Source organism: Oncorhynchus nerka, linkage group LG24, assembly GCF_034236695.1.
Source record: "Oncorhynchus nerka isolate Pitt River linkage group LG24, Oner_Uvic_2.0, whole genome shotgun sequence".
Classification (NCBI taxonomy): domain Eukaryota; kingdom Metazoa; phylum Chordata; class Actinopteri; order Salmoniformes; family Salmonidae; genus Oncorhynchus; species Oncorhynchus nerka.
Genome location: NC_088419.1, coordinates 58,647,548 through 58,717,980, shown reverse-complemented (window position 1 = coordinate 58,717,980; position 70,433 = coordinate 58,647,548). Strand labels below are relative to the sequence as shown.

Genomic DNA, 70,433 nt, shown 5'->3' with positions numbered 1-70,433 from the left:
AGCCCGGTGCGGTACATTGCAGCGCCTCGTATCGGCCGGGCTAGAGTGGGCATCGAGCCAGGTGCCATGAAGCCGGCTCAGCGAATCTGGTCTCCAGTGCGTCTCCTCGGGCCGCGGTACATGGCACCAGCCCTACGCATGGTGTCCCCGGTTCGCCAGCACATCCCAGTGCGAGCTATTCCACCTTGCTGCACTGGCCTGGCTACGGGGAGCATTCAGCCAGGTAGGGTTGGGCAGGCTCGGTGCTCGAGAGCTCCAGTGCGCCTTCAGGGTCCGGTCTATCCGGTGCCACCTCCATGCACCAGCCCTCCGGTGGCAGCCCCCCGCACCAGGCTGTCTCTCCGTCTCCTTCCTACAGGTGCTCCCGCCTGTCCAGTGCTGCCAGAGTCTTCCTCCTGCCCAGCACTGTTAGAGTCTCCCGTCTCTCCTGAGCTGCCAGAGTCTCCCGTCTGTCCCGAGCTGCCAGAGTCTCCCGTCTGTCCCGAGCTGCCAGAGTCTCCCGTCTGTCCCGAGCTGCCAGAGTCTCCCGTCTGTCCCGAGCTGCCAGAGTCTCCCGTCTGTCCCGAGCTGCCAGAGTCTCCCATCTGTCCTGAGCTGCCAGAGTCGCCCGTCTGTCCTGATCTGCCAGAGCCACCCGCCATTCAGGAGCTGCCAGAGCCACCCGCCAGTCAGGAGCTGCCAGAGCCACCAGTCAGCCAGCAGCTGCCAGAGCCGTCAGTCAGCCAGGAGCTGCCAGAGCCGTCCGTCACGCCGGCACTGCCGGAATCGCCCTTCACTCCGGAGCTGCCGGAGTCTCCTGCCTGTTCGGTGCTGCCGGAATCTCCCGTCCGTCCGGTGCTGCCGGAATCTCCCGTCCATTCGGGACCCGTGGCTTGGGTCCCCAGTCCGAGGTCAGCGGCGAGGGTCGCCGCGTTAAAGAGGCCACGGAAGCGGATAATGAGGCAGAGAAAAACTATGGTGAAGTGGGGTCCATGTCCCGCGCCAGAGCCGCCCCCGCCACCGCGGACAGACGCCCACCCAGACCCTCCCCTATAGGTTCAGGTTTTGAGGCCGGAGTCCGCACTTTTTTGGGGGCACTTTTTGTCTTTGTTTTAGTATGGTCAGGGCGTGAGTTGGGGTGGGCAGTCTATGTTTGTTTTTCTATATTGTTTTTGAGTTTGGCCTGGTATGGTTCTCAATCAGAGGCAGGTGTCGTTAGTTGTCTCTGATTGAGAATCATACTTAGGTAGCCTTTTTCCACCTGTGTTGCGTGGGTGTTTATTTTCTGTTTTGTGTGTCATCACTAGACAGGACTGTTTCGTTTGTTCGTTCTTCCTAGTTGTTATTTTGTTTAGTGTTCAGTTTTGATTATATTCAAAATCATGAACACTTACCACGCTGCACCTCGGTCCTCACCTTCTTCCACTGACGACGGCCATTACAGCGTCTGTGTCTTAATAGCATGATATGCCAATGCAGGATACTCTGAGTGCAGCCCAATCCAGAAATCTGACAGTGGCTTCTGATTAAATTACATTTTCACAGAATATCTATGAGGCTCTCTTGTTCAGATATCGGTAAGTGGACTGAAGGCAGGGCATGAAAGGGATAACGAATCCAGTTGTTTGTGTCATCCGTTTCAGGAAAGTACCTGCGTAATTGCGCACCTAACTCACTCAGGTGCTTCGCTATGTCAAATATGACATTGTCTGTAAGCTTGAGTTCATTTACACAAAAAAATCATAAAATGATGGAAAGACCTGTGTGTTGTCCTTGTTAATGCAGACAGAGAAGAACTCCAACTTCTTAATTATAGCCTCAATTTTGTCCTGAACATTGAATATAGTTGTGGAGAGCCCCTGTAGATTCAGATCATTCAGGTAGGCCAGTCATGTGAGAAACTCGTCATCATGCAGGTGGTCAGACAAGTGAAAATTATGGTCAGTAAAAACTTTAAGCTCGTCTCTCAATTCCAAAAAATATGTCAATACTTTGCCCCTTGATAACCAGTGTTGTAAAAGCGTTACATGGTCCCTGCCCATATCATTGCATAGTGCAGAAAATACACAAGAGTTCAGGGGCCTTGCTTTAACAAAGTTAACCATTTTCACTCATCCAGAACGCCGCAGCCCGTCTGGTGTTCAACCTTCCCAAGTTCTCTCACGTCACCCCGCTCCTCCGCTCTCTCCACTGGCTTCCAGTTGAAGCTCGCATCCGCTACAAGACCATGGTGCTTGCCTACGGAGCTGTGAGGGGAACGGCACCTCAGTACCTCCAGGCTCTGATCAGGCCCTACACCCAAACAAGGGCACTGCGTTCATCCACCTCTGGCCTGCTCGCCTCCCTACCACTGAGGAAGTACAGTTCCCGCGCAGCCCAGTCAAAACTGTTCGCTGCTCTGGCCCCCCAATGGTGGAACAAACTCCCTCACGACGCCAGGACAGCGGAGTCAATCACCACCTTCCGGAGACACCTGAAACCCCACCTCTTTCAGGAATACCTAGGATAGGATAAAGTAATCCTTCTCACCCCCTTAAAAGATTTAGATGCACTATTGTAAAGTGGCTGTTCCACTGGATGTCTTAAGGTGAACGCACCAATTTGTAAGTCGCTCTGGATAAGAGCGTCTGCTAAATGACTTAAATGTTAAATGTTCACTGTAGTGTCCAAAACGTCTTTCAAGCTGTCAGGTATTCCCTTGGCAGCAAGAGCCTCTCGGTGGATGCTGCAGTTTACCCAAGTGGCCTCGGGAGCAACTGCTTGCACATGTGTTACCACTCCACTATGTCTCCCTGTCATGGCTTTTGCGCCATCAGTACAGATACCAACATGAGCAGCAGGTACGTTTGGTTACAGACGGACCGTTAGTGGAATTCCCGTGAGAGAGTAATGGTTAATGTGATTGAATGTTAATTATTTGAGTAGGCTACCTGTATTTGACATTGTGTTGTTATCTTCGCTGAACACTAGATGGTTTAATTTTATTTTTGGCTGTGAAACGAGGCTACTCAGGCGAGAGAAAAAACTCACCCAAATGTATAGCCCTGTTGGAAAATATAAATGGACTGTTTGAAAATGTGAATCACATTTTTATTTGGCGTACCCCCGACGGCATTGCACGTACCCCAGTTTGGGAATACCTGCACATACATTTTTATATTTCTCACATCAATTGGATACACCTCCTTGGGCAGGTACTATGTCCTGAAATCACTATAAATTCGCAGATATTGTGGTTTACTTGCAACTAGGAAAGTAGCTGGCCCAACTATTTTGATAATACTTTTGCCAATGTCTGACATGACCCTAGACTGAAGCATCAGGGGAACAACATTCCCCTCCATGTTGCATTTAAACAGTTTCTCCGATTTCAGTCATCATTTCAGCATGTCGAAAGATAATTTCTTGTAAAGTGAGAGTTCACAACAAATCATGGCTGGTAAAAAGTCTGGAAACCTTATGGAAGCTTCTTTAGCTTCTCCTGAATAAAATGAAAAGCCTCCTTGTAAAAATCCAGTAATCCTTACAGTTCTGCTTGACTACCTCAAGACCCCCCTTGGTCTTTGAGGGATGGGAGTCAAGCATTCCTAGCCCGGCTATCCCCTTTGGCAATATTTTCTGAATTAAAATACACATTTGGCCCCCTATCCTTTCCCTGTGAGTTCTATTTGTCTTGTAATGGGGTTAAGAAAAGTAACCTTCCATTCTACCTCAGCTGGAGTTGGGGTCGAGCACGGGGTGGGGGCGGGGGAGGAGAGGTGTAGTCCATAGTTGAATCTGCAAGTCATTGTTACTGTAAAACAGCATGAGGGAACCGTCACAATGGAGCTTGCAGGGTTGAAGCTCCTCTCTTTCTCCTTTCTGTCTTTCTCTCTGGGTTTGTTCTTCACAGGGAGAGTATTTCCTCAGACTGACTAGCTCTTACCTCCCTCTGGCCCTCCCAGTGGAGCGATGGGGAAAGGCTATGAGGCTACCTGTTGCATGAAACAGTTGTACCATTATGTATGCTGCCACCCCCAGGAAAGAGAGAAGCCTGGCTGCCGGTGAGGACTTGGCCCTGGAGCCAAACGCACATCTGGTGTAAGTTGAGTCCACTTTTAAAAGTGCAGATGCTTTTGGATTGCCTTTCAAAAACTTCTCTCCATCTTACGAAAAATGGAACCGAGGGGAGATTTATTTTCCCTTCTCGCATTTATTCTGCTTGTTCAGTTCCTCAAAGAGTTTCTGACACAGAGGACATGTACTATGCTTAGCTTAAGCTATATGCATGCAAATTCAGATTCAACTTCTCTTAAAGCTTTTCTATTTCAAAGAGTCTGGCTTTCAAGACTACTCTTACCCAGAGACCCAAGAGAGTTAGTGTCCTGCCCAGTGTTTTCTCTGCCTCCCCACAGAAGCAGCATGCACCTTGCCTCTGCTGTATCCTCGATACAGACCCCACTGTGCAGAGCTCTCTCCCCATGTTGGCTGTATCTGTCTTGGGCTGAGGCGAGGGGAGCGTGGGCTAGGGCCCAGGGGCTTGAGGTTGTGGCCTGGGCCTGTTGACATTGGCTGTGCTCTCTCATGGGCCGTCTGCTGTGCTGGCCAGTGTCTGGATGTGTTCAGTTCCTCACCCACTCCCTAGGTCCACTGCCTGCCACACTATCACGCCACATGGACCTGCTGGCAGCCTGCGCCCACTACCCAATGACTCACCGGACTGGGCTGCACCTCTCTAGACAGACAGCCAGCCAACCAGCTGGCCAGAGCCTGGGCTGTGGAACATTTAGACCCATATAGGAGCCCTATAGTTCTCCTCTGCCCAGGCATTAAAGGTATATTTCACTTAAAACTATATTTTGGTATTTTTTTCATTAGTCCACTGTTGGTACAGTCCAGAAATGTTTTGCATGTCAGAAGTGAAGTTTTCACAATATTGGATTGTGTCACCGGCCACATAATCATGATGATGCGTTTTTGACGGAAATTTCCCTTTAACACTTTCCTCACTAAATGATACCTAGATCATGGTCCCCTAGAATGTTTTGTTTCTTTATTTTAATATCCTAGAAATAATGCATAGATGCATTTACTTGACTGTAAGTCTTTGTTTACTCATAACAGTCCCACTTCAAATAAACTGCAATTACCAAACACCTGAAACAAAAACCCTTCTTTAGCTTTGTTGTTATGCTAACAAGCTGGTGATTTAGTGTTTGGTTACCTAATACCGCACACCAACAGAGATAAAAACAGAACTTTCAGCACTTTCTCTGAACCAACCGGTCAGATAATTTGGTCAGATAAAGCTCAAAGCCACAGGTCAGAGGTCAAGCTGGGTCGGAGTTAGGTTGGCATCGTTCAAAGGAAAACTATACTCTTTATGATAGTCCCTCCATTAAAGAAATAACAACAGTACTTAATACATCTTATCTCTGTTCTGTTATGTGGCATTATAGGACAAGTCATTGTCGGACTGAATTATTTCTGAAGTCTGGTTTATTATGTATTGTCTGCTGTCATGATGGTAGTCAGTTATACTCCAACCTCACATATGCTCTTTCTTGATTATAATCTTAGGACACAATCCAAGTTTATGACACAATCCGTCTCTTTCATAAGGAAATAAACTACATATTTTTGCAATGCCTTGTTTCCATTTGAAAACAATCAGTGGTCATCAACAGTCTCCAGGTTTCCAGGCAACCCTTTGCAGCTAGACGTCCAGCAGAGCAGTGCTAGAGGTTGAGGTACAGTAGGTACCGTATGATGGACACTGACCTGATCCCATCTCAGCGCTGATGGATAAACAAGGTTTCTGGTGCCTGACACAGCCTCTGTCTGAGGATGATGGTGATGATGAGAGGTTTTTACGTCCAGAGCCCCAGAGAGCCATCGAGGCGAGACTACTCTCTCTGCTCCCCCACTGGCCAGTCCTAGAATGAAGGCCCTGTCTGGAATGCAATCTGTTGGCCATCTGTAGGCCTCCATCGGTCTGTTTGATATTCAAACAAACACCTGTCAAAAATCAATGTCTCATCTCACATGGAACTCTTGGAAAATGGCAAATCTCGACTTCTTCCTCACACAGAAAAAAAAGATCCTCAAGCTGGATCTTATTCCAACCATCTGCGAGTTTGTTAAATATAGATTGTTATGGAAGGTTTGAAGAGCAAGTTCTTGTTTCCACTAAAATGTCAAAAGATGATAGTCTATTCAAGGTGGTACATTCTGGAAGAAAGATGTTTGTATAATAGAATCATTACTTATTTCATGAGCTTCACTTTTTCACCATTGGTTGTAGTATTATGGACTGATCTGTGAATAAGCAGTCACAACTGCAAGAAGCTAAGAGCTTAGGAGGATGTTCTGGGATGAAGAAAGAGGGAATCTTTAGTAACCCCTCAATGTATCTCTCTCCCTCTACCGTCTCTGATCCCTCTATCCCTCCCCTCCTTTCTCTTTCTCTTCCATCTCTCTCTCTCTCCCTCTACCCTCTGATCCCTCTATCCCTCCCCTCATTTCTCTTTCTCTTCCCTCTCTCTCTCTCTCTCTCTCTCTCTCTCTCTCTACCCTCTGAATCCTCTATCCCTCCCCTCTTTTCTCTTCCTCTTCCCCTCTCTCTCTCTCTCTCTCCCTCTCTCTCTCTCTACCCTCTGATCCCTCTATACCTCCCCTCTTTTCTCTTCCTCTTCCCCTCTCTCTCTCTACCCCATCTAGCTGATCCCTCTTTCCATTTTGGTCTCTCCCCAGCTCTCTCCCTCTCTCCCTGTTTGGCTGTTTGGAGATGAAGGGATGAATAGGACAGTATAGTGAGCTTGTATTGGCTACTGTCCAGCCTCCACATCTGCCCCACTGCTGTTGTTCTGATGCTCTCTCTGTCCCATACAGTATTTGTTCAGTGGCTGGTCCTTCTCTGGTTCTCATTTCTCAGAGCAGTGATGGTGATGGATCTTGCAGAGATCTGGTTTATGGGTGAGTAATATGAAGACATGAAGACATGAATCTATCACATTGAGCGATTAGATTAATCAAGCATCAGTCATTAAAGGTCTATCAGGGCCAATGTAAATGGAAGGTGTACCCATTCCCCTTTGGATGGGATGGGTTGAATTAAGTTGCTGCTCAAGATTATGGTGCATATCTGTGGTAGATCATCAGTCCTGGAATGGTTCTTAACACTTCAGTAATCGTTCTTCTTAGTAGTATCTTCTATCCCTAATAGCTTTTCAATCATTTAGATTTCTGACAGTTTCCCCTATTTTATAATCATTAATTGAATGATTATTTAATGATATATATATAAACACAAGCAACAATGTCATGGCCACATGCTCTCCAAATGTCAGTGACTTTGACCCAGTAGACTATTTGTTAGGGCCATAAACTTTTAGGGCTTTGTGGCCCTCCCCTTGTCCCTTTGGTCTTTGATAGAAGTGCTTCCTTTGAGGAGTGAACCCTGATGCATTTCCAGAGAGAATCTAAGTCAAAACTCTTCACCCACACAGACACTGGTATGTTTACAGTACAAAGACATTGTAAAGTTATCACACCTTATTATGATTACCCCTAAACTCAAAGCTGTCTGGCGTGTGAATCGGGCTGAAACTCACTCCATACATTCTTGTCAAAACAATTCCACTCTTTTGCCATGATGCAGAAACATGGAACGGCTGCATACCTGCATTTGACCACAAAGAAAATGCTTCATGACTGTGGCACATGGGATGAAGCATTGCCCGTGTTGAGAAAAGCATGTCTTTACACGCCTTAGTTACCTAACAGTGAGGTGATGCCTACAGTACAGAACATGCACGTGTCTACCAGTGGAGGCTGGTGACTTGAAAATGGAGGAGGATGGGAGACCCACAGTATAGGCGCAGAACGCACGGAGACAACAAAGCATGTTTCAAAAATCATCATATTTTAATGGGAATGAGAGGGCTACTTACACCGTGTTGGGAAGGGATTACAGCAGGGATTGAATGAGGGTATGAGGCATGAGTTGAGGTGTTCAGAGGTTTGACTTCAGGACAGGGGTTGAGGTGTTGGAGAAGAGCTCAACTCTTCCACTGAGGGCAGGACAGCATTTGACTGGGAAGACAACAACAAAATAACACAATACGCTACACAGTTAGACAAAAGAGCTAAGAGTGAGTTAGTCCAAGCAAGGAGTAAAATCACTGATGTGTAGTAGTGTGATTGTATTTGTGTGTGTGATTGACTACATACAGTAATATGAGAGAGTTTATAGGGGTACTCACAGCGCTTGGAGAAGAAACAATTAATGTGCCAGTGGATGAGTGGGGCACATGAGACGTGGCTTCAGTTCATGTCAGGTGAGAGTTGACAATGGTACTAGAGTGGAGTGGTCATCACCTCTTAATCGGGGGACAGGAGGGGACTGTAAATACAAATAGCAGATACATTCCATTACAGCACAGCCATCATATGTTTGGGCAATGAGTTTCTCCATGTTGTTAAACTCAGACACCTTAGAATTCACAAAGTCAAACACAGACCGTGCATCTCACCCACTTAAAAAAAAGTAGCCCAAGAAAAGTTCCTGAATAAAGCCCTGATCATCCACATAGCTGACGATAACTGATAACTGCTAGCAGGCTGGTGGCACCATAGGTCCCAGAGAGGTGGGGCATTTTTTTGTTTTCCCCCTATCTGTTAACCTAACCAGGAAAACTCTGGACCCTTTAAGGTATAACAGTGATTAATCAGTTTAATATGGGCTATGATGGGACCAGTTTATAAGGTCACATTGTTTAAAAAGAACTCCTGGCCCTGGGAGGATGAAGACCCTGTCAAACTGCAGCAACCGTATACTTGTTCATATGAATTATATTTAGACTAGATTACGAGGGGAATTTCCTCTACCCAGACACAGAGACAACAACGGATAGACAATAGCACTCACAGGGCTGAGCTTGCCTTATGCATGTTTGTATCATGCAGGCCCATGCAACTGTAGGCCTAACAAAACATGAACTCACATCTTCAGAACTATTATGTTGATTGATTAATTCCAGTTAATAATTTTGGATAGAGAAAATAAAGGCAGCCTAGCCAGCCCAAGTTCAAATATTAACCCGATATGATCACATTCACATTTTCTCCTGACAAACAAATGGACTATAAATACAGATGAAGTCAGAAGTTTACAAGCACTTAGGTTGGAGTCATTAAAACTAATTTTTCAACCACTCCACAAGTTTCTTGTTAACAAACTATAGTTTTGGCAAGTTGGTTAGGACATATACTTTGTGCATGACACAAGTCATTTTTTAAATAATTGTTTACAGATTATTTCACTTATAATTCACTGTATCACAATTCCAGTGGGTCAGAAGTTTACATACACTAAGTTGACTGTGCCTTTAAACAGCTTGGAAAATTCCAGAAAATTATGGCTTGAGAAGCTTCTGATAGGCTAATTGACATCATTTGAGTCAATTGGAGGTGTACCTGTGGATGTATTTCAAGGTCTACCTTCAAACTCAGTGCCTCTTTGCTTGACATTATGGTAAAGTCAAAAGAAATCAACCAAGACCTCAGAATTTTTTTTTTAGACCTCCACAAGTCTGGTTCATCCTTGGGAGCAATTTACAAACACCTGAAGGGACCACGTTCATCTGTACAAACAATAGTACACAAGTATAAACACCATGGGACCACGCAGCCGTCATACTGCTCAGGAAGGAGACACGTTTGTCTCCTAGAGATGAACGTACTTTGGTGCAAAAAGTGCAAATCAATTCCAGAACAACAGCAAAGGACCGTGTGAAGATGCTGGAGGAAACAGGTACAAAAGTATCTATATCCACAGTAAAATGAGCCCTATATCGACATAACCTGAAAGACCACTCAGCAAGGAAGATGCCACTGCTCCAAAATCACCATAAAAAAGCCAGACTACAGTTTGCAACTGCACATGAGGACAAAGATCGTACTTTTTGGAAAAATGTCTTCTGGTCTGATGAAACAAAAATAGAACTGTTTGGCCATAATGACCATCATGTTTGGAGGAAAAAGGGGGAGGCTTGCAAGCTGAAGAACAAAGTCAAGGTATTGGAGTGGCCATCACAAAGCCCTGACCCCAATCCTATAGAAGATTTGTGGGCAGAACTGAAAAGCGTGTGCGAGCAAGGAGACCTACAAACCTGACTCCGTTACACCAGCTCTGTCAGGAGGAATGGGCCAAAATTCAACCAACTTATTGTGGGAAGCTTGTGGAAGGCAACCCAATACGTTTGACCCAAGTTAAACCATTTAAAGGCAATGCTACCAAATACTAATTGAGTGTATGTAAACTTCTGACCAACCGGGAATGTGATCAAATAAATAAAATCTGAAATAAATCATTCTCTCTACTATTATTCTGACATTTCACATTCTTAAAATAAAGTGGTGATCCTAACTGACCTAAGACAGGGAATTTGTCCCAGGATTAAATGTCAGGAATTGTGGATTTTAAATTAATTTGGATAAGGTGTATGTAAACCTCCGACTTCAACTGTACATAACGCTACCAATTAGTTCACACTAACCAGATGGACAGGGCGCATAGGCTGCATGCAGCTTCTCTTATTAGTAGACTACAGTTGATCAGACTGAAAAAATGGTCTCGTTTTCATCCCATACAGCATGTCCAATCTCTAATATTTAGGTGTAGCCTAGGCTGCTGCAACATTTCACATGCGCCGAATACAACAGGTTTAGATTTTACAGTGAAATGCTTATGAGTTTTTGCTTGTGTCTGTCTGTGTGATTTGTTTTTATCACCTTTGCTAAATAAAAAAACCTACTTGAGCGCGTCAACCCTTCTCTTTAATCTCACTTTTAACGGATGATGTGATGGAAGCCATCAAATCCTTCGGAATTAATTTCGACATCCCAGAAAAGGCCGTCAAAGTTCCATATGTTCAGCAAGTAAAGCATCGTAATGTGCAATTACCTCTGCAAGCTCCTTGTAGTTGCTCTTGTTAGTGGAACTTTCCCTCTCGTCGTGTCCTCTAAAAGCCAATTCTTGCATGCCGGAAAATGCAGTGGCGTTGATAAGCAGCTTGATAACATCCCTGTTTCTTCCTACTTTCTCACGTTGCACAGTTTGAATACGTAGACCTTCGTCCATTAAATGATCGATGCAGCTTTTCCCAGAAGCTTGAATCTGATGTGGGAATTTGTGTTTCTTGCTTTTGTGATGCTGTTTAGCTGAATGATCAATGTTCTTCAGGTTACTGTACCCCTCTTTCGCCCAAGGCTCAGACTTTCCAAAAAGCAGGCAAGGCCAGCAATGCAGGCAGCTTCATGAAATACTCTCTGTTTAACTAGCTATACTTTTGATGTCAATTGATATTGAACCCCCTCACTTTTTCATCCTTCTTCATGAAATTAATCTCAGGCTGAGATCAACCCTCGTTTTTTCCCCCGCACCTTTTCCATGTACCCCAGAGAATGAAAGGGGTTCTTCAACAAAAATCCACAACATTTTCAGTAGCGTTGGCCTTTCTGCCATTCTGACAGAGAAACTGCATGCTTGCGCTGGTAGCTAGCTAGCTACTTCTACTTGCTACTAAATTTAAATAAATTGCACTAACTGAACACAAAAATAAAGTTATTAAACCAAGTAAAAAATGTATAATCTATCTCCTTCATCTCCTGTAATTTGAAGAAACTAATTTGAATTGAATAATATCCTAAAAATGCTCAACTATCACTTTTAACTGTCAATCTCTATCCAATAATGTCACCAACTCACCAACCTTCTCAACACATAGAACCTCCCATAATGCTCTGCAGCACAACCCCAACACAACACACTAGGTTCATTCTCTGATCCTAATCCTATGATTGTATGGACAACATGTCCGTTCATAATGCAAAAGCTTTGATTGGTTGGAGGTCATCCTCCGGAAGTGGTCATAATTACCGTTAAGGTCTATGGAAGGGGGTGAAGCCTACGGGCCTCCTAGGTTTTGTATTGAAGTCAATGTAGCCAGACGAAAACATAAGCTGGCTGTCCTCTGGCTATACCATGGTACTACCCCAGAGAGTGCTGTTTATGTTACTATAGACCTTCGTTGCAAAACCAGTGTGTTTTAATCAATTATTTAATGACATATGAATATATTTAGTATAGTTTAATCTAAGAAGGATAACTTTTTTTAATGTTTCACTTTTTTTAATGACATTTCACTGAGGAGGATGGTCCTCCCCTTCCTCCTCTGAGGAGCCTCCACTGGTGTCTACAGTACAGGACGTGTCTACAGTACAGGACATGTGAGCCAGTTTATGGTTGAATCCGCTATGTGTCTGTCCAGATGATGTTGGTCTTTCTCTTTGTTCTGACTAGGGGGACCGGGAGAGGTGCTGGAAGATGGTCATGTAGCAGCAGATAACTGACATAGCAATCAGAGCAGAGAGCATGGACGGGACAATTCACCCAGCTCCTGGGTTTGTGTGATTCTTCAAATTGGGGGAGAGGATTGGTAAAAAGGAAAAATGGGTTGACAATTAGGGACAACTAATCACTAGTGTTTAGCCAAGCGCATCCTCCCTCGCCAGTGCCAGTGCTTGCACTGCACTTGAACCTGCGCTGAATGCCAACGGCCAGATAATTATAAACCCGCAGGCCTCTTCACAGCAGAGAGAGGAATGGAGCCGGCCCTGAACTCCTGACCTTCTTCACACATGAAGCGTCTGTTGTGGGCTCAGGGAGGTGCAAGATGGGTCACAGCAAGCCATGGGGTAGCAGGGAGAGAGGGGGGGTGGGTGAGGCAGGCAGAGAGAGGGGGGGGTTGGTGAGGTTGGGGATGAGGGGATAGTCGGGCACAGCGGAGAGTCACTTTGTTGGCATTCATTGGTGAGCTCTCTCATCCAATCAGAAGAGAAGACAAACCACTGAGGCCATTTCACAAAGCACAGTGGAAACCCAAAGAGAAAAATACCCTTTGTTATGTCTGTTTGGTTGTCTCCTTTATTTATCTGCACTAATGTAGTGGAAAATGTAATCTGACAAAATTGTTAACTAAATGAAAAGTCTGCATACATTATAATAGACTTTTAAGATGTTCTTAGCTGTCAATATGTGTGTCCACAATTATCAAAGGATCAACATCTATAAAGATACTGTGATGCATTACACCGACAGACAGACAAACAAATACCAAATGAAAAGAAGGAGGGGATTATAATTTAGAGCTATCATCCTCCCTCTGTCCTCTGAAGTCTGTCAAATCCCCATGGACCTCCACTGCTATCTGGGCTCATGTTCTCCTCATGCAGATCTCTCTGTGCAATTTGCCAATTTCCCATGATTGAATGTAATTGAGACCAGATAACCCTCTCTCCTCCACCGCCTTTGATCACTTTTGACCTAGCTTAGGCTCAACATTGACAGTGAATCGTTTCTTGGGTGGCTTGTGATTGCACAGAGAAGACAAGGAGCTGCATTGCCATGGAGTTGAAAGTTGAGTTGAAACATTAAATGGACTGTCAGCCTTCGATTGGTTTGTGGTTCATTTCAACTTTAATATATGCTTTAATGTACTTTTCCACCTCTCAACCTAACAGAGTTGAAAGTGTGTCTGTGTGTTTGTGTGTGCATGCATGCGTAACTGTGTGTGTGTGTGTGTGTGTGTGTTGTGTGTGTGTGTGTGGTGTGTGTGTGTGTGTTGTGTGTGTGTGTGTGTACTGTATACATGTGGTGAGGCTTGTTTATGCGTGTGTGCGTGCATGTTATGAGCAAGGCTCTTGAGGGAATGGAACAAGATGTGAAAGAGATTCCCAAAATTCGATTCAGGGATTTGTAAATCCTGTGCAAATTACTGTTGCTTCGTTCTTTTTTCTATTCTCTTTGAAACTCGTCTTCTGAGGCAATCACTCCCAGATGTTCAATATTAGATGTAATCACTTCCATTTCCCTGCTCTCTACCTTGGGCTGCGAGGTGACATGGTGTCTCCATCTGACAGCTCTTCACCATAGCCAATTATCTTAGCCTCATCAATCATCAAACTACACAACGCTCCACTTCTCCACTCTTACTCGACAACTTGTGAGAAATCATCACATTTGACAAACTTAAAGGCCGGACAGATCAGGTTACAGTATTTAGCCTTTTCTGGTCATTTGCATTACACGCCCTTGCAGTGAGGAAAAGACCATCAAATTCTCCAATGTGCAGTTCGCACATTCATTGACTTGAGAATTGTATGACCTTTGACCTGTTGATATTACCAACGGTACAGTACATCCAATCTAAACAAAACTGACGGGATTTAATCTAGCCCTGTATCTTCCAGCTGCATAACTTTTATGATGTTGATTCAATATGACTGATTCTGATTGTCCACTGCAATCCTCCAGTAGCCGCCAATAGCCCAGCTAAATGGTACGAATGGTAAAAACGTGTAGGCCTATTGGTGAACCTGTCTCTCATGGGAGGATTTGTGGAGATAACTCCTGGGAGGAGGAGGAGGAGAAAGAGGGAGGAAGGAGAGGGCGAGAAGGGGAGGAGGTTATTTTAAGCAATCAGGGATTCTGAGAGACCCATCCCCCACCCCTTCCCGCCATGGACAGAGACAGGACAAGCGTTCTCTGGCTGACCTCTGTTTCACCCGTACCTCCACACCGTCCCAAACCAGTGGTGAGTTACAGCTCAGGGATCCTGTGAGACCCGCCGAGTCTCCCTTTAATAAGGGCCAGGCCCGAGCCCTATGGCTGCTCTGCCGAGGTCACCCCGGCTCCAGACACGCACCTATCACATCACCCTACCCTCTGCACCGCTCCGAAGCCTGGGGAAATTCCTATCGGCCTGGTGGGAGAGAGAGAGAAAGAGAGAGAAGAGAGAAGAGAGAGAGACCCGTGCAGTTTGGCTGGAGTGATTCATCTCACTAGGGTCCATTTCGGGGATTTTTGACGTTCATCTTATTCCAGGCACGTGCACCTCCCCGCTTTCTCACGACCCCAAGTTGACGGAGCCACATCACTGACCTTGTGGTGCACTTTTTTCTTGTCCTGAGCATAAATGACAGCTTCTGTGATTCAGATGTTGCAGCAATGGGCCTGAGTGCTCCTTGAAAGCATAACAACACAATGGGAAGAGCAGCACCTGTTTGCAAATACATCTTTAGATATGGAATGCTCTGCTTTACCTTGAAATCAGAAAGTGTGTGTTTTCTTTGACATTCAGGTGTGGAAAGGTTCTATATAGTATTTTCCCTCCTTCTTTTGCAGTGCTCATTTTCTATAATGGAGTCCACACAGAGTCACATGTCTCCCACCATCCCTGATCCCTCATTCCAGTGAGTCTGCAGAGCATTGAGAACCCTGGGAAGGGATGTGGCCTGAGCCTGGGCCTGTGTGATGGAACCAGTAGAATCATGTCAGAGCATGGCACGTCTACCCTCCACCTCGTATTTAAAAGTAAATAAAGGGAAACAATACTGGTTCTCCACCATCATCTCATTATTTTTCCACAAATGGACACAATATCAGTATGGTAGGGTTTCCTCCATCTTAAAACAAGCTTAAATGTATTTGTACTGTATGCTAACGATATACCATTTTGCTTTCTAAGGTAAAGGTACGTTAAAATCCATGACCATCTCCCCAAATAATCCATGACCATCCATGCCATTTCATCCATATTCCATAACCAAGCACGTTAAAGACTGGAGTCGTCTTTTCTGAGGGCGTTCGGGAAACCTAAGTCTCTAGCAGCTATAAATTGTGTCGAGGCAGGCAAGCCAGTGCAGGGCTGGGGAATGGAGAGAGTGAGGAGGGACAGGCAGAAGCTCTCTCTCCTTATAGAGTCTGAGGGTCTCCATTTCTCCCTGGGTTTAACCCCTCTGACCCCTCCTCATTCGCCTCTTTTATTGGCTGATTTATGGCTGTACGGGGGAAGAAAAACACTGGTGCCACGGCCATCCCTTTAATAAATGACCCAAGCATCTATCTTCATCTCAGAAGAGAACCCAGGTTCCACCGGGGAGGAAGGTATGTGGTGACTGCGGGAGAGTGTGCATTTGGGAGTGTGTTAGTGGCCTATTGTAGCCTTTGTGTTGGCTGCTGTGTGTAAATTGGGCTCTTGTGTGTGTTGTTGTTTTGCATACAATATGTGTAAGTGTGATTGATGGAGAAAGAGAGAGAGAGAGAAAATGTGAGTCTGCATTTCTTGGACCAATAGTTCTATAATTGTGCTCGCACGTAAATTGATGACACTTGTAAACTCAGAAGCAGATTCATGACCCAGTTATTAATACAACATTTTAAACAATTCTGCTGCGGTTATGGATATCATAGAATTGACAATGGTATTTTCAGATGGTAATAGAGAGGAACATCTAATTGCATGTTTAAAACTTAATCCACAGGTTGCTCCGTGTATGTGTGTGTGCCTGTGTGTATGCATGTGTACACATGCAGTGCACGTGCATGAATATGTGCCTGATGCCTGTTTGTGTGTTTACAGCATGGTGAGAAAGCCCTGGCACATTAATAATAACCCGTGTTGCAACACAGGCAGACGGGCCAGAGGAAGACTTTTCCCCCTCTCTTCTCGTTGTTTCTCTCCCCTCCCTCCCTCCCTCACCCAACCCCTGCCCCTCTTCTCTCCCCAAATGAAATTCTTTGGAAAGTCATTTTATATCACCCTTTGAACGTGCATTGAACTGTAACAGCACCCCTTTGGAAACAAAATAAAAGGATAGGAGAGGGAGGGAGAGGGGGGATGGGGCAAGGAGGAGAATTATAATTCTTTGCAGGCCTTTGGTATTAACCCAAACACCATAGCTGTCAGTGGCTCAGAGAGGGAGGTGCGAGGGGCAAACATTCAGTATTAATTGGCACTTTGTAAGCGCTGAGCCTTCCTTTTGTGGGGGAAGTGGATGAGAGAGAGAGTGACCGAGGGAGAGAGAGAGTGACCGATGGGGGGGTGAGAGAGAGAGACAGAGAGAGGGACAGAGAGAGAGAGAGAGAGAGAGAGAGAGAGAGAGAGAGAGAGAGAGAGAGAGAGAGAGAGAGAGAGAGAGAGAGAGAGAGAGACAGAGAGAGCGAGAGAGAGAGAGAGAGAGAGAGAGAGAGAGAGAGAGAGAGAGAGAGAGAGAGAGAGCGAGAGAGAGACCGAGAGAGAGAGAGAGAGAGAGACAGAGAGAGAGAGAGAGACAGAGAGAGAGACAGAGAGAGCGAGAGCTCTTGTTGTTGTAAGTTTGTTGGGCCATGCTGAGGGTGTTTACGGTTCACTTCTTATCCTTTGTTAATTGGTCTTTCTCTCCCCCTATGAAAAAAGAAGAATTCATCTGACCCCCACCCAACCACCCATGCTCCCTCAGCCTCTCTCTATCGCTCTCTCCCTCTACAGTAGCCATGCAGATCAGTTAAAGAAGGAGTAACGACCAACGAGAGTACATCAACATGAATGTTCGCAGAACATAATTAAGCTCCAATGTAGGACCAAAACTGTTTGATTGCACATTCTATTATAACACGTCATTGGAACGATGCCTTTGTTGAGGACCAAAGTCGTCTAAATTGGAACACATGACATCCAACCACACCATTTTAATTGGGAGGCCAGTCAGAAAATAATCGCTCAATGTATTTTTCACACAGAGTGAAGTGTAAAGCATGACTGAGTACAGGGTGGAAATGAAGATAAGAATGATGGGGGAAAGATAGAAGAAATAGACTCCCCCCCAACAGTTCCAAACATGTGTTAAACAACCATCCCCAATCAGGAGCTTCTTCGACCTCATCTTAAACCCCGTTAATGGAGCCGATAGAGAAGAATGGGCCAAAGCAACTCTCTCTCTCTCTCCTCCTTTCCTCCCTTTCTCCCTTCTCACTGCATCCTCCCTTGTGTTTGGGGCTAGCTCATACAATTAGAGAGGGAGCTGGAGAGAAAGGAAGGGACCTGTCTTTGGGCGAGAGACAGGGGGACAAGGGTTGGCCTGCTTCACAGCACCTCTGGCCCCTCTTTCTCCCAGTGAGTGATGTAAACAATAATAGTGCCAGGACTGAAAGGACACAGGTGTCAACCATTGTGCTGCTCTGAATGGGGCTGGGGGAGGTCAGGGGGGCACATCGCCGGCTCAGCCACACTGTTTTTATTCACCATCGTCTCTTTCATATTGTCTCCTTTCTCTCATCCTCCCTTTGTTATTACTAAGGAAAACTGTTCGCCAAATACTTTTAGCTGTTTGCACAGGCTTCGTGTTGGAAAGGCTTAACATTCCTGAACATGACTGGTTCACCACAACACAAAGGCCTGGTTTGGTGTGGTCTCTAACATGTTTTAAGATTTTATTAATCTTTTTGTTTTCTTTGATCATATCTTAAAGATAGAAGACAAAAAAATGAAAATATAAAATGTCATTTTTTTCACTAATTTATACAACATCAACTAGCACTTTGTGTAGTCTGTATTTATACATAACAAGCAGTGCACATACCATAGTCAAACGTTTTCTCATTACACCTGCAAAGCGGAGTTATTTCCCAAACCTAGACCAAACACATGCTTCCTGAGGGGAAAGTACATTCTCACAGTATGAACTGACTGAATCAACACTGAAGGCAACATATAAAACCTATCAAATGTGTCTGAGGCTGACGCTGCAAGCAGAGACCACCCCCAGCCTACAACAGCTACAGTACCTCACCATAAGCATATTAGACCCACGTGCAGAGGTTAGATATGTGGGAGAAAATAGGACCTCCACCAGAGATAGAGGAGATGCTTCGCTGTACATCAGCATTTTCTAGTGATTTACACATCATCATCCTCCCTTCCTTCCCCAACAGAGAGGAGATTCATGAGTCCTACTCTCACCAGTGGGCCACCCATTCTCCAGGCTATGGATGATAAATGCCACACACGCACGCACGCACGCACGCACCCACACACACACACACACACACACACACACACACACACACACACACACACACACACACACACACACACACACACACACACACACACACACACACACACACATTGACTAAACCTCCAAAGCCATTCTTCCCATGTTGCTCACAGGAGCTAGTGATGGCGACTAGATGAAGATTTGTGGACTGGTGTGCTTTGTGCTCAAACTCCCAGGGATAGGCAATACCATAAATTGAGATCAGCAGCTGATGGTTGTGGTGCTCCACACTGTTTTAATGGATTATGATTATGGCATGACATTTCTGCTATCTCGACAGCCTGGTGGCACAAATCCCCAAATGCAAACACATGTTCTCTGACGTGTTGCTTTTAACTACAGAGTAGAAACATTTCCTTAATTATGTTTTCTGTCATTTGCCTTGCTGGGCCACACATTCTCCACAAATATCTCATTTCCATGACATTACAGCAGGGTACAAATCACGAGACAGCACAAATACCCTACATCAAATCTAGAATCAAATCACATTTGGTTGGTCTCATACACATATTGTAGATGATAGTAATGCATGAAATTGGAATGTATTATGCAGTTCCTTGCCATGAGAAACATATTAGGTGAATAATAGGTTGCTTAAAGCGAGCGTGATGGTAGTGTCCATTGGCCATTATTTCATCAGATTACTATGGTGACTTGAAGGAAAATTCCACCCAAAAACTACATTTTGGTATTTGTTTCATTAATCCATTGTTGATATAGTTCCAAAATGTTTTGCATGTCAACAATAAAGTTGTCAAGATATATAACTGTCCAAATACCAAAATACAGCTGCTATGATGCAAAAAAAAGTACCCACGGTACACAGTCAATAACAATGCCCTACTGTAGTCTCTAACAACACATCATGGTAGGATCCCGTCTGAGAACCTGGCTGGACTGGGTGTGTCTTCAGTGCATGTCTCTTTGGTGTGTGTTTTAAGTTGAGTGTGTGTGTGTGTGTGTGTGTGTGTGTGTGTGTGTGTGTGTGTGTGTGTGTGTGTGTGTGTGTGTGTGTGTGTGTGTGTGTGTGTGTGTGTGTGTGTGTGTGTGTGTGTGTGTGTGTGTGTGTGTGTGTGTGCGTGCGTGTGTGTGTGTGTGTCCATGCATGGGCTCCATGCTTGGTGGAGATGCTAGACGAGGGTGAGGGGATTTATTACCAAACATTAGGAGCACTAATCTGTTGCAGGTGTTACTGGCTGCTATCCCAGGCGGTGCCTGCTCTCTTCCCCAAGAGGCCCCAACATGTGTGTGTGTGTGATTCTGTTAAGTTCAACATTCTTTAGAAGGACCATGCTATCTTCTCACAATATCAAATGGAACCTCAGAGAATGACTTGATTTCTAAGTGGACCAATCTGTTTCAATACAATACTGATTTAAGATGTGATCGAACATGTCAAGACAGAGGTGGTCACTTCTAATCAATCAGCCAACTCAAAGGAATATCATAGACAGGTTGGACAGACTGGGTTCGAATCCTAGGGCTGCTGCACGCCACAATACTGTGTTAGCTGAGCTGAGCTGACCTGAAGCCCAAGCATTAGCCCGAGGAGCTAACGCAAGACTACAGGTCTCATGCAAGGTTACTTTGCATGCAAGCAAGGTTCACTGAACCACCTCCATTACACAGGGAAATAGTACATCATGATTATGTCATCTACCGGCTCCACCATGTTTCAACCTTCACTTCAACACCCCAAGGTTACATGGAGCTCCCTAGTCTCTTGTAGGGATGGCGCCCGAGGTGCAGTATTTAAATACAGTGGACCACCAAGATGGATTACACTGAGCTGGTAAAAGGCCTGAAGGGCCGCTGGGCTGATGAACAATGACACCAGGACACAACAGGGACCTCCCCCTCCCAGCAGAATGCCACACAGCCTACTGTGACAAGCTAGGACATGGAGTGGTGGGGTAGTAGTTGGGAGGTGGGTGGGTGGTAGTTGTGACGGGTGTCCGCTATGATTTACAATTAAAATATACTAAAGACGAAAAAAGTAAGCGAAACTACACCCTAGAGAACACTAGGCACATTGAGTACACTAGAGTCCAGCCCAATCATACATCTCTGGGAAAGCGAGCATTAAAATAAGGATTAAACAATACCGTACTACTGAAGTATGGATTTATGCACATTACAGTACACTACAGTACTTTTATTCCATTGAGGGTATATCATGGTAGGGGGATTTGGGAAAGGCTATACGAGCGGAGATAGTACAGGTGCATCAGTGTCAAGACCAAGAGAGTAAAAAACAGCTTCTATTACCAGGCCATCAGACTGTTGAACAGCCATCACTAGCTGTCTACCATGTGACCATTCAGAGAGGCAGAGGCACACACACACACACACACACACACACACACACACACACACACACACACACACACACACACACACACACACACACTCTCTCTCTCTCTCTCTCTCTCTCTCTCTAAGCCAATGCTGCTGTTCCATGTCGTACAGACATTAAACCACTGGACATTTCCCGTTTCACACAGAGTATTTAAATACTCTATTACCGACATACAGTAGCTCACTCTAATAGATCTACTGCTGTACATATCATTCTTAGTATTTCTTGTGTAAATTCTTCCAGTGTATATATGTATTTTGGTTACTCTTACAGTGCTATTTGGGTTGTTAATTGGATTCATCCCGAAGTTCTTGATGTCTTGTTTTTGTAATTTTACATTTAATTATTTGTGTACTTATTTGACATTTTACTGCATTCTTAGGACCTAGTGACATAAGCATTTGCACCCACTATACCATCTGCTAAACCAATAAACTTTGATTTGAGGTAAAAAAAAAAATCATGCCAGATTTACTATGAGCATGTTTGAATCTAAAATGCCTCATGTCTAGGTTCTGCTTCATTTCTTAGCAGACACTGCCCTCAAGTGGTTGACATGGGGATTGTTCATTGAGGTCATAGAAAAGGTATCCTGGTGGAACCAGTCTGATCATGCTGTGACTCATAGAAACAAAATGTGGGTGCAGCAGTCAGTCTGCTTGATCAGGCTATAAAAAGGTACTACACACTACCTGACATGAACCTTCCTCTCCCCTTATTGATTACCAGTGTTGGGGAAGCTACTCTGAAAATATAGGTTACGAAGCTACCAATTACTTCACACTAGAAGAAGTTAAGGTACACTCAAGCTAAGCTTAAGAAAATCTAGTTTATTGAACTGAAGTTACTTTGAAAAAGTAGATCACTACATCCAAACTACTTTGTGATAAATGATCATATGTACATCTGAAATGTCCTAGACTACAAATTGCAAGAACAGATCACTCTGGAGTCAGATGTTAAGAATTGATAATATAGCCTATTAAACACAAAAAGTGAGAATTAGGCACACAAAAAGGGTTTCAAGTGAGAATTGGGCAGGTATGATGCTGAGAAAGAATTCTTGCCTAATTCACCCATATTTTATTTATTTTTGCAAAAACAGTAGTGTGTAGTTAGCAACATCGCTACATGGCAGAAAAGTAATTTACTACTAAAAACACTACCAAGATTTGAGTTAAACTACCACCAAGCTACTGCAAAATGTAATTAAAGAACTAGTTGAACTACATGTATGTAGTTCACTACTCCCCAGTACTGTTGATTATGTGGATATCATTCAAAAGCAATGAGAGAGGGGATGGACAAAGTTCAAATTGTGACATAAACATGCAGAAATGTACCACAGAAAAGCAACCAATTATACAAAGAAGAAGACCAACAAGTAACACAGTTTTACATGAAAATCTTCCAATATACCGAACTGTTTATCATTTAAAGAACTGTGTTTAAATGATCAATGTCAGAGAAGTTGGCTGTAACAGCATTTTTTTTAAATCAACAAATAAGTGTAAACCAAATTGGGAAAAATGCAAAAGCGATATTATCATAATGTATATTTCAAGCAAATGGTTCATATTTATACAAGTTACGTAAAGACATGTCCCTGAAGTAGGGGAACCAGTCTCTGATGAGACAGCAATAGTACCAGAACCAGGGATAGTAAGACTCTGTCTGTTGCGTGGCTCCAGAAGTGATGATGTGCAGAGCCGCCTCACTGGCCGGCCAGGCTTGGATGTTGGTGATGCCCCTGTAATACAAACAAAGGTGACTATTTGAAATGTGTCCAAGGAAACTTGTATTTGCATGTAACAACCATCAGGTCAATCATTAAATCATTGACTGTATTCCAGGCTTAAGTTTACATACTGTAATATTAAACTTGACTGAACTTGGTATCAAAAATAGCTCACCTGACTTTCTCCATAGCTGAGTCTGTATCGATCAGGCCCAGGATGCAGATGGTGATGGACACGTTGCTCCTCTGCATGGAAAGCTCATGCTGCAACGTCCCAAAGAAGCCGTTCAGGGCAAACTTGGTGGACGTGTAGGGAGCCACAAACGGACTGCTAATCTTTCCTGAAGGACCAAAACACTAGCCAATCATAGGTTCAGGGTCACTTAATGGTGCATTTCCATATAGGATTTACCCCAGTGTTTAACCCAAAAGCATCAGACTTTTCTGTATCCATCTACAGGGGCCGGCACCCGTGTCTCACTGGGTCATGTGTCCGGTGGATCTGCTCTCACTTGGGGCCAAAGCCAGGCCACCGGTACTTTTCAGCTGGCATTTACATAGCAATGGCTAACTGTGGACATCAACCCCTTCTCATAAAGCAAATGTTTCGATGATGCAGAGATAGTTGATTCTGCTCCTCGCTCAGCCCTGGCTATGGAAACACAATTTCACTAACATAAGGGTGTATACACTAGTATAACACTGGTGTTACAGTGGAAAAGCAGCATTAGAACACTTTGCGTAGAGAGAAGAGCTCTCATTTACCTAACAAGGAGGTGACGACCACAATGGAACCCTGACTCTGCTCAAGGGTAGGCAGAACTGTCTTTGCCATCTGCAGATAGCTGAGGAAATTCACCTGTGAAAGAGAAATGAAGCAGGAAGAAATAGTTAGTCCCATGTGGCTCAATTGGTAGAGCGTGGTGCATGCAACGCCAGGGTTGTGGGGTAGATTCAGGATGGAAACGTATGCACTCACCACTGTAAGGTGCTCTGGATAAGAGCATAGTGGTATATGTGATATAGCAGTACTTGTGATTAAGTTACCCCACCTGCATTAACCATCTAGTGTGTTCCACATCTCTATCCCACATGGCGAATGGGCTGGGTCCTATGTGGTTCAGCACCAGGTAGTCCAGTCCTCCCAGCTTGTCCACAGCAAACTTCACCACTCTCTCTGGCTCAGACGGATTGGCCATGTCTGCTGCTATGTATAGAGCTTTCTGGGCCCCCAACACCTGGCATTTCTCTGCTACCTGCAATACAAGTGAGTGTTTGCATAAGGGTAACATAATCATGAAAAACATTAAGTAATCATGTTTTATTAACGTACTGTATGTACAGAATACACATGGTATACCGTCCAATGAAATAATAAAAGGTAAGAATACAAACAAAGTAAACGGCTCAGTAGAATAGAATAAATAGTTTAGCAGAAGTATAATATAGGAAGTCAACATTTATAGTCCAATATTTACACGTATCAGGGAAGGGGGGAATAGTGTAGCATTAGCAATAGTAAATAAGAGTCTGGTAGCAGCAGTTGTGATGTGTGTATAGCATGAACGTGTATGATAGTGTGTGTATGTCTGTGTGGATGTGTGCGTGAATGAGTGCATGTTTGCTAAGGAGTGGAGAGTCAGTGCAGGTGGTCAGTCCAGTTCAAGTGTTCAGCCTCCTGATGGCTTGTAGATACAAACTGTCTCTGAGCCTGGTGGTAACAGACCTCATGCTCCTATACGGTCTACCCAACGGTAACAGAGTGAACAGCTTGTGGCTGAGGTGTGTGGGGTCCATGATGAGGATGCACGACTTCCTCAGGCACCTTTTCGAGTATATGTACTGGGCTGTCTTCACCACCCACTGGAGGGCATTGTCATAGAGTTAAGTGGGAGAACTAATGGCTAGAGACACACACATTGACGAAAACACCTAATTGAAGTGTTACTGACCTGCTGTAGAACCTTTTCCCTCCTGGCTGTAATAACCACCTGGGCACCAAAGCCGGCGAGGTGATATGCCATTTGTTCACCTATTCCCGTACTGGCACCAGTCACCAGGACCCGGGCACCCTTTAACGACTCTGAAAACCAGCCATTTTGAAAGTCATTACAGTAGTCATTACTTCTTACATTATAGTTTGTCTAAATGCAATTCAAAAGGGAAAAACAAAGACAAGGGGAAAGAATGAGGACTGTTTAATGTCGACATTAGGCCGTTCAAGAAAACGTGCAACTGGAGTGGTGTAAAGTATGTGCTGAATCCTAGACCTGATGTACACTTTTCTGGCATCCAACTATCATGCTGATATGGATCTTCATGTCTGTCTAGGACTTAGTGTGTAACAATGAACAATGTGGAATCTTTGCAGGCACGTGCAGAGATAGGAGTCAAGCTGTGCCCAGCACATGCCCCTTTGCCCTCCCACTTGCCAAATGCCGTTTTGGTTGGTGGTATAATATATACAGTGCATTCGGAAAGACTTCAGACCCTTCACTTTTCCAACTTTTGTTACGTTACAGACTTATTCTAAAGTGTATTAAATAGTTTTCCCCTCATCAATCTACACACAATACCCCATTAAGACAAAGCAAAAACAGGTTCTAGATTTTTTGTTCCAAAAATTATAAAAATACATTAAATATTACATTTACATTATTTACATAAGTATCCAGACCCTTTACTCAGTACTTTGTTGAAGCACCTTTGGCAGCGATTACAGCCTCAAGTCCTCTTGGGGTATGATGCTACAAGCTTGGCACACCTGTATTTGGGGAGTTTCTCCCGTTCTTCTCTGCAGATCCTATCAATCTCTGTCAGGTTGGATGGGGAGCGCCGCTGCACAGCTATTTTTCAAATCAAATACCATTTTATTGGTCACATACACGCATTTAGCAGATGTTATTGCGGGTGTAGCGCAATGCTTGTGTTTCTACTGTAGCTCAAACAGTGCAGTAATATCTAACAAGTAATATCTAACAACTTCACAACAATACACACAATACACGCAAATATAAGTAAAATAATTGAATTATGAACAAATAAATATTTGGACGAGCAATGTCAGAGCGGCATAGACTAAGATACAGTAGAATAGAATAGAATACAGTATATACAGTGGGGCAAAAAAAGTATTTAGTCAGCCACCAATTGTGCAAGTTCTCCCACTTAAAAAGATGAGAGAGGCCTGTAATTTTCATCATAGGTACACTTCAACTATGACAGACAAAATGAGAAAAGAAATCCAGAAAATCACATTGTAGGGTTTTTAATGAATTTATTTGCAAATTATGGTGGAAAATAAGCATAGAATTCGTTTAGCTTATCTGGTAGGCTCGTGTCAATGGGCAGCTCTCGGCTGTGCTTCACTTTGTAGTCTGTAATGGTTTGCAACCCCTGCCACATCCAACGAGCATCAGAACCGGTTTAGTATGATTCGATCCCGGTCCTTTATTGACGCTTTGCCTGTTTGATGGTTCGTCGGAGGGTATAGCGGGATGTCTTATAAGCTTCCGGGTTAGAATTCTACTACTTGAAAGCGGCAGCTCTAGCCTTTAGCTTTAGTTGCCTGTGATCCATGACTTCTGGTTGGGGTATGTACGTACGATCACCGTGGGGATGATGTCATCGATGCAGTTATTGATGAAGCCAATGACTGATGTGGTGTACTCCTCAATTCCATCGGAGGAACATATTCCAGTCACTGCTAGTCTGTGCTTCCCTTCGCTTGTGGAATTCAGTGCACAACAGCATTGTCATTTCCTGTCACAACTTGTGGACTTGTTTAAGTGTTGCCAACGTTACTTTGCTACCTGCCAACTTTACAGTTTTTACTTTTTAATTACTGTTTTATATTTAAATGTTTCCACTTGGACGCTTTATCTGGGCATGGCTCTTCAGGACCTCCACCAGCCAAGGCTAAGTAGTAACATTAACATTGTGCCTTCTAATTGCAGTCGCTGCACTCATAATATACAGGAGAACGATCGCCTGATGGTGAGGATAGCCGTGCTGCAAGCCCAGCTTCAGACGCAATCGTTAGGCAAGGGTAAATTACAGTGAGCGAAAAAGGTATTTGAAGGAAAAACATGCAATGAAACATGACTTAGTACTTGGTGGCAAAACCCTTGTTGGCAATCACAGAGGTCAGACGTTTCTTGTAGTTGGCCACCAGGTCTGCACACATCTCAGGAGGGATTTTGTCTCACTCCTCTTTGCAGCTCTTCTCCAAGTCATTAAGGTTTCTAGGCTGATGTTTGGCAACTCAAACCTTCAGCTCCCTCCACAGATTTTCTATGGGATTAAGGTCTGGAGTCTGGCTAGGCCACTCCAGGACCTTAATGTGCTTCTTCTTGAGCCACTCCTTTGTTGCCTTGGCTGTGTTTTATTTATTTATTTCACCTTTATTTAACCAGGTAGGCTAGTTGAGAACAAGTTCTCATTTACAACTGCGACCTGGCCAAGATAAAGCAGTGTGAACAGACAACACAGAGTTACCCATGGAGTAAACAATTAACAAGTCAATAATAGAAAAAAGAGAGTCTATATACATTGTGTGCAAAAGGCATGAGGAGGTAGGCGAATAATTACAATTTTGCAGATTAACACTGGGGTGATAAATGATCAGATGGTCATGTACAGGTAGAGATACGGGTGTGCAAAAGAGCAGAAAAGTAAATAAATATAAACACTATGGGGATGAGGTAGGTAAAATTGGGTGGGCTATTTACCGATAGACTATGTACAGCTGCAGAGATCGGTTAGCTGCTCAGATAGCAGATGTTTGAAGTTGGTGAGTGAGATAAAAGTCTCCAATTTCAGCGATTTTTGCAATTCATTCCAGTTACAGGCAGCAGAGAACTGGAACGAAAGGCGGCCAAATGAGGTTTTGGCTTTAGGGATGATCAGTGAGATACACCTGCTGGAGCGCGTGCTACGGGTGGGTGTTGCCATCATGACCAGTGAACTGAGATAAGGTGGAGCTTTACCTAGCATGGACTTGTAGATGACCTGGAGCCAGTGGGTCTGGCGACGAATATGTAGCGAGGGCCAGCCGACTAGATCATACAGGTCGCAGTGGTAGGTGGTATAAGGTGCTTTAGTAACAAAACGGATGGCACTGTGATAAACTGCATCCAGTTTGCTGAGTAGAGTATTGGAAGCTATTTTGTAGATGACATCGCCGAAGTCGAGGATCGGTAGGATAGTCAGTTTTACTAGGGTAAGTTTGGCGGCGTGAGTGAAGGAGGCTTTGTTGTGGAATAGAAAGCCGACTCTAGATTTGATTTTAGATTGGAGATGTTTGATATGAGTCTGGAAGGAGAGTTTACAGTCTAGCCAGACACTTAGGTACTTATAGATGTCCACATATTCTAGGTCGGAACCATCCAGGGTGGTGATGCTAGTCGGACGTGCGGGTGCAGGCAGCGAACGGTTGAAAAGCATGTATTTGGTTTTACTAGCGTTTAAGAGCAGTTGGAGGCCACGGAAGGAGTGTTGTATGGCGTTGAAGCTCGTTTGGAGGTTAGATAGCACAGTGTCCAAGGAAGGGCCAGAAGTATACAGAATGGTGTCGTCTGCGTAGAGGTGGATCAGGGAATCGCCCGCAGCAAGTGTGTGTTTTGGGTAATTGTCATGCTGGAATACCCATCCACGATCCATTTTCAATGCCTGGCTGAGGGAAGGAGGTTCTCACCCAAGATTTGAAGGTACATGGCCCTGTCCATCGTCCCTTTGATGCGGTGAAGTTGTCCTGTCCCCTTAGCAGAAAAACACCCCCAAAGCATAATGTTTCCACCTCCATGTTTGACAGTGGGGATGGTGTTCTTGGGGTCATAGGCAGCAGTCCTCCTCCTCCAAACACGGCGAGTTGAGTTGATGCCAAAGAGCTCCATTTTGGTCTCATCTGACCACAACACTTTCACCCAGTTGTCCTCTGAATCATTCAGATGTTCATTGGCAAACTTCAGAATGGGCATGTATATGTGCTTTCTTGTGCAGGGGGACCTTGCGGGCGCTGCAGGATTTCAGTCCTTCAAGGCGCAGTGTGTTACCAATTGTTTTCTTGGTGACTATGGTCCCAGCTGCCTTGAGATCATTGACAAGATCCTCCCGTGTAGTTCTGGGCTGATTCCTCACCGTTCTCATGATCATTGCAACTCCACGAGGTGAGATCTTGCATGGAGCCCCAGGCCAAGGGAGATTGACAGTTATTTTGTGTTTCTTCCATTTGCGAATAATCGCACCAACTGTTGTCACCTTCTCACCAAGCTGCTTGGCAATGGTCTTGTAGCCCATTCCAGCCTTGTGTAGGTCTACAATCTTGTCACTGACATCCTTGGAGAGCTCTTTGGTCTTGGCCATGGTGGAGAGTTTGGAATCTGATTGATTGCTTCTGTGGACAAGTTTATTTTATACAGGTAACAAACTGAGATTAGGAGCACTCCCTTTAAGAGTGTGCTCCTAATCTCAGCTCGTTATCTGTATAAAAGACACCTGGGAGCCAGAAATCTTTCTGATTGAGAGGGGGTCAAATACTTATTTCCCTCATTAAAATGCAAATCAATTTATAACATTTATGATTTTTTTGTTGTTATTCTGTCTCTCACTGTTCAAATAAACCTACCATTAAAATTATAGACTGATAATTTCTTTGTCAGTGGGCAAAAGTACAAAATCAGCAGGGGATACTTTTTTCCCTCACTGTAAGTGTAGGAAAGGATGAAACAGCATCTTTGCCACCAACAAGTACAGATTAGAGGTCAACCGATTTTTTTTTTTTTTTTACACCTTTATTTAATATTTAATTAACTATGCAAGTCAGTTAAGAACACATTCTTATTTTCAATGACGGCCTAGGAACGGTGGGTTAATTGTTCAGGGGCAGAACAACAGATTTTTACCTTGTCAGCTCAGGGATTCAATCTTGCAACCTTACGGTTAACTAGTCCAACGCTTTAACCATCTGCCTCACGAGGAGCCCGCCTGTTACGCGAATGCAGTAAGAAGCCAAGGTAAGTTGCTAGCTAGCATTAAACTTAATCAATCATAATCACTAGTTATAACTACACATGGTTGATGATATTACTATTTTATCTAGCGTGTCCTGCGTTGCATATAATCGATGCAGTGCACATTTGCGAAAAAGGACTGTCGTTGCTCCAAAGTGTACCTAACCATAAACACCAATGCCTTTCTTAAAATCAATGCACAGAAGTATGTATTTTTAAACCTGCATATTTAGCTAAAATAAATCCAGGTTAGCAGGCAATATTAACAAGCTGAAATTGTGTCACTTCTCTTGCGTTCATTGCATGCAGAGTCAGGGTATATGCAACAGTTTGGGCCGCCTGGCTCATTGCGAACTAATTTGCCAGAATTTTATGACATAACATTGAAGGTTGTGCAATGTAACAGGAATATTTAGACTGATGGATGCCACCCAACCGGAACGGTTCCATATTTCACTGAAAGAATAAACGTCTTGTTTTCGAGATGATAGTTTCCGGATTCGACCATATTAATGACCTAAGGCTCGCATTTTTGTGTGTTATTATGTTATAATAAAGTCTATGATTTGATAGAGCATTCTGACTGAGCGATGGTAGGCACCAGCAGGCTCATAAGCATTCATTCAAACAGCACTTTCGTGTGTTTTGCCAGCAGCTCTGCTGTTTATGACTTCAAGCCTATCAACTCCCGAGATTAGGCTGGTGTAACGATGTGATGTGAAATGGTTAGCTAGTTAGCGGGGTGCGCGCTAATAGCGTTTCAAACATCACTCGCTCTGAGACTTGGAGTAGTTGTTCCCCTTGCTCTACATGGGTATCGCTGCTTTGAGGGTGGCTGTTGTCGATGTGTTCCTGGTTCGAGCCCAGGTAGCGGCAAGGAGAGGGATGGAAGCTATACTGTTACACTGGCAATACTAAAGTGCCTATAAGAACATCCAATAGTCAAAGGTATATGAAATACAAATGGTATAGAGAGAAATAGTCCTATATTTCCTATAATAACTACAACCTAAAACTTCTTACCTGGGAATATTGAAGACTCATTGTAAAAGGAACCACCAGCTTTCATATGTTCTCATGTTCTGAGCAAGGAACTTAAACGTTAGCTTTCTTACACTTTGTTTTTGCATTATTTAAACCAAATTGAACATGTTTCATTATTTATTTGAGGCTAAATTGATTTTATTGATTTATTATATTAAGTTAAAATAAGTGTTCATTCAGTATTGTTGTAATTGTCATTATTACAAATAGATTTTATAAATCGTCCGATTAATCTGTATCGGCTTTTTTTGTCCTCCAATAATCGGTATCGGTGTTGAAAAATCATAATCAGCCGACCTCTAGTGCCTACCCAATAAGACTTAAGGCTGTAATCGCTGCCGAAGGTGGTTCTGAATAATTATGTAAATGTAATCTATAATTGATTAATTTATCTAAAAAGCTGTTGTTGCTTTGTCATTATAGGGTACTGTGTGTAGATTGATGAGGGAAAAAACAAGTGTAATACATTTTAGAATTGGGCTGTAAAGTAACAAAATGTTGAAAAAGTCAAGGGGTCTGAATACTTTCCGAATGCACTACATATTGAGTTAGAAGATAATTCATGTTATAAAGTAATTTTTTATGACCTTTTTTCAGTTTGAGCACTTTCCCCCTGAAAGGTATGTGCACGACCCTGGATCTACATGAGTAGAAACAGTGGGAACATTCATTATGGGCCACAGATAATTAGTACTTTAAAAATGTATGAATCAAGTTGATTGTTAGATTGTAGTTTGCTGCTTTCTGGTTATGAAACAAACCCAAGGCTAATTTGTGGTGAGAAACAATTTTACTGCTCATGAAAAGGACGTCACGCTGCTTGCTTGGCGCTGATGTTTCACAACATCCAGAGAGGAAGAAGAGAGAGGCCCATCCTTCCAGCAGATGGTGTTTTTCCGCCCACCAAGAAAGGAGTTTTTGTATGGAGGTCAATGAGAGTGTCGAACTTGGTCAACAACAAAAAATGTATTGCTTATTTGCTACTTGAGGTTTATTTAATTGAATAGAAGTTTCATAATGCATCAGTTGTTACGAGTGTACTATTATAAGTAGGACACATGCCATCCCCGCAACTTTGAGAAAAAACACTTTCTGTTGGAGTTGTCTCAAGATGGCTATACATATTCAAGGCATGACGCTAGTGGCATAGCATCTCTCCATTGAATACAGGCGGTTGATGTCAACAACCCTAATCGAAAATTCAAAAAATTATTAAAATAATGAGATGTCTCCATCAATCTAAAGAAAGGAGAAGCGGGAGCTAGAGAGCCCACCGTGCTGCTTTGTGGACAACTCCCATTGTTAGGACGAAGTGACAAGTATCTTGTCACTATATCCATAATCTTTGACTATAGTGATAGCCTACTCTAGCCTGATGATCAACTACTACGGGTTCCACCCTAATCCAGTTATGAGTGGAACGATGTAGTAGGCTGTAGTTCTGTATCATTCCAATTTCACAAGGTTGCCTTTTCTGAATCATTTTCAGGCATATGGTCACTAAATTACTGTATGTGTAATTTATTGTACTCAATAACCCTGAAAGTTGCATTGGAAAAGTGTTTGGGAATTCATTCACATAAGGTTGGTTATCAATGACTGCATGCATTACTCATCACTTATAACCTGTCTTTTTTAAAATTTTTATTAATTTTTAACCTTTATTTAACCAGGCAAGTCAGTTAAGAACAAATTCTTATTTTCAATGACGGCCTAGGAACAGTGGGTTAACTGCCTGTTCAGGGGCAGAACGACAGATTTGTACCTTGTCAGCTCGGGGGTTTGAACTTGCAACCTTCCGGTTACAAGTCCAATGCTCTAACCACTAGGCTACCCTGGGAAGATAACCAAAACTGTTCAACCTGGTTTCACATTCTTTACATTACACCAGTATTGGTTTGGATTTAAACATGTAAGTAATGTGCAGTAGCGGCGCGTGGGTAAAATCACTGCGGAAGCCAAGCCAATTAAAACCTATTCAGAAGGGGTGTGAATACCCATGGACTTTTACCACATTTTGTTACGTTACAGCCTTATTCTAAAATAGATTAAATAATGTGCAGCGACGCTCCCCATTCAACCTGAATGAACTTGAGAGGATCTGCAAAGAATGGAAGAAACTCCCCAAATACAGGTGTGCCAAGCTTGGAGCGTCATACCCAAGAAGACTCGAGGATGTAATCGGTGCCAAAGGTGCTTCAACAAAGTACTGAGTAAAGGGTCTAAATACGTATGTAAATGTGATATTTCCATAAATTTTATACATTTGCAAACTTCTAAAAACCTGTTTTTGCTTTGTCATTATGGGTTATTGTGTGTAGATTGACGAGGGAAAACAATTGAATCAATTTGAGCTTCCCTTGGCACCCATGAATACACACCACTGGTAATGAGGGGAATTTCCAATGTACTTAGAAAAAAGCTTCTTGCAAATGATATACAATTTAATCAAAACTTTGCAGCAAGGCATTTCAAAACCAATGTCATATTACCTCAAATGTATTAGATTCACTTTGAAACAGTGGTACTTCATGAACTGGATCATCATTCAATCCAATTTGATCATGTGAGGATATCATATGATCTAATAACAGACAGTCCTCTTATAAGGTCACTATCACAAGAGACTCACCATCAGGCAATTGATAAATTAGACACACAATCAAGGGCTGTCACCGTATCTTTTTTTACAAACAAAGTGTGATTTCATTCAGTTTTGACAAATACAATACTGTACTTGTGGTGATGTGTGGCTTACACACGTTAGATGTTATTACCATTTGAACCTTTCCCTGTTCGAGGTCTAGCCCCGAACCCAACTATATCAGTTTGATTGTTTAGTTTTGTTGCCAATTAACACTTCTCTAGTAGCCTTCATCTACCAGAATGTTTTTAGATTTGTTTTCTATAATTCATGTGCTGGTATTTTTTTGTCTCAAAGACACAAGCCTGGTTCCATCTGTACTCATCTGACAAATTAATAAAACAGTATACTGCCTTTATGTGCAATTTTTGTGAAACTGAATTATTATGAGTATTTGAGGTTTCATAAATCAATAGCATATCATGTGTCTGTAATGTGTGACAACTGTCTGAAGTGCAACAACTACCCTCTGAGGTTATACTGGTTCAAGGGCTGTCATTTTAATGTTGTATTTAATTGAACCTTTATTTAACTAGGCAAGTCAGTTAAGAACAAATTCTTATTTTACAATGACGGCCTACCTACAAATTATGTGATCATAAAATAGCCTGTAGCCAACAAAAGGTTGCACAGACCAGTCAAGGATTGTGAAGCTAAGTACACATCTTACCTGGGTCAAAAGTGGGTCCACTCCATTGGAAAGCAACAAAAGCTGCACCTATAACACCAACTATTAAGAGTTTAGTAAAAACCTTCATCTTGCGACTGCTATAACCAACTCAATGGTTTCATGCAACTACTATTTATTGTGAGCCAAACAACTTAACAATACGTTTTTAAAAATCCCCTCGTTAGATATTTAGATTTATACTCTCAGGCTTCTCTGCACTTCAGAAACTTCACAGGACAAGCAATAACAATTCATAGACACATTTTTGTTGGTGACAAAACGTCCTTTATAAGATCTCATTTAACTTGAAGCAGGCGGAGTCTTTTGTACTAGAGACAGCCTACCATTGTGCCCCAAATCCAAGTATCATAAAACCGATCCTCATACTGTATCCTTTTTTTTAGGGCGAGGTATTATTATTGGATTTGGATTCATGCAGCCTGCGAAATGATAAGTGAAATCAAGTAGGTTTCACCAATGACACAATCTGTCATTTCCATCATAAAGTGCAATAAAATTATAACATTATGATTATTGTTTAATATCAATCAATAAAATGTATTTATAAAGCCCTTTTTACATCAGCAGATGTATGTAGCTCACCCATTCCTGAAGTTTTTAGTCTGAAACTTTGCACACCCACAGTTGCCCTCTTGTGTCCATCTAAATTATCTCCAGCATCCTATCTGACTGTGTGGCTATTCCAGTACATATGAAAGATGATGATACAACAATAAAAACAGAAAACATATGCTCTTTCTTTCTCTTTTCTTCCACCAGATCTACTGTGTTATATTCTCCTATATTCAATTAACATTTCCACAAACTTCAGAATGTTTCCATTCAAATGATACCAAGAATATGTAAGTCGCTCTGGATAAGAGCGTCTGCTAAATGACTTAAATGTAAATGTAAATGTATACAGAAACCCAGCCTAAAAACCCAAACAGCAAGGTATGCAGATGGGCCTATTGTTATCACTTTCATTATCACTGTCATAAATATGTTTCTGATTTTTATTGTGCCTGGATTCTTTTTATTATTTGTATGCATGCACTATGCATTTGTTTTCTTGTGTTCTGAAATGGACAAAACAAAACAAAAATTCCTCATCTCCCTTCCCTCCCCTCCTCATGATCAGCAGCAGCCGGTCCGCAGCAGCATCAAATAGCATCAAACTTATTCAATCCATTATTCGTTTATTGTACCCAGTCGAAATCCAGAAAAAAATGTTTTATTTGTAGGATAAATATAAATCGCTTTGGAAAATTACAGTCTCTAAATATATTTATTTGGATGGATATCTTTGCGAATCAGCTACTCTCGCAATGTAAAAAAAAAAAAAACTTTATTGACTCACAGCTATGTCACAGGGTTTGCCCTTCAATGTAGCCGGTTACTATTCGTGGTCGAGCTCATTTATTTCATGCTTGCTGTTGCAACTAAATAAACGCTATTTTTCTTTTTAAATACATTGATTTACCCGTGACACTATGGCTGGCAAGATTTTACCTGTTCTAAAGTAAGTTTTCCATTTCATACTCACGATAAACATTAGTACAGCTAACGTTAGCTAGCAAGTAATATGGCAAGCTTGAAGCAGGTTGAAATTTAGCTAGCTACAGATTTGCCTTGAACTTGGCTAGCTAGTTATAGTTACTCTGTTGTCGTGAAACAACACACAACCTACTAACGGCGAATAAACAACATTACGTACAAATTTGTGCAAACGAGGCTGCAATGAAAACTAATGGGACTGAGTTGACGTCAAAATCTGGGGTGTGAACCACGTTTCTTGTCAAGCGTTGATTGACATGGTAATGGATCAATAGTATTGGAGAATAGTTGAAAAACTGACCCCTACGGCGCTGCACGTTAAATTGTGACCTTTCATGACGTAACGTACAGCACGCGTAAAGCAACTAATTCTGTTTTACAGCCTCTCTCCACCCGGTGTAGCGCTTCTCACCGTTTAAAAATAAGAAAGGGACAGGGTAAGGGGGATAACTTACCTAGTCATTGCAAGCCATCATGACTCTCAAAAGCTGCTGTTTACTTCTGAAGATAACTTTAGCGCTGCCCTAAAAACCCGATTCAAATTCGACACAAACCTTCAATAGGTATGGAATGACACATTATATGAACTCTTTACAGTGTTTTATTTACCTTTAAGAGGTGATAAGTTGGACAGATCAGGTGAAAAAAGCTGTTTCCACACACAACGTATCTCTCCCTTTCACTATCACGCAATAGGTTTTGCTTCTCCACCTGCCATTTAAAAAAAAAAGACCCGACGGAGTGCATTGCCTGCTTGAATCATGCAGAGATGGGCCTCATGAAGGTGTCGTCATTGATTTTTGTTGGAAAGGGGAGAAATTGTGCTTTACAATATAATTGATATTACAGTTGATCTGGAAGTATTACTTTTTTGGGGTGCTAAAATAAGGTCAATTGTACGGACCAGCACGATCTACAAAAATGAGTTAGTTACCGTTAGGTAGGGATAGGGGATTGATAATAAACAGTAATGGCACCATATGTGATGAGTCAAAAGAGATTAGTACAAAAAGGGTCAATGCAGATATTCCGGGTAACTACTTGAAAATGTCAGTGAAGACACATGCCAACTGGTCAGCGCATGCGCTGAGTATCCGTCTTGGTAATCCGTCTGGCCATTAACCTGTTTAAAGGTCTTGCTCACACCTTCTATGGCTAGCGTGATCACACAGTCGTCTGGAACAGCTAGTGCTCTCATGCATAGTTCAGTGTTGCTAGCCTCGAAGTGTGCATATAATGTATTTAGCTGGACAGCTCGTGGCTGGGTACCCCTTTGTAATCCGTGATAGTTTGCAAGATCTGTCACGTCTGACTAGCATCAGAGCCAGTCTAGTAGGATTCTATCTTGGTCCTGTACTGACACTTTGATGGTTTGATGGTTCGTCAGAGGGCGTAGCGGGATTTGAAAGCGGCAGTTCAAGCCTTTGGCTTAGTACGAATGTTGCCTGTAATCCATGGCTTCTGGTTGGGATATGTTCCAACAGTGACTGTACGTACAATGTTGTTGATGTACTTACTAATGAAGCCGGTTACTGATGTGGTAAACTCCTCAATGCCATCGGATAAATCCTGGAACATATTCCAGTCTGTGCTAGAGAAACAATCCTGTAGTTTAGCGTCCACTTCATTGGACCACTTCCGTATTGAGAGCGTCACTGGTACTTCCTTTTTGAGTATTTCCTTGTAAGCAGGAATAAAGAGGATAAAGTTATTGTCAGATTTGCCAAATGGAGGGCGAGGGGGAGCTTTGTATGCCTTCTCCCTACAATTCTCAGCCATTAGCTTCGCCCACAACTGCCTCGTGAACTACAAACCCGACACTGTTATACCGTTTAGAAACATCAATCATCTCTTGCGATAAGGCTTTCGAAAAAAAACATGTGGCCCTTATCTTTCATCAGCGAGAATCCTTCAAATACAAAAATTAGCTTTGCACAGATCCATAAAGCTATAAATGTCTTGTTTTGAGATGTTGACTGATTTCATGGCGATGCAAAAAATTTGCTAGCTAGCTAACCAACAACTGTAACAATGTATTTGAGACAACAAGTGCTCATTGTGCAAATGTATTTGTTTTCAATAAACATATATAGTTTACATGTTGTCAACAATCTAAGCCAACCGCATCTGTTTTGCCCCATAGTTGTGTACGCATCGCTTTTATTGCTAAACAACCAACCCCTCCATCTGACGAAACTACACTTCCAGAGTTATTCTTACATACAGATGTTCGGAGCATGCTAGACAGCTAATTAGCACAGGTGGTAGCCTCTTGTCTTCGGTCTGTTTTCCATAAACAAGCCCTAACACGGAGATACAGTGCATTTGGAAAGTATTCAGACCCCTTTCCTTTTTCCATATTGTGTTACATTACAGCCTTATTCTAAAATTGATGAAATTATTTTTTCCCCAATCAATCTACACAAAATACCACATAATGACAAAGTCAAAACAAGAATTTGTGATATTTTTGTACATTTATAAAAAATTAAAATTATCCCTATGCGACTTGAAATTGAGCTCCAGTGCGCCCTAATTCTATCAAGGTGTTTATCAATTTAATATATATATTTTTTGCTTATATGAACAAACCGGCCTTATGCTTCCAAAACCATACCGCAAGCGATTAATTTTAATGTTCAGACCGTAAGTGCAGCTGTATGCAAGCGGGTTGGATCTGCTGGCCATCTAGCTAGTTACATGTAACCAAAGAAGGTACAGTATGAAACTGCTGCTCCAATAGAAATCACAGATCACGCTCGGAGGCGACATTGGCTAGATAAGCTCATGCGCAGAAACACGTCATCGACTCTAATGGTCGTCTGTTCATGCCATCAAATCAAATGTTATTTGTCACATGCGCCGAATACAGCAGGTGTAGACCTTACCGTGAAATGCTTACTTGCAATCCCTTAACCAACAATGCAGTTCAAGAAATGGAGTTCAGAAAATATTTACTAACTTAACTAAAGTTGAGAAAAAATAGTCCTCAAAAAGGGAATGTGAAGAGTGTGCAAAGTTGTTAAGGCAAAGCGTGGCTACTTTGAAGAATCTCAAATATAAAATATATTTTGATTTGTTTAACACTTTTTCTTGTTCACTGCATGATTTCATATGTGTTGTCTTCACTATTATTCTACAATGTAGAAAATAGTAAAAATAAAGAAAAACCCTTGAATGAGTAGATGTGTGCAAACTTTTAGTTGGTACTGTACACTGAACAAAAATATAAACGCAATATGTAAAGTGTTGTTCCCGTGTTTCATGAGCTGAAATAAAAGATCCCAGAAATTCTCTCAAATTTTGTGCACAAATTTGTTTACATCCCTGTAAGTGAGCAATTGAACCTTTTGTCAAGATAGTCCATCCACCTGACAGGGGTGCCATATCAAGAAGCTGATTAAACTGCATGATCATTATACAGGTGCACCTTGTGCCGGGGATAATAAAGGTCACTGTAAAATGTGCATCTGCTTGGTCTGTTTCGTAAGCATTCACAGAAGTCTTGCGATGTTGCGCCTCTGCGTTTAGATGTAATGTTACCTAACTAACAACACTAACTGCAGCTTGTTTGCTAGCTAGCTCAATAAGCTACACCCGATTGACAGCCAGATAAACCTAACGTTAATGCATCATGATAACTTATTCTCCATGATGTTGCTATGAATTGACTATGTGCATATGGGTAGTCAGGTGTAGCTTAAAACTGTATTTCTGTCATCTAAAACGAGGCACTTCTTACCATCCACAAAGTTGTTTCATCCCAGTGTCCCTATCTTTTTCTCTTACAGGTTGGCGACTAAGGTGACCATTGCAGGAGGTGCTTTGTATGTTGCCTATGATTCTGGACTATTAGGAGGAAGTGAGCAGGGCTCCGAGGTCCTAGGAAAAGCTAAAGCTGCCATTCCCCCTGCAGTGGATGAGTGGGTGAAGTACTTTGGCTTTGAGGTAAATATGCCATTATTGTACTGATTTAGCTGGTTCCGACAGAACAATGCGCTATGGCGTATGAGGTAAGTGAGAATATGTGAGGGAGGTAAAATGTACACTGTTTCTTTTAGCTTCCAGCTTTCCCTAAAATCGGATTTGCCCCTGTTGAAGCGTGGAACTCGGGTAAGAAATGGTTGACCGCTAATTCATAAAGGACTTCCAAGTCTAAAATGTAGCTATTTTAAAGAGCTTTTGTCTTATTGCGTTCCAGGGGTGCACTCCTCCATATCTGCTCTCTCATCGGGCCCTACAGCAGTGGGTGACTACACCAACCAAGGCTTGCAGTACCTGAAAGACCTCGCCAAATGAGTGACATCATGCAACTAGCAGATATTTAAGAACCAAATCCTCTGGAGTAACGCGACTGGTGCAAATACATACAGCCCTCCTGTAAAAGTCACTTGCTTGCTTTGAATGCAAAAAAATGCAGTGGTACAGTAACATTTGCAGAATTAGGTTTAGGCCAATTATACTTTTTTTGTTTAGTCTAGTTGCTGATAATGCCAGGACTCAATATTTGCATTTTGTTGTGTTGACAGCAATTTGTCAACACAAGCTGATAACAATTTTCTTTTACCCTACTTTTTGAGTCAAATGATGACAGAACTTGGGTACCACAGAAAGACCTGCACCCAAGAGAGAAATCTAAGTATATCCTGATGGACATGTTTAGTGCGTATACACATTGTTTTTTATTTAAGACCGATTATATATTGTTCTGGCTTTGACCCAATTCCCAACCTATCCCATCATGATCCAACACATATTTTATACAGAAAGAATGTCTTGTGTGTGTGTATATAGATATTTAACCATTTTCTGAGTCTATAATAAACCTAAACATGTCAGTTGTGAGACATTTGGTGTGATGCGTTGTCTGTTGAACTGAATATGTTTAGGTTAGGGTTCTCCAACCCTGTTCCTGGATCCCTGTCCTGGAACGCTACCCCAGTTGTACCTAACCTGATGCAGCTGATCAACCAGCTAATTATTAGAATCAGGTGCTCTATATTAGAGTTGGCATTAAAACCTACAGGACAGTAGCTCTCCAAGAACAGGGTTTTAGGTTTTAGGTATACTGTAAGACAGCGTTTCCAAATTCCGGTCCTCGAGTACCGCCCAACAGCACACATTTTTGTTGTAGCCCCGCATAAAAACACCTGATTCAAATTGTCAAGGGCTTGGTGATTAGTTGACAAGTAGAATCAGGTGTGCTTATCTGGGGCCACAACTAAAATGTGTACTTTTGGGGGTACTTGGGTGTAAGGTCATGTCTGTATTGCATGCTACAATTTGTACATGAAGTCCTAAAACTTAAAGGGTGTCTTGGTAAAGGTTCCGTCAAATTTAAATGAACTGTAAATCATACTGTACCTCCTACAATGGGGCAAAAAAGTATTTAGTCAGCCACCAAGTGTGCATGTTCTCCCACTTAAAAATATGAGAGAGGCCTGTAATTTTCATCATAGGTACACTTCAACTATGACAGACAATGAGAGAAAAAAAATCCAGAAAATCACATTGTAGGACTTTTAATCAATTTATTTGCAAATTATGGTGGAAAAAAAGTATTTGGTCACCTACAAACAAGCAAGATTTCTGGCTCTCACAGACCTGTAACTTCTTCTTTAAGAGGCTCCACTGTCCTCCACTCGTTACCTGTATTAATGGCACCTGTTTGAACTTGTTATCAGTATAAAAGACACCTGTCCACAACCTCAAACAGTCATACTCCAAACTCCATTATGGCCAAGACCAAAGAGCTGTCAAAGGACACCAGAAACAAAATTGTAGACCTGCACCAGGCTGGGAAGACTGAATCTGCAATAGGTAAGCAGCTTGGTTTGAAGAAATCAACTGTGGGAGCAATTATTAGGAAATGGAAGACATACAAGACCACTGATAATCTCCCTCGATCTGGGGCTCCATGCAAGATCTCACCCTGTGGGGTCAAAATGATCACAAGAACGGTGAGCAAAAATCCCAGAACCACACGGGGGGACCTAGTGAATGACCTGCAGAGAGCTGGGACCAAAGTAACAAAGCCTACCATCAGCAAGGGCATTGAAGATGAAACGTGGCTGGGTCTTTCAGCATGACAATGATCCCAAACACACCGCCCGGGCAACGAAGGAGTGGCTTCGTAAGAAGCATTTCAAGGTCCTGGAGTGGCCTAGCCAGTCTCCAGATCTCAAGCCCATAGAAAATCTTTGGAGGGAGTTGAAAGTCCATGTTGCCCAGCAACAGCCCCAAAACATCACTGCTCTAGAGGAGATCTGCATGGAGGAATGGGCCAAAATACCAGCAACAGGGTGTGAAAACCTTGTGAAGACTTACAGAAAACGTTTGACCTCTGTCATTGCCAACAAAGGGTATATAACAAAGTATTGAGATACACTTTTGGTATTGACCAAATACTTATTTTCCACCATAATTTGCAAAATAAATTAATTAAAAATCCTACAATGTGGTTTTCTGGATTTGTTTTCTTATTTTGTCTGTCATAGTTGAAGTGTACCTATGATGAAAATTACAGGCCTCTAATCTTTTTAAGTGGGAGAACTTGCACAATTGGTGGCTGACTAAATACTTTTTTGCCCCACTGTATATTGAATAGGTGAAAAATGGCAGAGGAAAGGGATGTGCAAAAAAAACTAACTTTATTACTCATGATGAAAATAATTACACAAATGGGTTGGTAATTGCTACAATTCCAGACCTGGGAGGAATGAAAGATGGAGGATAACAGAAGAGTGTACAATCTTTTGGAGTTTCATTTTACTGTACATAGAAACACCACAGCACAACTGGTGGTGATACAAGTAGCAAAGAAGCACTGACAATGTTTTTTTTTACAGTCACATTTTCTACATAAACATTTTAGTAAAATCGGTCTGCAAAGACTCCCACAAGATTTTTTTTTACCTCTGCAACTGTCAAAATAACCAATATGCTTGAATGCACTCAAGGCTGCATTCAAGTGATGCATGCAAATCTGACAATCGATAGAATTAACCTTATGTACACCATGGACCAATGCACTGTGTAAATGAATGCACTGTATGCCCTGGAGTGAGACTAAGGACAGGAGACTAAATTTAAATACTTCTAGCCAAAACATTTGCGTTTTGGACTTACTTAGGTTTGTACATTATGTACTGTAGCTCCCAAGTCTTTAAAATAAGATTAAAAAGTGAAGCCAGCCTGGCTGCAGGCTTTTTGAATGCAGTCTTTGCAGCATTCCTCTATGTGAGAATTCTAGATGGACTTTAAAGCTGGTATTTCAATGGGATATTTACAATATAACAGGAGTAATCACAACAGCATACATTTACAATACACTACACAAAAGTTAGATTAAATACTGTATGCGTGTTATACCTTTTCTTTTCTCCATGCGTTTTTACCATTATGATATACCGATGCTGCAATATGCCACTTGTTTTTGCACAAAAAAAGTATCTTGACAGAAAAAGACAATGTGCCAAATCTTTAGCATATTTATGTGAGCAATTTAAAGTGCACCCTACAATATCAACATTTGAATGAGACTAATCAACGGTCATGGATGTTCGATTGGAGGAAATAGTCTTATACTGCATTAACTGCCAAACATTGCACATATCCTCTTATACAAACAGACAATAGCAAAAACCTGGTACGCAGCATTTGACACTTTTTCATTAAAGCATTTTTTACTTTGACTAATACTGACCAAATAGTGGCCTTAACAGTAAATGGAATAACATTGTGAGCGGTTAGCAAATATATACAGTATGGCGACATGATCAGCCTGAAGGCACTTTATGTTTGTTTTCTATTCAAGATCAGAATGTAGTGTAAAGCACTGCCTCTATTCCACTCGAGCTAATCATAGTCTGATGATGTTGGGATTCTGAACCTGGTCAGGTATTGTTAAGGCCTTTTCCCAATCTCTACAAATTAATCAGGTTTGTCTGGTCAGGAAAAAATTGCCCGAACTTTATGAAGACCTGTATTCCTTGTTTCTAACAAGTCTTGATTCAGCATTATGAATCATTTTTATGATGTTCAAACTAGTAATTGAACCATCAGTACTCCTAGGCCAGTGCAACCCAGTACTATGAAGCCAATGATAGCACTGTGGGTTCATCAAGGAATGATTGTCTATGAACTGACTGACACATAAATCAAACATAGTTGCCTATTAATAAAGGCAGTATTTAAAAACAAACAAATCATATGTTCAGGGGCATCACAGCTTATTGCATTTCTCCTTCAAAGGCTTCACTGAACACTACAGCTCAAACTAGTCTCTACAAATATTCCCCTATACATCATGCTTGCTGTTTGGTCATTCAAGGACCACATATGAATGGCTATCGGGGCCAGATTTAACTATTCGTTTTATAATATATAATTCAGTTCAGCTTTGAATAAAGATAATTGAGCATCAGGATGTGGGAGACAATTCAAATGCGGTCGTTATTTGCACTTTACAGTAAGTCTGTCATTGTAGGGCAAGGTGCACTCCTGGACTGTCCGAGATGTGGATCTACTGAGCAGCACGACAACCAAATGGAGTAACTGAAGAAGTGAGGTTTAAATAGGTCCTTCCAAGTGTACATGTTCCCACTCTCCTCCTAGTGGCCTACAATAGCATTGCTACAGTTCTGCTGTGCATACCATAGAACTAGTTTTAAATGTGGAATAAAAGATTGCACTTCCTGAATAATAAAGCGTAACTGTTATACCGTCCAGGGCCTTAAGAGAGATGGAGAGAGAGTGAGGAGGATACGTGAAAAGTAAGCAATGGAGTGAGCAATCAAGTGTCCTAGGTGGTCTTGACCAGGTCATAGACATGGATGTGAAAGTCATCGTCGTATTTGATGTAGTATACGGAAGGCTTGGCAGGGACTTGATAGATCACCAGGCCTGTTCGCTTCACACCTTTGTCAGTAACATACTCAACCTGCTTCCCCACTAAGCTCTCAGTCTCCTCGCCGGGCTTTCGGTCGGCCGGAAGCAAGTGCTTATTTTCTACAGAGAAAAACAATGAATAACATCAATGCTAGGGGTCTGTTCTTCAAATCTACTTCAGGGCATTATCAAAAGATGCTATCTTAACCAACATCATTATATGTATTCAAATATAGAAATATTTGTCAAATATTGTCCGCAACACTCCTAAAGCCACCATCATCTTATAATTAGTGTGTAAAGACCAAACAATTTCTACTCTATAATCACCCTCCTGTTTTCTTTAGGGAGAAGTATCTGAACACTCTGCTGCAGGTGGAGATGATGCTGAAGCAGAGAAATGGTCGGTACCTGCTTCAGGTAAGATCCTGAGATCTCCATCTGCGTAGTCGTCCCACAACTGGTACATGTAGAGCACGGGGTCCTTCTCATAGGTGATGTAATACCAGTTAGTCATGATGGGAGCCCTGGAGAGGACCATGCCTCGCCACTCATTCTTCTCTCCATCCTCCTTCTCAAATAGGTGTTCCACCGCTTTGCCTACCAACTCCTCCGCCCCGTGAGGAACCTTGATCTTGTTGTTGACTGTGGAAGCAGATAAATGTCATCAAGGCAGAGACCAACATCACATAGCCACTGTGTCCCTACTGTCTGATCATGCAGTATCAGATATACAATAAAAACATGTTTTTGCATTACTCTGAGAAGATGTGACGCCTGAACTAAAAAAGGAACCCATCACATCACTCACCAACTTTCTCTGTCAGGACCTGTAGATTAGACACCCTTTCGTCCTTGAATAGCTCGATGCCGTAGACACAGTCAAACCCATCGTACTTGACCATAAATAGTGAGGGGTTGACACTGAGACGGTCCAAGACGGTGCCTTTCCATTTGCTCTGGTTGCCCTTCTCCCTCCAATTGTGCTGTATTCTTACTCCCAGGAGACTGTTGGGGTCAGGGGTCATCACTGTGGAATCACTCAGCTCCCCGCTACTCCGCTTTCTGGGGGATAGTTAAGCAAATCATATTTGTTTGTAAGTGTAGCCTACATACGTGCAGCTTTCTCTGACCGTCTGGAAAGAGGAAAATCTCCAAGTGTTAATGTTATGATAACATAATTATAGAAAACTACATATTTACACATACCTGCCCCTTTTCTTGGACATCCCTCCAAAAATTCAAATACTGCTGAAGGAACAAACAGACAACGATGCTCAGAAATTCTGTGAGAGAAACAGCCATTTTCTTTAAAATAATACTAGTCTGGAAAGAGACTGAGCTGTAAAGTAGTGGTTGAGACAGACAAAGAGAGCAGCCAATAGCTTAGCATGTCTGAATAACTTCCTGGTCATTTCCTTGTATGCAATGCATCGATGGAGGTCACTGCAATCAATGCAGAATGCACTTATTTTTTTAAAGGAACAAAACTGCCGCAGTTATATATCTTTACTCAAAATGTCAATCGATAGTAATTCATTATGTCACTATTTGAACTAACACAATCGTTATTCACGAACAACAAACTCATAGATTGCAAGTTGGCTATGAGAGATCAAGAGATGTGCTATTCAACTTCAAGAAAATACGTCAGCCTCCACTGTATCAGACAAACATGCAGAAATGATTGCAGCCTATTTGAATTCGTCGCAACTATTGTATCAAAAATGAATCGTCAATGTTTTAAGATCTAACATATCGCATACACTGCTGATGAGACATGGATAATACGCGCCACAGGCACTGTTTGATCGTAATATGTTATCAAAAATCATTGTCTTTAATGCCAACTCTACAATACTGTTGTTCGGCACAAATGTAAATGTGGGTCCATGACCCCGATAAGTAAGCTATACACCGATGGCCTATATTCTCTATCAAAAATATAAAATTACCTGTACACGAATTTCATCCCAAAAATATTCAATTCTTCCTGCAGAGAAATGCACACTGCCGCCCATGCAAACCTCGCGAAACCTATGGAAAATGGGAGGATACTTCCATGGGAGAAAAAACTACAGCCCCCATAGAACATTGAGGAGGGATGAAAGTAGAGAGGGAGGTGAACGTGAGAGCAATGAACAATGGGAATTGTTGTCATTGTGGTGGTGACCTCAGGTTTCGTTTTGGTAAACTGTCGAACGATATTGATCAAAGGTAAGACCCTGTTGGTTTAACAAAAAAGGTATGGTTTAACAAATGGTAGGCTACTTGGGTGAAACCTCTGGGTGAGACAGTTGCACATCAATTATTATGAGTGACAGATGACACCTGAAAGTTGTAGAGGTATGTTGCAGGTAGACCTATGCTGTAGGACGCTGTGTAAAAAATTTGTAAAAAAGTTCAGGTCCTTGAATTCTTATACTGTGGTGTGTAGGGTACTGATCTCTGTGGTGTGTAGGGTACTGATCTCTGTGGTGTGTAGGGTACTGATCTCTGTGGTGTGTAGGGTAGTGATCTCTGTGGTGTGTAGGGTACTGATCTTTGTGGTGTGTAGGGTACTGATCTCTGTGGTGTGTGGGGTAGTGATCTCTGTGGTGTGTAGGGCACTGATCTCTGTGGTGTGTAGGGTACTGATCTCTGTGATGTGTAGGGTACTGATCTCTGTGGTGTGTAGGGTACTGATCTCTGTGATGTGTAGGGTACTGATCTCTGTGGTGTGTGGGGTAGTGCTCGCTGTGGTGTGTGGGGTAGTGATCTCTGTGGTGTGTAGGGTAGTGATCTCTGTGGTGTATAGGGTAGTGATCTCTGTGGTGTGTAGGGTAGTGATCTCTGTGGTGTGTAGGGTACTGATCTCTGTGGTGTGTAGGGCACTGATCTCTGTGATGTGTCGGGCACTGATCTCTGTGGTGTGTAGGGTACAGATCTCTGATCTCTGTGGTGTGTAGGGCACTGATCTCTGTGGTGTTTAGGGTACTGATCTCTGTGATGTGTAGGGCACTGATCTCTGTGGTGTGTAGGGTACTGATCTTTATTGTGTTCCCAGGCCCGTCTTCCACTGAAGTGAAGTCTGGTCCGATGACATACTGCTGTGGGGAAATCTCTCTGGGTGGGTTACACTATCAAAAGATGGAAAAATGCTGTCTTTTGTTGGATGAAGCAACATATGTGAGTGAGCAAAGAAACATTTTGAAATGCATGACTTGATGTTGTCTTTTGTAGGTAAGAGCCCATACCCTAATGTTGTGATGGACACCTGATTCTACAAGATTATCAAAGATGGGATGCCACGTCTCATGACCAGACTTTGCCCTTCCAGAGATGTAAGTACATTATGCTTTGAGACTGGAAATTAAGTAGGAATGATGAATTAATCAATTACAGCAATCAATGACATAATCTGACAACCTGCAGTAATCTGACACTGACTTCTCCTCAGGTACACTATAATGGAGATGTGCTAGAACCTGGAGCCAATAGTGTGTCCATACTTCAGTAACATTGGTCAGCTTATACAGAGGCTACTGCTTGACCAGCCAGACCAGGTGAGTGACCAAGGACCTAAATTAAGTAGAGAGTCTGTGTTTCCTATTGTCACATTGTGTTGTTTTTACCTTACATCAAAATTTACCAAATTAACAAAATCAGTGGAGGTTGTTTTTAGTCTTTGAACACCAAGGAAAGAAATGAAAAGTATATGGACCAATGTTTTTTACTGAATTGTTTAGGGAACTCCAGTACTCCAAAGTGAGACACACAAGCTGAAATTAGTGCCGTTTAATAAGAATAGCAACAAGGGAACACGCAATCAGAGAAAAGTGTTATCTTTAGCACTTCAACAAAGACTTTGGGCAACCCTGCTCTAAATGAAATCCTAATAAGTCATATAGTGAGATTTTGTGTAAGCACACACTGGCGGCTTACGTGCCAAAAACCTTAAGGGTTTCTCGCTAACTCCCTCTGAATCCATCGACAGTACGAAGTCACTCGTGTGTACACATCAGGGGTACTAGGGTTGGCACACATCTCCCCTGAGAAAGAGACGATGCCCGCTGACATCCCGTTGCACACCAACGGACCTCCTGAATCCCCCTGCAGTAGCAAACAATGCATTTGAATTAATTCTCCTTTGTGATACAGAAAAACGGAGGAGTCATGTATCATAGTTTGTGCCTTGACCAAGAGAAACTCTAATCGAGTTATAGCCAATAATAGCCGGTCCTGACCAGGAAAAACAAATTGCAGAGAGTTATAGCCTGTAATAGTGCAGTCATACATAGCAGAAGCCTTGGGAAGCTCTGGGGCCTGTTGCGCACACCGTGCGCCTGGAGATGTTGACGCCACTCCACCGGCGGCCACACTCTCTGGGTGATATGATGGTGGCGTTGACCTCCTGCAGCTTGTCTGGTGGGGTGCTGTTATCATCTATGTCCCCCCAGCCAGCCGTGGTGCACAGGCTTCCCTCAGCCATCGAACCATTCATCAGCGGGATCAGCTGCACTGCTCTGTTCAGGGTGGCCCTCCCTCTCAACTAAGAAAGATCACAGAGATAGCACACTCTATACAAAATCTGTATGTATTCATCATGTTGTAAATATTCACTCATAGGCCAGTTTATAAGGTACACCACACCGTTCACGGAAAAGGATCGCTCCTACACGTGGCCATGGCTTGCTATATAAAGCAGGCAGAAATGCATTGAGACATACAGTTACTGTTCAATTGAATGTTCGATTGGGCAAAACGAGTGACCTAAGTGACTGAGTGTGGTATGATCGTCTGTGCCAGGCACGCCGGATCCAGTATCTCAGAAATGTCCGGCTTCCTTTGCTTTTCACACACAACAGTGTCTAGGGTTTACAGAGAATGGTGTGACAAACAAAAAACATCCAGTCAGCGGCAGCCCTGTGGGCGAAAACAGCTCTTTGATGAGAGAGGTCAAAGGAGACAGGCAAGAATCCTGCAAGTCAACAGTGGTGTGCAGAACGGCATCTCAGAGTGCACAACTCGTAGATCCTTGTCACTGCTATTGCAGCAGACGACCACACCAGGTTTCACTCCTGTCAGATAAAAACAAGTGGGCATGCGATCACCAACACTTGACGATTGAGGAGTGGAAAAGCATTGACTGGTCCGACGAGTCCTGGTTCCTGTTGCATCAAGTTGATGGCAGAGTCAGGATTTGGCATAAGCACCATGAGTCCATGGACCCATCCTGCTTGGTGTCAATAGTACAGGCTGGTGGCTGTGGTGTACTGGTATGGGAATGTTTTCCTGATACACGTAGGTCTCTTGATACCAACTGAGCAACGATTGAACACCATGCCCCGAATAATTCAGGCTGTTATACACTGAGTGTATATAGGCTATGATTATAGACATTATTTTGTATGTATTTTTCATGAATTTTAAACATACAATGAAGTTAGTATCACTATGGAGATTATTGTAGGCTATGTCCTGGTTATCACTCACCTTGAGAAGCATGATGTCATTCTCCAGGTTGTCCCCAAACCTGGGGTGTGGAATGTATTTAACTACATTGAATTTTTGTTGTGAATTTTCATCCTCTGACAAGTCGTGAGCCCCAAGAACCACCCTGTAACGCCTGAAAATCAGTACATGAAAGAATTTACTTGTGTATTTACCTTGACAGACTGCTGTAATAACATTGAAATACATGTTGGATTGATCCTACAGAATTGTTAGACTCAACAACCCTGAAGCAACTATCAGCAGACAAAAATGAGAAATTGGCACACAATAAATATTAGACAATGTTAAAGCATTGGCTCAGAGAAAAGCACCAGGTATGGATTGCTTTCTATTAGAATTGTTCATAACACACTGGGACAATGTAGTGCCCCTATATAATCAAATAAAACACATGTCACTCAATTCAGTGCTTTCTAGTTCCATGTATCTAACAATTATCTCAGTTATATTAAAACCAGGAAAATCTGGAGTGTCCCTTGCATATTGATTACAGACCCATACATTTAATAACATTTAGTGACAATAATAACAAAAGTCATAAGAATGGCAAAAGTCTTACCAGACTTGATACATATTAATCAAACAAGGTTTATTAAAAATAAACACAAACATGTTTCGGTATACAATACGCTAAAAAACAAGATGTAGATGTATCAATAATGGCTGTTGATACCTGAAAAGGCTTTTGGCTGTCTTGAATGGCCATTTCTATGAAAAACTTTGGAAGCCTTCAACTTTCCAGTTGAAATAATAAATGTCATAAATATATTATATAAATATCCTAAAGCTAAAATATTCACAAATTATACATTATCTGATGATTTTTCTTTAGAAAGGGGCACAAGACAGGGATGGTTCCCAAAGTTGTAATATTTATTTTCAGTAATACCAATTACCCCCCCAAAGACATATATATAAAAAATAAAAAAAAGTGTACTCTGTCATGAAGTGAAAAATAAAACTCAAACTAAAAAGGAAAGTTTTACATCTTCCTAAGTCAGAGGGTGGTTTTAACCTTCCAGACTTTGAATTGTTTCAACTCTCTACCCAAGGCTTTTACTTGCGACATAATTAAATGCACTAAAGAGTAACAATGGGTACATATTGAAGATGTGCATGCTCATCCCCAGAATGTTTTCACGTGTCTATTTTCCAAGGATAAAGCAAAGAACATTAACAACTTCATAGTTAAGAACACTATAACAATATTGAAGAACATGAAACGGATTCTACAAGAACCAATATCACTCCCTAAAAACAATGGAGCAATCCTTGGATAGCATTTCAGAATTCACCGATTAAATTGGCCCACGTGGAAAACTAAAGGTATAGAAACCGTAAATGATGTGGTAATAGGAAATACAATTATTTCCATGACAGAATTAAAAGCATTTGGGACTGACTAATGTAGACATTTTCAAATACATGCAGCTTAAAAGTTTTATATCACAAAATGTCCACCTGAAAGCGTTTGGACATCAGAGCAATGTTGAGGGAATCTTATTTGAGTCAGAAAAAGATACTTGTATGATAGATAAAATGTACAAAACCTTGCAGAGAGCCTATTTAACTGGCAATCGCTTAGAAAAAATATGAACTATTGGAACCAAGACTTAAAAATAACTGATATTGGCACCAGATGGAGGGACTGTTAGAACATAACAAACTAAAATTACAGTTAACAAAAATGTACTCTTAATCCAGTATAAACTAATGTAGAGAATGTATTATACAAGAGACAAAATTCACAAATTACAGCACAATGGCAGAGTCATGTATTAATGACTCAATCATTATTGCCTTCTGGGAGTGCTATAAAGTCCAAAAACTATGGGCGGCGTTAGAAAGCTGTCTGTCAGACGTTTTACAATGTAAATGTACTTTTAATCCGTCTATTGGCATATTTCAAGACATAGTATATCCTCGAGGGTGCGATGAGATACCCAATGGGATGGACAGTATTATTTGTGTCGCTTATATTGAATAAGCTATTATTTAAATACTGGACGTCAAATGATACTCCAACGTCAAGAGAATGGAAGAATCACATGCTTTATTTAAATATGAATCAAATCTGGCTACAGACAGAAACAACATAGCATCATCTGAAGTCATATGAGGCAGAGTCTTGCAAGCGTTGGAAACAACATTGGGTGTGGATACAGTGGGTCAATCTGAGCAAGTGTGGTGTCATTCACGTTTGTTGAAATGTATGTCATTGTTAAGTTGTCTATTGTTTTTGTCTATGTATGCTTTTTGGTTATTGTAAAATATACAAATAAAAAAAAACATTTAAATAAATGAGTTTGAGAGATTCTGAAAAGACTTCTCACCCGTCACAGTGAGCAGCAGTGAGGACAAAATCTTCTCTCACCAGAACTCCTCCACAGAAATGTTGACCTCGGGACTGTAAGGAAGCCATGTATGGACGAGAGTTGCGAGCTGCCTCTCTTCCACCAACAATACCCACCTTTGGCACCTTGTGCCCTTCAGTGCCTTTGAACAGAAAGTAGAGAATACTTTTTGTATAGCTGTTGTCTATAGCTTTGCATTGCTACTGTATCTGCACAGCTTACAACAAATTATTTGTCAGTATTCATTACTGCCATATATAATATGAACTGCCTTTAGAGCTGTATGCAGTAGCATTAACATTTGTCAAATATACTTTTCGTAACTAGTACTATACTTCAATATTAGTCTGCATGGTGTAGTCAGTTCGGTGCTAATGGAAGTTACTGTGTTATAGAATTTAAACATGCCTTACCATTCACGGCAATGATCAGCACTATGTGAAGAACCACTGAGCGGATTGCCATAGTGCATATGGACAAATGGCATGGTGCACCTCTCGGGTATATAAATGTGTGTGTGGTGGCGGGGGGTTATTTCTCAATCTTTTGCTGTTTTCCAAATTCCGGACAGTACGGGGTCTTTGTTTCCCCATTGCCACACACAGACTGTCCCAATATTACTCTGTGGCTGGTTTCAAGGGTTCCTTGATGGTGTATTCTGAGGAAAGTTGGCTGTGATATTATGAAATCATGTCAGTTAAAGTTGATGTAATTTATTCATGCTTTCAAGATGGCGTAGCAGTTGGACATGTGTTTGTCTTGTCCCGTGTAAATAGTCGGTTTCTTTGTTTTTTTCTTATATATTTTAATCTCATCTATGAACTGAATATACTTTCCTGCAACCCGCCTCACCCAATATGGTACAGATCTGCTATTTTTATACTTTATAACTGGAACCCCCATCAGAAGATAGCCAGCCTACTAGCAACTAGCTAGTAGTCAGTTAGCCACTGCTAGTCAGTTAGCCACTGAGCTCGGACACCAGCCAGCTTCAGCTTGGTCAATTAATCTTAAACACTCTGTCAATTCCTAAGAATTTGTAAGAGTCTTATTTGCATGAAATGGACAGAGACCAGTCTCAAAATCTATCAGCAGCGTTTATTCTCGAGAGTACTGAACATGATACAGTTTACCACAGATTATAAACTGAAAATATCATCATTAGTTTTCGTAACACCCCGTCTCATCAACCAGCAGTACAATGGCTGTATAGTTCTCAAGCCTTCCCACATCGTCTCTCCCTACTAAGACAATTCTGTTTCTAGAGACAATATCTCTCTCTTCATCACTCAATACCTAGGTTTACCTCCACTGTATTCACATCATACCATACCTTTGTCTGTACATTATGCCCTGAATCTATTCTACCACGCCCAGAAATCTGTTCCTTTTATTCTCTGTTCCCAACGCACTAGACGACCAGTTCTTATAGCTTTTAGCCGTACCCTTATCCTACTCCTCCTCTGTTCCTCTGGTGATGTAGAGGTTGACCCAGGCCATGTAGCCCCCAGCACTACACCTATTCCCCAGGTGCTCTCATTTGTTGACTTCTGTAACCGTAAAAGACTTGGTTTCATGCATGTTAACATCAGAAGCCTCCTCCCTAAGTTTGTTTTATTCACTGCTTTAGCACACTCCGCCAACCCTGATGTCCTAGCCGTGTCTGTATCCTGGCTTAGGAAGGCCACCAAAAATTCTGAATTTTCCATCCCTAACTACAACACTTTTAAAAATCCACCTTTCCAGAAATAAGTCTCTCACCGTTGCTGCTTGTTATAGACCCCCCTCAGTCCCCAGTTGTGCCCTGGACACCAAATGTGAATTGATTGCCCCACATCTATCTTAAGGGTTCGTACTGTTAGGTGACCTAAACTGGGATATGCTTAACACCCTGGCCATCCTACAATCTAAGCTAGATGCCCTCAATCTCACACAAATGATCAAGGAACCTACCAGGTACAACCCTAAATCCGTAAGCATGGGCACCCTCATAGAAATCATCCTGACCAACTTTCCCTCTAAATACACCTCTGCTGTCTTCAACCAGGATCTCAGCGATCACTGCCTCATTGCCTGCGTCCATAATGGGTCCGTGGTCAAACGACCACCCCTCATCACTGTCAAACGCTCCGTAAAACACTTCAGCGAGCAGGCCTTTCTAATCGACCTGGCTCAGGTATCCTGGAAGGATATTGACCTCATCCCATCAGTAGAGGATGCCTGGTAGCTCTTTAAAAGTGCTTTCCTCACCATCTTAAATAAGCATGCCCTGTTCAAAAAATGTAGAACTAAGAACGGATATAGCCCTTGGTTCACCCCAGACTTGACTGCCCTTGACCAGCACAAAAACATCATGTTCACCAACTACTTATCAGATAGAGTTCAGTGTGTCAAATCGGAGGGCCTGTTGTCCAGACCTCTGGCAGTCTCTATGGGGGTGCCACAGGGTTCAATTCTCAGGTTGACTCTTTTCTCTGTATATATCAATGATGTCGCTCTTGCTGCTGGTGATTCTCTGTTACACTTCTACGCAGACGACACCATCCGGTATACTTCTGGCCCTTCTTTGGACACTGTGTTAACAAACCTCCAAACGAGCTTCAATGCCATACTACACTCCTTCCGTGGCCTCCAACTGCTCTTAAATGCAAGTAAAACTAAATGCATGCTCTTCAACCAATTGCTGCCCGCACCCGCCCGCCCGACTAGCATCACTTCTCTGGACGGTTCTGACTTAGAATATGTGGACAACTACAAATACCTAGGTGTCTGATTAGACTGTAAACTCTCCTTCCAGACTCACATTAAGCATCTCCAATCCAAATACTTATATCTCCCTCTCTAACTTTAAGCATCAGCTGTCAGAGTATCTTACCGATCACTGTACCTGTACACAGCCAATCTGTAAAAAGCACACCCAACTACCTCATCCCCATATTGTATTTTTTTTGTTGCTCTTTTGCACCCCAGTATCTTTACTTGCACATCAAAATTGTAATTATTGTAAATTGTCATTATTTCACCACTATGGCCTATTTATTGCCTTACGTCCCTAATCTTACTACATTTGCACACACTGTATTTTGTGTTATTGACTGTACGCTTGTTTACTCCATGTGTAACTCTGTGTTGTTGTTTGTGTCCCACTGCTTTGCTTTATCTTGGCCAGGTCGCAATTGTAAATGAGTACTTGTTCTCAACTGGCCTACCTGTTTAAATAAAGGTGAAATATATATATATACTTTTTTAAATGATACTCAAACATGCAGAAGCATTATTTTAGAAAGCAAATTGCAATGGCTCCATGTTGTGGTATTGCTGCGGGCACTTGTGCAATGAGAAGCTACCACTTGCCGTTGTTGGCATTGTTGGGACATTGTGGTGTTTACCAGGATTTTCTTATGTAAACCTTTCCCAGCATTCGCTGGTTTGAATAGCCTGCAAAACTGTTTAGGTACAACAAACATTACATTCTATCTGATGTGTGTGCAATTCTTTATATTGATCACAAGAGACATTTCACTCTGATCTGTTTGGCACACATTTATTTCCCTTAGACGACAGGACATACATGGTAATTGGTATGCATTTAACATAGACAATAAAGATAGACACCCAATGTAAGAAAAACATCAGGAGTACGAGTAGGTATTAATATACAAATAATTGGACTGCAATCAAAACTAGCATATTAGCACGTTCATTTTGCAGGATAAATCCTAACATGTTTTCTTGTTGATTACCTTCTTTATCCAGAGTAAGAACTTGGAAATCTGACTACAGACATTGGGCATGTACAGAGAGTCACAGTTTCCATCCGAGTTGACGGAGATGACACCCACAGCCTTCCCATTGAGCACCAAAGGACCACTAGAATCCCCCTGTGGTTACATACCAGTCAAAATGGTCCCATTTCGGTGCATGTATGATGTAGGATACACATGTATGAACATCACATTGTCTTCCTACAATTTTCAAAGTCAATGTTATATTTATTTGGAGTTAAACAGCACTGGCAAGCCGTTCTTGGTCAGGTATTCACCTGTACAGATGACCTTGGGAGGAAGTTTACGCCACTCCTTCTGGCAGACATTCAGGACAATGGTAGTCATGTCCACCACTTGAAGGTCATCAACAAGGCACTTGGTGTTGGGATTGATGACTTGGTCCTAGAATTTTCCCTGTTTTCACAGCTTTATTTGATTTAGCCTTCTTAGACAGCTTGAAACACATGTGTAGGCCAAAACGTGGGAATCTGTAGTATTAGCAATTACTGATGAATGCATATGACCTATTAGGATGTACACTTAGTAATAGTGTAAATAATAATATAAAGACAAAATTATATTGATACAAATATGTCACTATAGGCCTACCTTCAGAATCATGATGTCATTACCAGTGTCAACATCTTCATAGTTGGTTGCATTTGTTTTCCACATTGTATCTGACAGAGATGGTACTGCAGGGTATTCTTCTGTGCTTTTTTCCCCCATTGATGAGATAGTAAAAGTGGCCACAATGAACTAAACGGTAAGGTAATAGGCATTTGTTCAGATCTCATTGATGCCCATCAAGTTCAGGAGAGAGAATTGACCCAGATAGGTCAGGGGTACAGTAAGTAGGTTGTTTGTGGTGTGCATTGTGCTTGGAGAGCTTGTCAGGAATACCTGATTCACCCTTGGCCCCTTTGTATACACAAGATGGTCCATCTGAGGACAGCTGTGGTTTCACTTCTATGATTACTATTTATGATGTTTCCATTGATCCTTGTATGGTTTTCCTGTAAAGCCAAGGTATGTGTTTTCTGCATTTACCATAACTCTGTCGACCCTTTTGCATATGAATAGGTGGAGGGTTATCATGGGGACCTTATGTCATTTAACATTTAAGTCATTTAGCAGACGCTCTTATCCAGAGCGACTTACAAATTGGGTGACACACTGATTGTTGCCAATCCTCCTTGTTGTCGTGTTGATGACCTTATACTGTTTGTATATGATTGGCTGGTGGTAATTTAGAGTGTATGAATACTCATAGTTGCATGCAGTGCTGCATTTACCTCATATAGGTCAACTCAACTTCCTCTCCCTCATGCAAGAGCTGTGTCTTCTCCTGGTTGATGCTCTCCTGTGTTACCATGCCAACTATGAACAACCTTTGGTTTACAAAGGCTGACGACATTCTTGATGCTTTGAAAGACACAGTGACAGTCATAAGACCTTGCCACTCTGTGGTCCTGCACTAGAGGAAGAGGGGAGGGGGCATATCTTCTTACAATGAAAAACTAGTAGAGATAGGCCTGCACAGTGCACCTATTCAGAACAGCATGTAAACTACGAAAGGGCCATACCTTTCTAGTCACTGTAGAAACAACAGTAAATCACATTTTAAAATGTAATGTTAGTTTAAGAGGAAGTTGTGTTGTGTTCATTGAAATGTAACCTTTTTTTGGGGTGTATATGTACTTTACTATTTATATTTTTGACAAGTTTCACTTCACTACATTCTTAAAGAAAATGTACTTTTTACTCCATACATTTTCCCTGACTCCCCCAAGTACTTGTAACATTTCGAATGCTTAGCAGGACAGGAAAATGGTCCAATTCACACACTTATCAAGAGAACATCCCTGGTCTTCCCGACTGCCTCTGATCTGACACTAAACACAAATGCTTCGTTTGGCACTAAAGTAATACTGCAAAAAATGTAGCAAAGCAATTCACTTTTTGTCCTGAATACTAAATCCTAGAGGAAAACCTGATTCAGTCAGCTTTCCACCAGACACTGGGAAATTAATTCATCCTTCAGGTGGAATATAACCTAAAACACAAGGCCAAATCTACACTGGAGTTACCAAGAAGACAGTGAATGTGTCTGTCCGAGTTGCAGTTGACTTAAATCTACTTTAAAATCTTAGCAAGACCTGAAAATGGTTGTCTAGCAATGTTCAACAACCAATTTGACAGAGCTTGAAGAATTTTGGAAAACAATAATGGGCAAATGATGCACAGTCCAAGTGTGGAAGCCTCTTAGAGACCCAGAAAAACTCACAGCTGTAATTGTTGCCAAAGGTGCTTCTACAAAGTATTGACTCAGGGGTGTGAATACTTATGTAAATTATATATTTTCTGTATTTCATTTTCAATACATTTGTACACATTTCTAAAACATGTTTTCCCTTTGGGACTATGGGATATTGTGTGTAGATGGGTGAGAGAAAAAAAATATTCAATCCATTTTGAATTCAGGCTGTAACAACAAGATGTGGAATAAGTCAAGGGGTATAAATACTTTCTGAAGACAGACACCACAGTGATCATGTCCTCTGGTCTGAAAACAGAAGCTGTGTTGTGGTTTCAAAGCATTGTGACAGCTTCATGAAACGAGTTACTCTGTATTCTTGACCACAAGTTTCCATGTGTGGTGGTGTTTGCTGATGACAGCTGAAGATGCGAGAAGAGCTCTCTGTCTGAAGAGGTATACTCAAATCAAACGTTTATTGGTTATGTACGCAGTTTAGCAGATGTTAGCGCATGCAGCGAAATGCTTATGTTACTAGCTCCTAACAATGCAATAAAATGTCAAACAAGTACACAAATTGAATAAAATAAAAACACAACAAATCAATAAATGTCAGAATTAATCCAATTAACACCCCAAATAGCACTAACAGTAATCCAAATGCAAATGACTTGAGGCTGTTACTGAAAATCAACTAAAATACAAACATACACGTGCATGCATATACACTAATCCTACTTGAGCACACACACACACACACACACACACGGTACAGAGCTCATTGAAGAACGGACATCCTTTATTGTTTGATACAATGATATATAATTGTCACTCAGTTAATGTCTCATTCCTTAATACTTAATGATAGACTTGATCCAGGAAAGATACTTGGATATTTTGGTGTAGACATTGGGCTTCTGTGGCTCATTGCAGTTTCCTTGCTGGTTGAATGACACAACTCCTACTGCTGTCCCCTTACACACCAGAGGACCTCCTGAATCTCCCTGCAATGATAGTTGAAACAATGGAGGGAGAAAAAAAAAACTTTACATTTGCAAAGAAAATCGCTTATTTATAATTAATGCATTATCAGAATTAAAAGGGCAATTCCAACACTTTTCAACCTGATATTCATTATCTCCAGCACCAAACCAGTGTTTAAATATGAAGAGTTTCATTCCAAAACGCTGCATATCCAATTTCAGAAATGTTGGTAAATTAGCTTTTATTTTTTAAAGAACTTATCAGTGAGATTGTTGAGTTGTTTCACTATCTAATCAATGCATGGGGTTGTTCAATGACAGACATACAGGGCCTTCGGAAAGTATTCAGACCCCTAGACTCTTTCCACATTTTGTTACCTTACAACCTTATTGTAAAACTGATTTAAAATATTTTTTTCCCCTCATCAATCCACATACAATATTCCATAATGACAAAGCAAAAACAGTTTAAAAAAAACGTTCACTAATTTGTAAAAAATTACAAAATAAAATATCACATTTACATAACTATTCAAACCCTTTACTCTGTACTTTGTTGAAGCACCTTTTGAAGCACCGATTACAGCATCGTCTTCTTGGGTATGACACTACAAGCTTGGCACACCTCTATTTGGGGAGGTTCTCCCATTCTTCTCGGCAAATCCTCTCAAGCTGTCAGGTTGGATGTGGAGCGTTGCTGTAAATAGAGTAAATTAGCTATCATAGCTTAAACTATTACAGACCACAAAGGAAACCCAGGCGCTCTATGCTCGCTTCCAGGCAAGCAACACTGAAGCGTGCACCAGTGGGTCAGACATTCACATACACTAAGTTGACTGTGCCTTTAAACAGCTTGGAAAAATTACAGAAAATAATGTCATGGCTTTAGAAGTTTCTGATTTTAGTCAATTGGAGTTGTACTTGTGGATGTATTTCAAGGCCTACCTTCAAACTCGGTGCCTCTTTGCTTGACATGGGAAAATCAATAGAAATCAGCCAAGACCTCAGAAAAATAATTGTCGACCTCCACGAGTCTGGTTCATCCTTGGGAGCAATTTCCAAACGCCTGAAGGTACCACGTTCATCTGTACAAACAATAGTTCGCATATAAACAACATGGGACCACGCGGCCGTCATAACGCTCAGGAAGGAGACGCTTTCTGTCTCCTAGAGATGAACGTACTTTGGTGCAAAAAGTGCAAATCAATCCCAGAGCAACAGCAAAGGACCTTGTGAAGATGCTGGAGGAAACAGGTACAAAAGTAGCTATATCCACAGTAAAACGAGTCCTATATCGGCATAACCTGAAAGGCCGCTCAGCAAGGAAGAAGCCACTGCTCCAAAACCGCCATCAAAAAGCCAGACTACGTTTTGCAACTGCACATGGGGACAAAGATCATACTTTTTGGGGAAATGTTCTCTGTCTGATGAAACAAAAATAGAACCGTTTGGCCATAATGACCATCATTATGTTTGAAGGAAAAAGGTGGAGGCTTGCAAGTCAAAGAACACCATCCCAACTGTGAACGGTGGGGGTGGCAGCATCATGTTGTGGGGCTGCTTTGATGCAGGAGCGATTGGGGCACTTCACAAAATAGATGGCATCATGAGGAGGTGAAATGATGTGGATATATTGAAGCAACATCTCAAGACATCAGTCAGGAAGTTAAAGCTTGGTCGCAAATGGGTCTTCCAAATGGATAGCCCGCACACTGACTCTGTACCAGTGCCCCCTGTATATAGCCCGCACACTGACTCTGTACCAGTGCCCCCTGTATATAGCCCGCACACTGACTCTGTACCAGTGCCCCCTGTATATAGCCCGCACACTGACTCGGTACCAGTGCCCCCTGTATATAGCCCGCACACTGACTCGGTACCAGTGCCCCCTGTATATAGCCCGCACACTGACTCTGTACCAGTGCCCCCTGTATATAGCCCGCACACTGACTCGGTACCAGTGCCCCCTGTATATAGCCCGCACACTGACTCTGTACCAGTGCCCCCTGTATATAGCCCGCACACTGACTCTGTACCAGTGCCCCCTGTATATAGCCCGCACACTGACTCGGTACCAGTGCCCCCTGTATATAGCCCGCACACTGACTCGGTACCAGTGTCCCCTGTATATAGCCCGCACACTGACTCTGTACCAGTGCCCCCTGTATATAGCCCGCACACTGACTCGGTACCAGTGCCCCCTGTATATAGCCCGCACACTGACTCGGTACCAGTGCCCCCTGTATATAGCCCGCACACTGACTCGGTACCAGTGCCCCCTGTATATCGCCTCGTTATTGTGTTACTTTTTATTATTACTTTTTATTTGAGCCTACTTGTTAAATATTTTCTTCTTCTTGAACTGCATTGTTGGTTAAGGGCTTGTAAGTAAGCATTTCACGTTAAAGTCTACACTTGTTGTATTCGGTGTAGTGTATTTTCAAGACCTGTAACGAGTTTCTAGCCCAAGGAAGGTATTTCCTTCCTCCCCATGTCACCACAAATCACATAGTGGCTGAAAATGTTTACATTTTTGATGTCATTGGGTAGAACTTTTTTTGCTACAAAGTGTTGAAATGTGCCATGTTCACACTGGTATTGTGCTGGTGATAATGAAAATGAGGTTTAAAAGTGGTGGAGTTGCCCTTTAACTACATTCTATGACCATACCTGGCAAATACCCTTATAATCAGCAGCGGTACCACCGGCACATATCAGAGACGGAGTTATGGTGGCAGTGTTCCCCCAAGATCTCTGGCAGGAACGTCTGTCTACAACGGTGACATTCACCTCCAGAAGGCGTGGGCTTGCAGTGCCCCCTGTTTCTGTGGCACCCCACCCTGCCACGGTACAGAAGGATTTGGCCTTGATGTCCTGGTCTTTCTTAGGGAGAGGGATCTGCTGCACAGCTTTGCTCTTCGGGGTCGTTTTGACAAGCTACAGTTAGAGCACATGACTGTAGTTAGGTTTTCTAATAAGCTATAGGATCTATTATGCAACATCAATAGCCACTATGTACGCAAGGTTTTCATACATGACTATGGGTCGTGTGGCTCAGTTGGTTGAGCATGGCGCTTGTAAGTTGCCAAAGTTGTGGGTTCGATTCCCAGGGAGGACCAGTACAAACAAAATGAAAAAATGAAGATGTATGAATATTGTAAGTTAGTCTACATAAGAGCATCTGCTAAATGACTAAAATGTAGATGTAAATCACACCTCGTTTGAAAAAAAAAGAAATGTTAATATATGTTATTTATAACAGTACATTTGGCATTTATTATTTGGGGAATGGGGTGCTAAGCTAAGAAACACTCTCACATTGTGCATACTTCCTCTGTCATGTACCTGCAACAGCATGATGTCGTTCTCCAATGTCTTAGCATTGTAACCAGGATGTATGTGGTAATATTTCACATCAATCCTGTAAGAAGAACTTTCCTGTCTTGTGATGTCATGAGCACCAACCACAACCGTCAGATTCACAGCCCTATGAAGAGGAAACCACAGTATACTTACTGAGCAGCTAAGCACACAGAACATTCTACAGCATAAAACAAATCTGCTATTTTTAAACAGATACCACATAATTATTTAGGACTTTTAGGTGTGAGTAGTTGAAGTTGTAGATGTCATTTTCTTACATAAATAGTTAAAAAGGATAAGAGTAAAACACAATTACCATTTGTAGCAGTGGGCAGCTGTCATGACAAAGCTCTCAGACACGAGGAACCCTCCACAGATGTGTGACTTCTTTGCTTGTACAGAGACCATGTAGGGTTTGGAGTGGCGTGTGGCTTCTGCTCCATTCACTATGCCAGAGTCCTGGTAGGCTGGGACAGAGAGATTTGCCTAAATGAAACATAGGTAGTGGTAGGCTATCACATCGGTACAAGATATTTAATTATTTTTCATGACATTTAAAAAATATATTTACACTACCATTCAAAAGTTTGGGGTCCTTGTTTTCCATTAAAGCATCCATGAAATTAGTTGCAAAATGAATAGGAAATATAGTCAAGTCGTTGAAAAGGTTATAAATAATGATTTTTAATTTAAATAATAATTGTGTCCAAACTTAGCTTTCGTCAAAGAATCCTCCATTTGCCGCAATTACAGCCTTGCAGACCTTTGACATTCTAGTTGTCAATTTGTTGAGGTAATCTGAAGAGATTTCACCCCATGCTTCCTGAAGCACCTCCCACAAGTTGGATTGGCTTGATGGGCACATCTTGCGTACCATATGGTCAAGCTGCTCCCACAACAGCTCAATAGGGTTGAGATCCGGTGACTGTGCTGGCCACTCCATTAGAGACAGAGTACCAGCTGACTGCTTCTAAATAGTTATTTCATAGTATGGAGCTGTGCTTTGGGTCATTGTCCTGTTGTAGGAGGAAATTGGCTCCAATTAAGCGTTGCAAAATGGAGTTTCAGCCTTCCTTCTTTAAGATCCCTTTTACCCTGTACAAATCTCACACTTTACCACCACCAAAGCACCCCCAGACATCACATTGCCTCCACCATGATTGACAGATGGCGTGAAGCACTCCTCCAGCATATTTTCTGCGTCTCACGAATGTTCTTCTTTGTGATCCAAACACCTCAAACTTAGATTCGCCTGTCCATAACACCTTTTTCCAATCTTCACTGTAGAGCCTCTAGTCCTGCTCACTAAACCTTATCCAAACTATTAGTTCCACCACCCACACATGCAATGACATCTCCTGGTTTCAATTCTGTTTCTAGAGACAATATCTCTCTCTTCATCACTCAATACCTAGGTTTACCTCCACTGTATTCACATCATACCATACCTTTGTCTGTACATTATACCTTGATGCTATTTTATCGCCCCCAGAAACCTCCTTTTACTCTCTGTTCCAGACGTTCTACAGGACCAATTCTTATTGCTTTTAGCCGCACCCTTATTCTACTCCTCCTATGTTCCTCTGGCGATGTAGAGGTGAATCCAGGCCCTGCAGTGCCTAGCTCCACTCCTATTCCCCAGGTGCTCTCTATTGATGACTTCTGTAACCGTAATAGCCTTGGTTTCATGCATGTTAACATTAGAAGCCTCCTCCCTAAGTTTGTTCTATTCACTGCTTTAGCACACTCTGCCAACCCGGATGTTCTAGCTGTGTCTGAATCCTGGCTTAGGAAGACCACCAAAAATTCTGAAATGTTAATTCCAAACTACAACAACATTTTCAGACAAGATAGAACTGCCAAAGGGGGCGGTGTTGCAATCTACTGCAAAGATAGCCTGCAGAGTTCTGTCCTACTATCCAGGTCCTACTATTCTGGGACACTGTAAAGTCCATGGAGAATAAGAACACCTCCTCCCAGCTGCCCACTGCACTGAAGATAGGAAACACTGTCACCACTGATAAATCCACCATAATTGAGAATATCAATAAGCATTTTTCTACGGCTGGCCATGCTTTCCACCTGGCTACTCCTACCCCGGTCACCAGCACTGCACCCCCAACAGCAACTCGCCCAAGCCTTCCCCATTTCTCCTTCTCCCAAATCCGTTCAGCTGATGTTCTGATAGAGCTGCAAAATCTGGACCCCTACAAATCAGCCGGGCTAGACAATCTGGATCCTTTCTTTCTAAAATTATCTGCCGAAATTGTTGCCACCCCTATTACTAGCCTGTTCAACCTCTCTTTCGTGTCGTCTGAGATTCCCAAAGATTGGAAAGCAGCTGCGGTCATCCCCCTCTTCAAAGGGGGGGGACACTCTTGACCCAAACTGCTACAGACCTATATCTATCCTACCATGCCTTTCTAAGGTCTTCGAAAGCCAAGTCAACAAACAGATTACCGACCATTTCGAATCTCACCATACATTCTCTGCTATGCAATCTGGTTTCAGAGCTGGTCATGGGTGCACCTCAGCCACGCTCAAGGTCCTAAACGATATCTTAACCGCCATCGATAAGAAACATTACTGTGCAGCCGTATTTATTGATCTGGCCAAGGCTTTCGACTCTGTCAATCACCACATCCTCATCGGCAGACTCGACAGCCTTGGTTTCTCAAATGATTGCCTCGCCTGGTTCACCAACTACTTCTCTGATAGAGTTCAGTGTGTCAAATCGGAGGGTCTGCTGTCCGGACCTCTGGCAGTCTCTGGGGGTGCCACAGGGTTCAATTCTTGGACCGACTCTCTTCTCTGTATACATCAATGAGGTCGCTCTTGCTGCTGGTGAGTCTTTGATCCACCTCTACGCAGACGACACCATTCTGTATACTTCCGCCCCTTCTTTGGACACTGTGTTAACAACCCTCCAGGCAAGCTTCAATGCCATACAACTCTCCTTCTGTGGCCTCCAATTGCTCTTAAATACAAGTAAAACTAAATGCATGCTCTTCAACCGATCGCTACCTGCACCTACCCGCCTGTCCAACATCACTACTCTGGACGGCTCTGACTTAGAATACGTGGACAACTACAAATACTTAGGTGTCTGGTTAGACTGTAAACTCTCCTTCCAGACCCATATCAAACATCTCCAATCCAAAGTTAAATCTAGAATTGGCTTCCTATTTCGCAACAAAGCATCCTTCACTCATGCTGCCAAACATACCCTTGTAAAACTGACCATCCTACCAATCCTCGACTTTGGCGATGTCATTTACAAAATAGCCTCCAATACCCTACTCAACAAATTGGATGCAGTCTCTCACAGTGCAATCCGTTTGGTCACCAAAGCCCCATATACTACCCACCATTGCGACCTGTACGTTCTCGTTGGCTGGCCCTCGCTTCATACTCGTCGCCAAACCCACTGGCTCCATGTCATCTACAAGGCCCTGCTAGAAAGTCCCCCCTTATCTCAGCTCGCTGGTCACCATAGCATCTCCCACCTGTAGCACACGCTCCAGCAGGTATATCTCTCTAGTCACCCCCAAAACCAATTCTTTCTTTGGTCGCCTCTCCTTCCAGTTCTCTGCTGCCAATGACTGGAACGAACTACAAAAATCTCTGAAACTGGAAACACTTATCTCCCTCACTAGCTTTAAGCACCAACTGTCAGAGCAGCTCACAGATTACTGCACATAGCCCACCTATAATTAGCCCAAACAACTACCTCTTTCCCAACTGTATTTAATTAATTTATTTATTTTGCTCCTTTGCACCCCATTATTTTTATTTCTACTTTGCACATTCTTCCATTGCAAAACTACCATTCCAGTGTTTTACTTGCTATATTGTATTTACTTTGCCACCATGGCCTTTTTTGCCTTTACCTCCCTTCTCACCTCATTTGCTCACATTGTATATAGACTTGTTTATACTGTATGTTTGTTTTACTCCATGTGTAACTCTGTGTCGTTGTATCTGTCGAACTGCTTTGCTTTATCTTGGCCAGGTCGCAATTGTAAATGAGAACTTGTTCTCAACTTGCCTACCTGGTTAAATAAAGGTGAAATAAAAAAATAAAATAAAAAAAGTGTCTGTGTTCTTTTACCCATCTTAATCTTTAATTTTTATTGGCCAGTCTGAGATATGGCTTTTTCTTTGCAACTCTGCCTAGGAGGCCAGAATCCCGGAGTCGCCTCTTCACTGTTGACATTGAGACTGGTGTTTTGCGGGTACTATTTGATGAAGCTGCCAGTTGAGGACTTGAGGCGTCTCTTTCTCAAACTAGACACTAATGTACTTGTCCTCTTGCTCATTTATGCACCAGGGCCTCCCACTCCTCTTTCTATTCTGTTTAGAGTCGGTTTGCACTGTTCTGTGAAGGGAGTAGTACACAGCGTTGTACGAGATCTTCAGTTTCTTGGCAATTTCTTGCATGGAATAGCCTTCATTTCTCAGAACAAGAATAGACTGACGAGTTTCAGAAGAAAGTGCTTTGTTTCTGGCCATTTTAGCCTGTAATCGAACCCACAAATGCTGATGCTCCAGATATTCAACTAGTCTAAAGAAGGCCAGTTTTATTGCTTCTTTAATCAGGACAACAGTTTTCAGCTGTTCTAACAACTGCAAAAGGGTTTTATAATGATCAATTAGCCTTTTATAATGATATACTTGGATTAGCTAACACAACGTGCCTTTGGAACACGAGTGATGGTTGCTGATAATGGGCCTCTGTACACCTATGTAAATGTAGATATTCCATGACAAATCTGCCATTTCCAGCGAAAATAGTCATTTACTACATTAACAATGTTTACACTGTATTTCTGAACAATTTGATGTTATTTTAAAAGGACAAAAAAAAGCTTTTCTTACAAAAACAAGGACAGGTCTAAGTGACCCCAAACTTTTGAACAGTAGTGTATATATTTTTTTACCTTTACTTAACTAGGCAAGTCAGTTAAGTTAAAAAAATATATACACTATTGTTCAAAAGTTTGGGGTCACTTAGAACTGTCCTTGTTTTTGTAAGAAAAGCGTTTTTTTTGTTGGTCCATTTAAAATAACATCAAATTGATCAGAAATACAGCGTAGACATTGTTAATGTTGTAAATGACTTGATTCCCTTAAAATCATTCTCAATCTTTCTTTTATCAAATGTAAATGTGATATAATGTACAATATTGATGTTGAATGAGAGACTTTTAAAGCAAGAAAAATAAAGTAATAAAAATACCATTTTAAAAAGTAAAGAGCAGAATCCAGGCTGTATCACAACTGACCTGCCTAGTTAAGTAAAGGTTAAGAACTAATTCTTATTTACAATGACGGCCTACACCGGCCAAACCCGGACGACGCTGGGCCAATTGTGCACCGCCCTATGGGACTCCCAATCATGGCCGGTTGTGATACAGCCTGGATTCTGCTCTTTACTTTTTAAAATAGTGTGTATTACTTTATTATTATTTTATTTTTTATTGCTTTAAAAATATTTCTCATTCAACATCAATATCGTACATTATATCACATTTACATGTGATAAAAGAAAGATTGAGAATGATTTTAAGGGAATCAAGTCATTTACAACATTAACAATGTCTACGCTGTATTTCTGATCAATTTGATGTTATTTTAAATGGACCAACAAAAAAAACGCTTTTCTTACAAAAACAAGGACAGTTCTAAGTGACCCCAAACTTTTGAACAATAGTGTATATATTTTTTTAACTTAACTGACTTGCCTAGTTAAGTAAAGGTAAAAAAATATATACACTACTGTTCAAAAGTTTGGGGTCACTTAGACCTGTCCTTGTTTTTGTAAGAAAAGCTTTTTTTTTGTCCTTTTAAAATAACATCAAATTGTTCAGAAATACAGTGTGTCCAAACCTTTTGAACGGTAGAGTATATTTTTTAAACTGCTCTTTACTTTTTAAAATTGTGTTTTTATTACTTTATTGTTATTTGTATTTTTTTGCTTTAAAAATCTCATTCAACATCAATACCATACATTACATCACATTTACATTTCATTGTAAAGAAAAATTGAGAATGATAAAGGGAATCAAAAGTCAAGAACTTCATCGTTCACCCCCTCCACGTTTCGTTTCAATGGTTCTTCTCCTTTTCAGTTCAATTCATATTTGTTTAAAGACTGTCTCGCAGGAAACCAAAATATTTTCAAATGTATGTCAGCACAGGGTTTTCCATATTTGTGCATTTACTATACAACTAAATTATTAATTGTACCATAATTGTCAGGTTACATTGTAAAACCAGAAAGAAGACCTGTGTGTCTATGTCCCTAGCGTCTCTTTGCTGTTCCAGAGAATAGAAGGTCAAATGTCCCACTCTGCTGCCCTCTGACCCAAGAGTGTGTAGATGTCAAAGGTAAAGTTGTCTTACCTGTGAGCCCTGGAGCAGGCAAGAGAGTGATGAGCAGGAGCAGGAGAGATGTGGCAGCCATGTTGTCAAAGAGCGTGTCTGAGAACGTGTTTGAGAGAGTGTAAGAGAGAGTGTGATGGGGTCTTTGTCTTCTCAGACTGGTGGATTTAGAAGTGCAGAGTGTCTCTATGATCTTATTCACAGGATGTACCACCTGCTAGCTTCACAGGATCTCACCTATCAGTGTGAACTTTCCCAACGCACTATCAATTGACACCTCTTATAGGCCTAGATCTACCACATTGTGACTTAATATTTGCTGGAAAACAGCCTGAGAATTATAATATATTTTTCTACCTAATTGTACTATAAGTTAACTTTCTTTGATCAAACAGATGGACTGTTTTAATCACTACTTTTTCACTTGAAAAATGGCTTAAAGTATTTGTAATTCCAGATAGTATTCATGGTTTAATATCACTGTAATGCTTGTATTTAGTTAAGAAATGCTTGTAGACTCATTTTGTCAGCCATGTGTCTCAGCTACTGTAGTATATCCAGCAGAGGGGACAAGAGTCACAAATATTTCTGAAAGTTATCCAGTCTTACATCCAAAAGATTATGCAGCGTCCCCAGTGGAAAGAATCAACATGGTGCTGGTTACCCACATTCAGTGATTCTCCCCTCCTACAATGCATTGTGCAACATTAACTGAGCGTATTTTACATAACATCAGAGAATTCCACCAGCTTATCCCCTGTTATTACCTATTTATAAAGTCTATGCTTTCTCCCTCATTCAAGACAAGAGCTATATTTCTTACATGGTCGATGCCCTCCTTTTTTCCCACCTTTATTTAACCAGGTAGGCTATTTGGGAACAAGTTCTCATTTACAATTGCGACCTGGTCAAGATAAAGCAAAGCAGTTCGACACATACAACAGAGTCACACATGGAGTAAAACAAACATACAGTCAATAATACAGTAGAAAAATAAGTCTATATACAATATGAACAA

The 70,433-nt window shown here is 41.9% G+C and overlaps 5 protein-coding genes and 1 long non-coding RNA gene across 12 annotated transcripts; 2 read left to right on the top strand and 4 right to left on the bottom strand.

Moving 5' to 3' along the window:
* Window positions 1–22,330: 22,330 nt before the first annotated feature.
* Window positions 22,331–38,628, bottom strand: LOC115107391 (hydroxysteroid 11-beta-dehydrogenase 1-like protein). 2 transcript variants are annotated; one of them, XM_065008999.1, is made up of 6 exons: window positions 37,440–38,628; window positions 24,950–25,080; window positions 24,050–24,253; window positions 23,763–23,856; window positions 23,173–23,338; window positions 22,331–23,009 (listed from the first exon to the last, which is right to left on the bottom strand). In XM_065008999.1, the coding sequence occupies exons 1-6, from the start codon at window positions 37,699–37,701 to the stop codon at window positions 22,820–22,822; spliced, it is 1,047 nt and encodes a 348-aa protein (XP_064865071.1). In that variant the 5' UTR covers window positions 37,702–38,628; the 3' UTR covers window positions 22,331–22,819. The 2 variants fall into 2 exon arrangements, with proteins under 2 accessions (XP_064865071.1, XP_029486651.1); XM_029630791.2 differs by lacking the exon at window positions 37,440–38,628 and adding an exon at window positions 34,366–34,631.
* LOC115108296 (MICOS complex subunit MIC13-like) lies at window positions 35,712–40,769 on the top strand. Its single transcript, XM_029632456.2, has 4 exons — window positions 35,712–35,887; window positions 39,714–39,870; window positions 39,984–40,035; window positions 40,124–40,769. Exons 1-4 carry the CDS (start codon window positions 35,859–35,861, stop codon window positions 40,219–40,221), a joined length of 336 nt encoding a protein of 111 aa, XP_029488316.1. The 5' UTR covers window positions 35,712–35,858; the 3' UTR covers window positions 40,222–40,769.
* A 1,786-nt stretch (window positions 40,770–42,555) lies between these two features.
* On the bottom strand, window positions 42,556–48,039 carry LOC115108293 (spindlin-Z-like). Of its 2 annotated transcripts, none has more exons than XM_029632454.2 (5): window positions 46,767–48,039; window positions 46,021–46,062; window positions 45,623–45,876; window positions 45,223–45,456; window positions 42,556–44,931 (listed from the first exon to the last, which is right to left on the bottom strand). In XM_029632454.2, the coding sequence occupies exons 2-5, from the start codon at window positions 46,038–46,040 to the stop codon at window positions 44,726–44,728; spliced, it is 714 nt and encodes a 237-aa protein (XP_029488314.1). In that variant the 5' UTR covers window positions 46,041–46,062; window positions 46,767–48,039; the 3' UTR covers window positions 42,556–44,725. The 2 variants fall into 2 exon arrangements, with proteins under 2 accessions (XP_029488314.1, XP_029488315.1); XM_029632455.2 differs by having other exon boundaries at window positions 46,021–46,059.
* LOC115108295 (uncharacterized) lies at window positions 47,743–58,073 on the top strand. Of its 2 annotated transcripts, XR_010460925.1 has the most exons (5): window positions 47,743–47,920; window positions 48,034–48,134; window positions 48,251–48,356; window positions 55,196–55,884; window positions 56,418–58,073. It is a non-coding gene; the product is annotated as an uncharacterized LOC115108295 (long non-coding RNA). The 2 variants fall into 2 exon arrangements; XR_003860333.2 differs by lacking the exon at window positions 55,196–55,884.
* On the bottom strand, window positions 48,574–53,182 carry LOC115108292 (complement factor D-like). The gene is made up of 5 exons (XM_029632452.2): window positions 53,075–53,182; window positions 52,641–52,803; window positions 50,287–50,419; window positions 49,088–49,342; window positions 48,574–48,903 (listed from the first exon to the last, which is right to left on the bottom strand). Exons 1-5 carry the CDS (start codon window positions 53,124–53,126, stop codon window positions 48,748–48,750), a joined length of 759 nt encoding a protein of 252 aa, XP_029488312.1. The 5' UTR covers window positions 53,127–53,182; the 3' UTR covers window positions 48,574–48,747.
* Window positions 58,074–59,463: 1,390 nt separating the features above from the next.
* LOC115108291 (mast cell protease 1A-like) lies at window positions 59,464–69,567 on the bottom strand. Of its 4 annotated transcripts, XR_010460924.1 has the most exons (7): window positions 69,437–69,567; window positions 63,348–63,498; window positions 63,014–63,155; window positions 62,339–62,605; window positions 60,614–60,753; window positions 60,234–60,365; window positions 59,602–59,689 (listed from the first exon to the last, which is right to left on the bottom strand). XR_010460924.1 is itself a non-coding variant. In XM_029632448.2 (5 exons), the coding sequence occupies exons 1-5, from the start codon at window positions 69,495–69,497 to the stop codon at window positions 59,537–59,539; spliced, it is 774 nt and encodes a 257-aa protein (XP_029488308.2). In that variant the 5' UTR covers window positions 69,498–69,561; the 3' UTR covers window positions 59,464–59,536. The 4 variants fall into 4 exon arrangements, 3 of the variants coding, with proteins under 3 accessions (XP_029488308.2, XP_029488311.1, XP_064865072.1); XM_029632448.2 differs by lacking the exons at window positions 60,234–60,365; window positions 60,614–60,753 and having other exon boundaries at window positions 59,464–59,689; window positions 69,437–69,561; XM_029632451.2 differs by lacking the exons at window positions 60,234–60,365; window positions 60,614–60,753; window positions 69,437–69,567 and adding an exon at window positions 63,608–64,393 and having other exon boundaries at window positions 59,464–59,689; window positions 63,348–63,517.
* Between the last annotated feature and the right edge of the window lie 866 nt (window positions 69,568–70,433).

Coding starts and splice junctions, on each gene's coding strand:
- LOC115108296 (XM_029632456.2), top strand. CDS start 35,859: ATGGCTGGCAAGATTTTACCTGTTCTAAA. Junction 35,888..39,713: donor AAGATTTTACCTGTTCTAAA/GTAAGTTTTCCA, acceptor TTTCTCTTACAG/GTTGGCGACTAAGGTGACCA. Junction 40,036..40,123: donor TGTTGAAGCGTGGAACTCGG/GTAAGAAATGGT, acceptor ATTGCGTTCCAG/GGGTGCACTCCTCCATATCT.
- LOC115107391 (XM_065008999.1), bottom strand. CDS start 37,701: ATGGCTGAGAATTGTAGGGAGAAGGCATACAAAGCTCCCCCTCGCCCT. Junction 23,339..23,762: donor GGTCGTCACCTCCTTGTTAG/GTAAATGAGAGC, acceptor TTGGTCCTTCAG/GAAAGATTAGCAGTCCGTTT. Junction 23,010..23,172: donor TCAGCTATGGAGAAAGTCAG/GTGAGCTATTTT, acceptor TTTGTATTACAG/GGGCATCACCAACATCCAAG.
- LOC115108293 (XM_029632454.2), bottom strand. CDS start 46,040: ATGTCCAAGAAAAGGGGCAG. Junction 45,877..46,020: donor ATGTCCAAGAAAAGGGGCAG/GTATGTGTAAAT, acceptor ACTATCCCCCAG/AAAGCGGAGTAGCGGGGAGC. Junction 44,932..45,222: donor CAGGATCTTACCTGAAGCAG/GTACCGACCATT, acceptor TTTTCTCTGTAG/AAAATAAGCACTTGCTTCCG.
- LOC115108292 (XM_029632452.2), bottom strand. CDS start 53,126: ATGGCAATCCGCTCAGTGGTTCTTCACATAGTGCTGATCATTGCCGTG. Junction 50,420..52,640: donor ACTGCTGCTCACTGTGACGG/GTGAGAAGTCTT, acceptor ACTGATTTTCAG/GCGTTACAGGGTGGTTCTTG. Junction 49,343..50,286: donor ATGACATCATGCTTCTCAAG/GTGAGTGATAAC, acceptor GATCTTTCTTAG/TTGAGAGGGAGGGCCACCCT.
- LOC115108291 (XM_029632448.2), bottom strand. CDS start 69,497: ATGGCTGCCACATCTCTCCTGCTCCTGCTCATCACTCTCTTGCCTGCT. Junction 63,499..69,436: donor GCCTGCTCCAGGGCTCACAG/GTAAGACAACTT, acceptor TCTCTGTCCCAG/CCTACCAGGACTCTGGCATA. Junction 59,690..62,338: donor ATTATAAGGGTATTTGCCAG/GTATGGTCATAG, acceptor CTATCATTGCAG/GGAGATTCAGGAGGTCCTCT.